The sequence below is a fragment of the Nilaparvata lugens genome, chromosome 13, assembly GCF_014356525.2.
Source record: "Nilaparvata lugens isolate BPH chromosome 13, ASM1435652v1, whole genome shotgun sequence".
In the NCBI taxonomy this organism is placed as follows: Eukaryota; Metazoa; Arthropoda; class Insecta; order Hemiptera; family Delphacidae; genus Nilaparvata; species Nilaparvata lugens.
In genome coordinates this window covers 24053375-24125463 of record NC_052516.1, presented here as the reverse complement: position 1 = coordinate 24125463, position 72089 = coordinate 24053375, and the positions used below count along the sequence as shown (strand labels likewise).

The window sequence follows — 72089 nt, the reverse complement described above, 5'->3', positions numbered from 1 at the left end:
TGAAGCAACTTTTATGCAGTTTTTGATCACTCTCTAGAGCTCCTCTGTATATCGTTTACTGGGAGCTTCCTCGATGTAACGATTTATTTATGGTCAAGTGAGCTCCTCAATCATGACGTCACGGTCGGTCATGAATTTGAACAAGATTTGATTGATTCGGTTTCAATTTGTTGATGGGGCCCTGCAAATTTCATATTTTGTTGAAAATGTGTTTCATTAAGGATCCGCAACCATGTTGTCATAGAATCACTTCACCTAAAAAGCAGTCGTTAGGTCATGTCAGAGGCCCTGAAATTGATCAGTTGCGACCTGAAAACTCTGACACCAGACCTGAGCCAGCCAGGTTACACGATATTATTATTATTATTACTTCACCTAAATAAGCTACTCTATTCAAATTGATAAAAACAATATAAAGCTTGTAGTACCCTTTTATTAAAACATCTAGAAAAAAGTAGGTCGAAAAAAGTCGTTAAAATGTTTTTAAGTTTTTAAAATGTTTTTAAGTTTTTAAAATGTTCTAATGAAAAATTACTAAAAGTTTTATATTGTTTTCATCAATGTTGTCATAATATTATAACAGTGAACAATTTGTCTCATTATTGATCTGCAACTATGTTATAACATGTGTAAAGTAGATGAGACGATGGCACTTTCTCAATGACTATGTAAGCTAATGCCTTCACCAAAAATATGTAATCAATTGGTGGGAAGAAAGAAAAAACTATAACTTTCGGTTTTTATTTAATATCAAAAAATTATTTATTTAATACGAATATTCCAATATGAAACGGTGCGAAACGGAAAACAAATGCAATTGAGATAAAGGAAAGATTACAACTATGATCAACAATTAAAATTTCTGATTATAATAATCAGATAATAATTTAAGGGCTCCTCACTTAGCTGATCTGTGGTCGTTCAGTTTTTTTATAATAAAAAAAATCACTATTGAGAATTATGGATCTGAAAAATAAAAAAATGTACGATTAACTATTATCTTACTCTACCTTAAAAAGAGTCCCTTGGCCTGCTCCTCGAGGTCCGGTTAAACCACTCCCGACTTTGAATAAAAAAAAACTCTGCCAGTTGATTGAATCAAAAACACCAGCTTCCCCTACAAGATTCAAAGCCCGAAAATACAATTACGTAGGTTTAAACTGCCCGGACTGCGACAGCCTATAATTGAATTCTCAAGACAGAATCTTCCAGGTAACCAATGCCTTAATTCAACAACCAACTTCACAAACGGTTCAAGGAATACGGGCCTCGAAAGAAAAATTCAAAATCTATTCATGTGAAAAACACATGCAGCCTTGATTCACAGACCAAAAGTCGACTCACTCTTGTTTGTATAGCATGGAGCTAAAAACCATAATATTGCCTTCACGAAACGTGATAAAACACACGTTTCATCCTTGAACATTGGAGATCTTCTCGCTTTATCAATTACATTTAATAATTAAAGTCGCGACCAAATTTTCAATTCACAGAATAATATTTCAAAAATTGAATAGGTTTTGATGTCATGTATGACACATGTATTATCTGTGATTTAATAAAGAAAGAATAAGCTTATACACATAGGGGTTAGAAAATTCACGAATGACACATCATCACGTCTGAACTACTCAACTGATTAACTTAAAATTTTGCATATAGATTCCAAATCTACCGAGGATGGTTATAGGCCTATTTTAAATTATTCAAGATTCCAGATGATCAAGTTTCAATCTGTTAAGTGTTTAGTTAGACTTTTGTGAAGCACAATTTTACCTTCTAGTATATGATAAGAGTATGAAGTGTTTTATAAGAGTTGAACGAATTATCGTAGAGTGAATAATTGGGAAGTGAATAATAGACATTGTAACATTACAAGTTATAGATCTATAGTAAGGTCCACGTAATCACGGTAGTGAAGAAAGATAGTAGAACAGTGTTCCTGATACTCTGCCTTGCCACTGCCTTCTATAGAGGAGCGTTGATACCGGCTCATTTGATGTGAAATCAACAGTTTATTCTTGTTTGAAAAATAAACAATTCTATTTCATTCGCCAAGAAATAGTTATTTGTATATCTAGAGTGAAAAGTACGACTTTCTCTCCCTGTGGGAAAAAGTTTGAAGCCCGAGGCGAAGCCGAGGGCAACAATTTTCCTGAGGGAGAAAAAGTATTTTTCGCTCGTGATGTACACAACATTTTTCCTCCATCTACATTTTTTTATAGAAACTGCAAATAAAATCATTTTAATAACTTACGTATTAGTGACAATGTTTCCTAACAACATAACCTACAATCTAAAACCTAAAAACCGGTCGGCTGATTGGCACTGCCGATTGCGCTATCTATCGTCAAAAGTTGTAACAATTATATCAGCTGAGCGGCTACCAAAAATGGCTGACTCCAGATCACGCGTTTCAGATTTGAATTGCAGTTTGCAGATCAAAAATATTTGTTGGCTGGTATTTTGAATAGAATAAAATATTTTAAAAATTGTAAGAATTTTTATCGTCTACTAATATTAAGAATATAATATCATACAAACATATAATTATTTCATGAGTTGATCAAATTTCTTGTTGTGGCATTGAATTCAGTTGACTCAATGACTGACACCTCTATTACGCTTTCTCATCTGAGCTTAGACCTTCTAACCTATTACAATGTGAGTTTTTGAAATAGAGATGCTTCTCATGTTATTTAAATGGAATCACTTTTCCTCCCTAGGGAGTTTTTCTGTTTTTTACTACCGAGAGCGAAAAAGTGACACTTTAGTATTATGTTTCAGGGAGTAAAGTAAGTACTTTAGACAGTAGGTGGAGGAAAATATATTTTTCAGTGATTGAATAATAAATTTTCAAATTTGAGATTGAATATTTTGTTGAATACTTTACAAAACAATCTGGCAACATTGTAAATCTAGAAAAGGATAGCGCTATCTACTTGTCTAATGATAGACAACGATAGCGACACCAATCTTAATCAAATACTGCCATTATAACGTGGACCTCCCTAAAGTAAAATTTTCCTTCAATTCTACCTCCCTTCACGTTTATCATCTATAGCATTCCATCTCTCTCCAACATCACTGTCACTCCTTTGTTTCTCCTCACACACTCTCTCTGTCTACCTTAGCCACTTCCTTTGTTTCTGTCTCTGTCACACTCACCTCAATAATAGAAAGAACCCTAGAACCCAAAACTGAAGCCTTCTGCAAGCAACCTGCCCTTACCAATTTGATGACACACGGTTTTCTTACCTTTCTCCTCTATTTCTTCTCTTTTTCTTCATATTCTTCATCCACCTTTTTTCTTTCTCTTCACCTTCTTCCTCTACTTTTTCTCTTTTTCTCCCTTTACTTTTTCCCTTTTTACTTTTTCTTCCTCTACTTTTTTTCTTTTTCTCCCTTTTTCGCTGTCACCCTACGCACGTACTGCTTGCCTCCAATACCCAAACAAGGTTAGCCACATACCCTCACATACACTAACACACATATACACACTAACACATGCATACTCACACCAACACATGTACACGCCTACCATCACATACTAACTCAAACACATATGTACACACACGTGAAATTTCGGTTTCCGAATTGTACAGAGGGTCAAATCGATAGTCCCCCTCTTGAACACCTTTACCCCACCCCCTCACCCAAAACATCCCCTAACTCACACCGGCTTCGAGTATTTCTTTATGACCGCCCGTAAATTTTGGTTTCCCTCAATTTGAACGTGGCTGTACCCCTTCCACGTCTCTTTTCTACTCTGCTTACTTTCTCTTTTTTCTTGTTCGTCATCCTCCTCTTTCTCTCACCTTCTTCATCCTCGTCTAAGTGTAGAAGAGAGGGCCGGCTGCGTCCTAATTTTGACCTTCTAGTCTGAATAAGTGTGGCCATTCAATTCAATTCAGTTTTTCTTCCATTCGTTCACCTCCACCTCTCGATTCATCACTAGTTTTAACATATCTTTCTCTCCCTTCTCCTCCTGTTTGTACTTATTTCTCCACCTTGTTCTCCATTTTATCCTTCCGTCCTCCTCCACTATTACCTCCATCATCCACTCCTGCTCCAATCCAATATTATCTTTTTATTCTCTTCTTTTCCGACCTGAAACTCTCATTCTCCTCATTCTTGCCTGTATCACCTCTTCTTCCTATATGCCTGATTCTAACTCCCAATGTTATTATATCAGTGTCATTATTTGTGAAATGAACGAATGAATGAATGAAATTCCTTTCTGTTCCACTTTTTTATTAATTTTTCCCATATTCTCCACTCACAACACCACTTTAAGTCATATTTTCACTACTCTTTGACTGTTCCTACAAATCATTTTCTTTCGATTGATCTCTTTAAAAATTTGTCGTTTTACTTCTCGAACATCGTCTTTCCAACTCCATTCTCCACTACTTTTTTAATCATTTCACAACAATCTGAAGGTGCATTTTAGTTTATGCGTAGATTTCCGCAGTCGACGACGGCAAAGATTGTTGACATTCATATTGTCCAAATTCCAAGTGTGCTAAAACAGCTGAACTTTCCATTATTTGTGTTTATCAAAACATTGTGTTTATCAAGAATCAAAACATTTTCAATAGAATGAAGATATTGGCCCATAAGAATAAAACCAGAGCAAATGCTCATGAGCAAGAGCATGGAGCATAAGGTTTTGCTCATGAGCAAAAGGTAGAAGCAAAAGCATTTGCTCATTTTTATATGAATAAGCTTTACCTTATACTCTTACCTTATGCTCCTGAACTTTGGAGCAAATGCTCACGTATTTTAGAGATTTTTTATCAGCTGATTCGCTTTTGTAGCCTTAGTTTGTTTTTAAAGCTCACGGAAGCGCTAAATATGCAAATAGGGTGCACCGCTTGTGTTTGCGTCGTCTGCTCTGTTTTCTATTTATGAATAGAGTTTTAGGTTAGTTGAGTTTAGAATTTTGAAATAATAGCGTGAAAAAATGTCATCTCTATAATAATCTCCAGCATATTCTTATAATATCAATAGCCTTCTTATAATCGTCCACACTCTATCTTCTTAAATGCCTATATCCTATTTTGTGATTACTATCTTTTGTAGGGATAATGGTGATATATACAGTATCATGGTTGGATCTAATAAGAGTTTTATAGTTCTCAACTATTGGTTGTGATCGTATCTGGTATAGTTTCCTCTTCCTCATACGGATTAGTTGAGCCATTTTACTATGAGCAAAAGGTGATAAGCTGCTCTAGACTAGACTCACCTTTTTTGAAGCATTGCTTCAAAAGTTGAGCAAATGCTCTAGTTTATTCATACAATTTTGAGTAAAAGCTTTTACTTTTGAGCAAATGCTCAAACTATTTTTTTGATGAGCATGAGCAAAAGGTTTTTCTCACGTTTATTCATAGAAAATGAAGCAAATGCTCAATATTTTAGAAGTATAAGCAAATGCTCAACTTTATTCATATGGCCCATTGTCATTTAAAAGTATAAAAAGTATGAACTCAGCCTCCTCATGAAAGCACAATTGATCATTATATTTTAGGTTATTTGGACAAATTGAAATCTTCCTAATCTGAGATCCTTATCTAGTACTGATAAATTACTCGTTGGTATCTGTTATCGCCCACCAAAAATAGGTCATTTCACAGATTTCGAAAGTGCCTTGCTTTCTCTTATGCCTTGTTATAACCGTATACTAGTTATGGGGGATATGGACACCGACTTGAACATGACAAATCGTAACTTTGACTACTCTCAACTGACTACAATTTTCCAATGCCTGAACATGACTATTTCACCTCTCGATCCAACTCATCATACAAATGAATCAGACACACTCATTGACCTTCTCATTGTCAGTGATCCCAATGAGGTTGTCCAAGCAGGCCAAATCTCAGTCCCAGCTATTTCTAGACATGATTTGATCTACTGTGTACTTTCCCATAAGATACCCAAGCCAGAACAGAAGATTATCACTTATAGAGATTTCAAAAACTTTGATGAAGCCGCCTTCCTGACTGATGTGGCTCAGACTCCATGGCATCAAATTGAAGCATTACCCTCAGTTGATGACATGGTCAAGACTTTCGAGAATTGGACTTTGACTTTGTATGACAAACATGCACCTTATGTGACAAGGAGGATTAATAGAAAACGACGAGTACCGTGGATGACTGAAGACATACTTAAGATGATGGGACGTAGAGACAAAGCACATAGAAAATTTAAAAAGACATTTGACTTGGACAGTTTGATAGAGTATAGGAGCCTTAGAAATAGGGTTAAACAGGAATTACGGAACTCAAAGATTAGGTACTTGAATTCGTTGTGACAAACAATAGACAAGACTCTAAATCACTTTGGCAGGGAATAAAAGAATTCGGGCTTGGCAAACAGAATCGAATCCACAAATTGACTTACCATTGAATAATATAAATGACCATTTCGTTTCACACTCTAACCAACGTGACGAAGTTGTCATTGCTAATCATATAGATGATCTTGAAGAGCAGTTACAAACTTAGATTTACCAATCACTGATCAATTTCATTTCCATCCAATCTCAGAAGAAGACACTTTCAGAGCAATTCAACGTATTCATAGTAATGCTACGGGTGTAGACAAAATTCCTATTAAATTTATCAAGAAGATGTTATTTGCTGTTTACCACCATTACATACATTTTCAACAAGTCACTTGAAGAAGGCATTTTCCCTGAAAACTGGAAGTTTGCTCTGGTTCGCCCTCTGAATAAAGTTCCATCGCCCAATAAAGTTGAGGATTTTAGACCAATCAGTATTTTACCTGCATTGTCCAAAGTGCTAGAAAGACTCATTCATGCTCAAGTTGTAAAATTTCTAGACAACAATAGTAAGCTTCATAACTTTCAATCAGGCTTTAGAAAATTCCATTCAACTGAGACAGCTCTGCTTCGTGTCACTGATGATATAAGGTTAGCTATGGACCAAAGAAAATGCACCATCCTCACCCTATTTGATTTTTCTAAAGCATTCGATACTGTTGATCATACAGTCCTTCTGAATAAGTGGCTATTCTTGTTTCAGTCACAACTCGTTAGTTTGGTTTAAATCCTATCTATTAGGTAGGAACAATGTGTATCTGTCGGTGACAAAAAGTCAACTTGAAAAACTTTATGCATGGAGTACCAAAGGTTCAATTTTAGGCCCTCTCCTCTTCACTTTGTATGCTAATGACCTTTCTTCCATTATCAAATTCTCCAGTTTCCATACTTATGCAGACGACCTTCAAATCTATTTAAGCTGTCCCATAACAAAATTAATGATACAGTTGGAATAATGATCAGGATATCAATTCGATAGTGGAATGGACAAAGAAAAATGGCCTTAAGCTTAATCCCATCAAAATACAACCCATTATAATTGGATATTCTCGTCTTATAAACAATATTGACCTTGAATCGATTCACAAAATTAGTGTAGACGGTAATGACATTCCTTACTGTAGCTCAGTTAAAAATTTAGGCATTATTATGAATAATACTCTTGACTGGTCAGAACAAGTGAACAAAACTTGTAAAAAGGTATTCTCAGCCATGCATGCATTGAAGAAAATGCACGATATCCTCCCTAGAAACATTAAATTATTATTGGTTCAATCTCTCATCTTCCCACATTTAATGTATTGTAATTCTGTTCTTAATGATATGCAAGTCACTCTGAATGATAAACTACAGCGTTGCCAAAATTATTGTCTACGTTTCGTCTACTCTCTCCAACGCCATGATCATATCACCCCAGCCCACATTGCTAGTTCAACATTGAAGAGAGGCTTTTTCGAATAGTCAAGCTTGTTAGAGATATCTTGAAATACGGTAATCCGAACTATTTTAAAGATGATTTCAAATTTGTCTCTGAAGGTAGGAGGATAGATGCTTCACATACTAGAACCGGAGAAAGTACTTTAAGGATACCCAACCATCGAACTACTATTTTCACAAAATCCTTCTTAGTCAGTGCCTGTCGTGCATGGAATACACTCCCTGTTTCTATCAGGTCTATCGAGAGCCGAGCGAGCTTCAACCTGACTTTAAAAAACATATTTTGGAACAAATGACTGAAACTGTCCGGCCCTAGAACGATCACATGACAACCATCCCTCACCCATTCCACCAATAAAACCTTTAACCATGTTATAGAACGAATTGTATATATATTATATTATAAAACTCATGTTATTTCAATTATCCACTGCATACTGCTGTATATTACTGAAATTTGATAACCCTGATCTACTTTCAGCCTACTTCATTTTATTAATAATTATTTGATCTTATCTACCTATATAATTATTTTACTTTATCAATTTTCTGTTTTTTTCTCTTCAATATTTATATTGATATGAACTTTTACAATATTTCCATTAATAAATAAATCCTTAGTTTAAATAACGAAATTAACGTTTTGGTAGAGAGTTAGTGGGGAGGATATTTTTAATATTCTTCCCAAAGAATGGACATTGATATGTCAAAGCTCCGCCATTTATGTAATGCATAACAATATGATTATTATCTATAGTTATTATATTACAAATTGCTTTTTCATATCATATACAGTTCATAGTTATTTTCTTAGTCTATATTATGTAAATTCATCTATAACTTTGCTGTATTGTAAGCTATTGTATATAAGTGTATAAGCCAGTATATATTGTAATCTACATAAATAAAGTACTCAATCAATCAATCAATCAATCCTCACCCTGTCATGGTCAACGATGGCATTTACGCACAAAGGAAACCCCAGCTTACGTTCTCCTTTCACGTCTGCCTATACCTGATATTTTTTGTCTATAATTCCTGATATTTTGGTGAAATACCATATTCACTAAACTTTAATTCTCCCTTCTCTTCTCTCATCGCGCGCATCCCAATACTTCCCACTCACTCGGTCAATGATAAAAGTTGAAGGTGAATTTCATCATATAGTATAACTTGTCCCAAACACACCAGGTCCGTGCATTTTATGTTCGAGTTTACAGTCATGTTCCTCATCCTCCTTTTCCTCCCCTCCTCCACCCATTCCTCTTCAACCACCTTCTCCTCCACCTCACCATTCAACTCATCCCACTCCTTTCATCCTTGTTCTCCTCCATCACCTCTTCATCCTTCTATATTACTTCCTTCTCCTCTCCCTCATCATCATCACTTCCTTCTTCTTTTCACTTCCTCCTTATGTTACGCGTTTCATGTTGGGGTCTCCACTCATGTTCATCCTCTTCCTCCTCCAACACTTTCTCCATTAATTTCTCTTCTCCCTCTTCCTTCTAAATATCCCACTTCTTCCATCTTTCTTCTCCTCCTCCTTCTCATCCTTCTCATCCATCTCTTCCTTCTCCTCCTTCTCATCCTTCTCATCCTTCTCATCCTTCTCATCCTTCTCATCCTTCTCATCCTTCTCATCCTTCTCATCCTTCTCATCCTTCTCATCCTTCTCATCCTTCTCATCCTTCTCATCCTTCTCATCCTTCTCATCCTTCTCATCCTTCTCATCCTTCTCATCCTTCTCATCCATCTCCTCCTTCTCCTCCTTCTCCTCCTTCTCCTCCTTCTCCACCATCTCCTCCTCCTACTCCTTCTCCTCCTTCTCCTCCTTCTACTACTTCACCACCATCTCCTCCTCCACCCCCTTCTCCTCAATCTCCTCCTTCCACTCCTCCCACTCCATCATATTCACCTTCTCCTCTTCTCTCTCACCACCATACATTCCCCCCCTCTTCTTTCCAACCCTTTCCCTTCCTTTACCTCCTCCTTTTCCTCTTTCTGTTGGAGGGTGCATAGCAGTCATGTTCCACGCTGCAAACATTCGCCCTGTAGCCCAATATCCCATTCATCTGGAGCATCTACCCTCACATAAACCAGCTACCTGCCTGTTTTCGTCGGTTATGAGAGTTTGGAGGCCAGTTTTCGATTTGCATCCCAGGTCAGATGCTTTCCAATGCAACAAACTTCAGTTTTCGGGTTCTGAATGTGGGTTTCACGTAAGTGAGTTACTCATTGGAAATGATACAATGACATAGTTTCCACGTTTCTTTTTTGTCTTGTGCAGCTTAGAGATTATAATATTGGTTCATTTCCATTTGGCTACTCAATGCTTATTCATTGGTAAAACTTGGAAATACCACAGATTCATGTTTATTCAGTCTATGCTACCACGTTTCAATCCTTTCTTTGAAAGAGATGACCGTTTCCGTCCAATTTTGCATAAAAGTTTCCAACATTTTTGACACTTTAGAATACCATACGCTAAAACGAGCTGTGTTTTCAAACAGAAATAAAATGGTACTAGAAGATTCAGGAATATAATCAATTTCTCATGAGCTTTTCTATATTTTGTTTTTCTGGCAAATAATTTGTTCTGGGTGGAAGGATTTCTTATAGTCCCTAGTTAAAGACTAATAAGCTATTATATTTTGAACTCAATTGATATGAATTGGTTTGTGAAGGTAAAACTCATTGGTTCAGTCTTCTGTATTGGTCAAGGATTAAATTGAAGGTTATTTTCCACAAAAAAGGTCACATCATACTGCTCTTGCACTTTAATTTGCGAATGTATTTGCATTTGATTACTTCAGCACCAAACTATATAAATGAAAACACACATATATTGTCAAATTCTACACATTTTTATTTGGTACACGACCATGGTTTCGTGACCACACCGGTCACATTTTCAACTTGACAAAACCATGGTTGTGTACCAAATAAAACTGTGTAAATTTGACAACATATGTGTGTTCTTATTTAATTATGGAACGGTTCAACAATATTGACAGTGACTCAGTCGAATTTTCACCAAACTAATTCGTGTGGCTTACTGCGTTGAAGTCTTCTGACTCTCCACGTTCACAATCTTGTTGATGAAGTCTTGGCAAATAAATGAATCAATTCATTCATTCATGAGTAACTACTAAAATCTCATATCGTAATAATATAAAGGCACTGGTTTCGTTGTCAAAAAAATGAAAGGGTAGGTCTACTTATGTTAATCATCATATATCATTATAATGAAACTATAAACGCTACTTGCCCACCATAGAAATGGATTAGAAATCTTAAGGTGCGTACAGATTTACGCGCCGCAAACCTGAGCTTTCAATCAGCTGATGCCAAGCTTTTTATATCTATATCTTATACCGTTTCTGCAAAAATACAGATATAGTCAGCTGATTAAAAGTGAATTGCTCATGTTCGCGACGCGTATATCTGTACGCACCTTAATAAGCAGTAAACTGTGAACTTTACAGTTCAAAGTTTGGTGCAATATTTTTTTAAATTTCGGTTTTCAATCTGATTAAATTCTAAATTTTGTTTTGTGTATTTCTGAACTCGGAATTTGATTTAAATTGAAGCAACATAGCCTACCTTTTAGACATTGGCTCACCACTATCAAAATTCGGGAAGGGAACAGTTTTGGGCTAGGCCTGTTGATCCTTTTCTAATCATGTATTTGATTTGTGCATTGGTTAATGTGAATGTTTTCAACAGGATTACAGATACAGTGTTTTGTCACTGATTCGTCGTCAAGTTCGTGTAACGTGAACCATTATTCCATCTCACTCTTGAGTATTTGCAATAGAAAAGAAAATTGAGACGAAATAAAATCCCATTATTATCCTCTTTGGTGAGACGAAAACTGAAGTCAAGTGAAGGAAACAATTGAAGTAAGATGTCCTGAAACATCACAAGCAGGTGACAAGAAGAAAGCCGGTAGAACAAAACGAATAGTGGAAGAACAAACAAATAAAACAAGAGAAGAAGGAAGCAATAGAAAATATAGGGTGGAAGTGAGACCCTCAGCAGAAAACAAGCAAGTCTGATCACGCCCGCGTTCCGCCTTTTTTGCTATTCGCGTCTCGTCCGCTTCGCACACCTTCCGTGTTCCGGGAAGAGAGAAAGAATAGGAGAGAATGAGAAAGAGTGTGCAAGAGAAAGTTGGAGAGAGTGATGAGGAAGTGAGAGAGAGTGAGGAAAAAAGAGAATTGGAACAGATAGATGTGACAAGTGCAGTGTGAAGGAATGTCTGACAAATTTCATCCCTTTCTCTTACTCACTCTTTCTTTTTCTAACTCTCACTCACTCCCTCTCTATATTTCTCTCTCATTCATTATTTGTCACAATTGGTGACCGAGCAGAACAGGTGCTTGGAAAGTAAAGTGGGCTAATTCGAGTGATATATTTATTTTACACCATAGTATTTGTGTGAGACTCGTGCCTTGCACGTTTTGGGTCACTTCTATTGTGATAGAAAGCACGATCTTTGAAACATTATTTTTGTGAGGTATTCATTCCTTTACAGTTCCAAACGTGATATAGTGGAATCTCAATAATACCTCAAGGAACCGCACAATAAATGTGCTATTACGAGGTCTTTACTAAATCGGGATGTAAAATACCAATATCAGGGCTGTATTTATGGCCAATATCATCCACTCAAATATGGTTTTTGATACATTGATAACTGACTTCACTTGATATAGTAGAATATAAGACTAGAGTTGTTCGGCTCAATATGTAATATCACGTCATATCATCCATGTTCTCGATTAAACTCCATTTTGACAATCCGAAACCCTTAAAACAGAAGTAAGAGAAAAATATCAAATGATTCTAACATTTTGAGAGGAAGAATCAAACTTGAATTATATTAATACTTCATTCGAAAATAACTTTCACTGATACTAGACTGACTAAGTACACTGTAATCCAAAGCTTTCAGGAATAGTATATTTCGCACCTAGAGCAGAAAATGAGATTTTTCCGGCTCGAAATCGGTTTTCAAGTCCGAGGCAGTAGGCCGAGGACTAGAAAAGATTGGGAGCCGGAAAACATTTTTGCCCATGGTGCGAACACTTTTTTTCGCCACACACAAAAATAAACAATATATATGAGAATAGTTGTTTACTAAGCACTTCCGAATGCACAAGTGGAAGGTGATAGCTCTAGCAAATCTGAGGTAATCTGAATATCAGGGAATTGTCCAAGTATTTCTTTTTTCTATTCTGATTTGTCTAAATAACCAAAAGATGATGTTCAATTAGGTGGGAGGTTGAGTTCATACTTTTCTATTATTTCAAATGACAATAAGATGATATTATTGTAAATGTTTTAATTATTGAATAATGAACACAAATAATGGAAAGTTTTGATCATCCTTCTTAGTTCCATGTTAGCCGCTGGAAAGGGTAGCCTACTCTTTCCGGCCTAGGCCGGAAAGAAACCTGTTCTGACGTCAGACGAGAGTCGTCTGCAAACAATGTCTTGTAGGGACTGGAGAACAGCTGCTTTCTTTGCAGTGTGGCGAATACAACTTTACACATGAAACTTTCACAAAAACCTGGTGATTTTCATAGATTTTCTTTTTTCCAAAAAATATAGGTAGGGCAGAAAAACAGTACAAAACTGTTTTAAACATTTGGGACACATTATTCCCAAACAAATCCTATGAATCACCGTCATATTACATCACTTCAAATTGAAATTTATGTCTGTATGCTAAAATTATCACAAACTACATATTACTATACTAAAAAATTTTTCATTCCACGTTATTCGAGATTCCAGCCAACGAATATTCCTCATTAACTAATCAATTTTGAAACGGGAACCTCATCATAGCTGTAGTTGTGGCGGCCATTGTTGTTACAACTTTTGCCGACAGATAGCGCTGTCGGCGGAGAACTGTGATTACAAGCCAGCTGTTTCTGTTTTCCTTCCTAGATTATGTTGTAACACATTGTTTGGTCACGAACGTTTTCAAAAATTATTTTATTTACAGTTTTTATGAAAATGTAGGTGGAGGAAAAATGTTGTGTATATCACGAGTGAAAAATGTTTTTTCTCTCTCAGGAAATTTCTTCAAACTTTTCCCTCAGGGAGAAAAAACAGTACTTTTCACTCTAGATATACAAATAACTATTGTTATGGGAGTTCACATGTTGGAAAGGACCAGGTAGAGGTTTGCAGCGTGGCTTACATAGAATCTTTTCAATGATATCGCAAAATATTTAGAATTTTTATATGTATTGATGGAGATTGTAAGTTAGTTCGTTTTTTATTCCATGAATTTCAATGTAATGTATTGTATCAATGGTGAAGAAAAAATATTCTATCTCTTATCACCTCTACCACTACCATCATGCAAACACCCCTAAGTCATATTATATTTCAATATCGGGTCACCGAGCTTCGCTCGTTATTTTTATCCATTGGTAAACAGAACACAATCCTCTAAAATGATTGTGTTTATATTTCACAGCTGGCTATACGTCATCTTATGAATTTCGGGGATGCGATATTTTGATTTTCCACAGAATCACTCGCTCACTTTTTACTATCCACAGACAACGAAAGTCTGAGCTATTTCAGCCAAGGATGAATTATCCTTCTAATGTCGTTCAGCGAGTTTTCCCAAGGATGAGACCTAGTGCAATCGAATTTTCATATCATAAACCTACTATGTTCCAAATTTCGTGGAAATTGTTAGAGCCGTTTTCGAGATCCGTTGAACATAGATAACCAGATATAAAAATATGAACAGATATACAGAAATTGCTCGCTTAATATAATAGGATTTTGTGATTTTGACGTTTGTTTCATGGTTTTAAGGAAGTTTTATTGTATCTAAATTTGAAATTGTTCGTTTTATTCTGATTTGTATATTCAGATTGATGATTTGGTGTATAAATTGAAATGGACATAGCCTTCATATAATAATATCGGGGTACCGAGCTTCGCTCGTTATTTATTAATTGACTTTTGATGAACCGAGCACAATTATTTGAAATGATTGGGTAAGTACTAACAGGGACAGCCCAAAACAGTTTTTTCCCGAATTTTGATTTATACACTATAAATAGTCCAGAAAGTACAGATATAAAAATAACCATTATAAAAATAACCAGATATAAAAATACAGAAATTGCTCGCTTAATATATATGATATATTCCATGTGTAGCCTAAAAAAGAGAGATAATCGAACATATCTTAAATAAAACAAATTATATAAATTAACTCCTAATAGAACTCTGTCTGTCAATCGTTTAACACTATTCAGCCCAAGTGTAGTGTGATCTGACAACCATTAAAATTCAAGGACGCCCATTGGCTGTTCAATTTCAGCCCGATAGCCAATCAAAACATGTTACTTGACGACTAGTGCCCTCTTAAAACATGTGCTATTAATCGCCCATTGAATGGGTCGGACAAGTGGACACACATTGAGGTCTCAAACATGTTTGAGCTGAGCAAACAAGTTTGTAAATATCTATATATATACGTCACCACATGTAACTGTAGTGCTATTTAAATAGAAAGGTAGGCTACTGGATACTCAAATAGATACGACCTGTGTACGTTTACATTATATATATATATATATATATATATACAGAGAGAGATAGTGGGATACTGATTAAGAGAGTGTGAGAGAGACGGTGAGTGAAAGAGAATAGGGAGAGAGAGAGAGTGTGTGAGAGAGAAAGAGAGAGAGGGTGTGACTAAGAGAGAGGAAGAGAGAGACTGAGTGAGAGTGAGAGAGAGAATGAGCGAGAGAGTGTGAGAGAGAGTGTGTGTGAGAATAACAGATGAGAGAGATAGATCGAGTGTGGGTGAGAGTGTGAGGGTGAGTGGGTGAGAAAGAGAGTGAGGAGAAAAAGATTAAGGTTGAAGTTCTTCATTTATGTATATTACAATATTAAGTAGAGAGAGAGAGAGAGTGGGAGAGCGAAAGAGTGAGGGTAGGTGAGAGAGAATGATATAGGGTTGGAGATAGTGAGTGTGTTTGTGAGAGAGAAAGGGTAAGGAAGAGAGTGAGGTGAAAGAGATTGGAGTTAGAATTCTTTATTTATGTATGCTACAATATTTAGTAGAGAGAGAGAGAGAGAGAGCGAGAGAGAGAGGAGAGAGAGAGAGAGAGAGGAGAGAGAGAGAGGAGAGAGAGAGAGGAGAGAGAGAGAGAGAGAGAGAGAGAGAGGAGAGAGAGAGAGAGAGAGAAGAGAGAGAGAGAAGAGAGAGAGAGAGAGAAGAGAGAGAGAGAGAGAAGAGAGAGAGAGAGAGAAGAGAGAGAGAGAGAGAGGAGAGAGAGAGAGAGGAAGTCAGAGGGAGAGAGCGAGTGAGAGTGACGGTGGGAGATAGAAGAGAAGTGAGAGATTGATTGATTGATTGAGTACTTTATTTATGTAGATTACAATATACGGGCTTATACACTTATATACAATAGCTTACAATACAGCTGAATTTACATAATATACACTAAGAAAATAATTATTGAACTTTATATGATATGAAAAAGTAATTTGTAATATAATAACTATAAATATTATATTGTTATGCATCCACATAAATTGACGGAGCTTTGGACATATCAATGTCCATTCTTCGGAAAGAATATTAAAAATATCCTCCCCACTAACTCTCTACCAAAGCAGAGAAAGAGTGAGGGTGAGAGTTAGTGAGAGGGGGAAGCGTGAGAGAGAAAGAGTGTGAGAGAGAGTGTGTGCTTCATATAATAATATCGGGGCACCGAGCTTCGCTCGTTATTTATTAATTGACTTTTGATGAACCGAGCACAATTATTTAAAATGATTGGGTAAGTACTAACAGGGACAGCCCAAAACAGTTTTTTCCCGAATTTTGATTTATACACTATAAATAGTCCAGAAAGTACAGATATAAAAATAACCAGTATAAAAATAACCAGATATAAAAATACAGAAATTGCTCGCTTAATATATATGATATATTTCATGTGTAGCCTATAAAAGAGAGATAATCGAACATATCTTAAATAAAACAAATTATATAAATTAACTCCTAATAGAACTCTGTCTGTCAATCGTTTAACACTATTCAGCCCAAGTGTAGTGTGATCTGACAACCATTAAAATTCAAGGACGCCCATTGGCTGTTCAATTTCAGCCCGATAGCCAATCAAAACATGTTACTTGACGACTAGTGCCCTCTAAAAACATGTGCTATTAATCGCCCATTGAATGGGTCGGACAAGTGGACACACATTGAGGTCTCAAACATGTTTGAGCTGAGCAAACAAGTTTGTATATATCTATATATATACGTCACCACATGTAACTGTAGTGCTATTTAAATAGAAAGGTAGGCTACTGGATACTCAATAGATACGACCTGTGTACGTTTACATTATATATATATATATTATATATATATATATATATATATATATATATATATATATATATATATATACAGAGAGAGATAGTGGGATACTGATTAAGAGAGTGTGAGAGAGACGGTGAGTGAAAGAGAATAGGAAGAGAGAGAAAGAGAGAGAGGGAGTGACTAAGAGAGAGGAAGAGAGAGACTGAGTGAGAGTGAGAGAGAGAATGAGCGAGAGAGTGTGTGTGAGAGTGTGTGTATGTGAAAGGGAGAGAGAGTGAGTGAGAGAGAAAGAGCGAGGGTGAGAGAGTTAGTGAGGGGGGAGCGAGAGAGAGAAAGAGTGTGAGAGAGAGTGTGTGTGAGAATAACAGATGAGAGAGATAGAGTGAGTGTGGGTGAGAGTGAGAGGGTTTGTGGGTGGGAAAGAGTGTGAGGGGAAAGAGATTGAGTTTGGTGTTCCTTATTTATGTATATATTAAGTAGAGAGAGTGAGAGAGAGAAAGAGAGAGAGGAGAGAGAGAGAGAGTGAGAGAGAGAGAGTGGGTGGGTGAGAGAGAATGACATAAGGTTGGAGATAGTGAGTTTGTTTGTGTGAGAGAGAGGGTAAGAAATAGAGTGAGGAGAAAGAGATTAGAGTTAGAATTCTTTATCTATGTATGTTACAATATTTAGTAGGAGGAGAGGGAAAGACAGAGAGAGAGAGAGAGAAGAGAAAGAAGAGAGAGAGGAAGTCAGAGAGAGAGAGAGAGAGTGAGTGAGAGTGACAGTGGGAGATAGAAGAGAAGTGATAGAAAGAGGGGAAGTAAGAGTGATAGAGTGTGTGTGTGATAGAGAGCGAGGTAGAGTGAGTGGGAGTTGGAGTGAGTGAGAGGGGGTAAGAGAAGAGAGAAGAAAGAGAGAGTTTGAGAGTGAGGGTGTGAGATCGAATGAGAGAGGGATTGATTGATTGATTGATTATATGCCTTTATTAGGGCGGAGTTAGGACTCCTGGTCCTCTCTGACACACAACCCTTTATAAAAGAAGAAAAAATTACCTAAGAATACAGAAATAATATATTAATTTTATATTATGTAATAAGATTACATAAGATTAATATAAGTAGAAAACTCTTAATAAAAATACAGGGAGGTAGATGGAAGAGAAGTGATGAGGAGAGAGAGAGAGAGAGAAGTAAGAGAGATAGTGTGTATGTGAATGTGAGTGGGAGTTGGAGAGAGTGAGAAAAAGAGAGTGCGTGAGAGAGCGATATTGAGAGTGAACAGTACTTGAGCAAACATCAAAGGTTAATCACAGGTAGTGTGTTGAGTGTTGGGTTTGGTTTGGTTAGCGGAATTCTCTCATTCCATTTTGGAATTCAGTGCCTCTAATGGGGGAAACAGGCCACTGTACTTGAAATTTTCATTTCTCGCCACTGAAATCGTCACTTTTTGTGCCTGATTGCCCGCGGATGCGCGTTTCAAGCCACACATGTGAACATTTCCAACCAATTTTGTGACAATTTTCCTGGTCACTCTGATATCGCTCTATTTGAACGGTTTAATTTTAGATCACTCTACGGAATTCCATATCGTGTTTGAACTGGATTCGATGTCCAGGGGAAACATGTTTGTTGAAAAATTATTTTCATGATTGGGGTTCAATTATTGGATTGGATCTGCTCAGTAATAATGATATAACATGTGATAAGCCTGTAATAATTGGTAGCCTATCCACAATGTCGAGTGTTATGAAATTGAAATTTAAATTCAAATTTATTTATAACTCTGACATTTTACAAGCAAAAATGGATGAACTTAACGAATCACTAGAATAATTTTGAAAAAATAAAAAACTAGAATACATAATAAAATATTATCATAGAGAAACAATAGCATAAGTAGATATCCCATGGCATAGGGCGTTTATGTCGCAACTTTTACTGTTATCTCAAGCTGTTAGTCCACGTAATTCTTTCCTGTGAAGTTCTATGACGCTGGTAGTCTCTTATATTATTCCGTTCATACACTCTCGCCTGGTTAAAACAGTAAAATCGACAATATTCGACTGTAATCGGTTGTAAAAGTTGCGACATAAACGCCCCATACCATGCATCTACTTACGCAATTGTTTCTCTATGATATTATCTTCTTATTCTATTTATATAAATGAAAAAAATTACAAACTAACAAAAACATTATGTAACGTCAGAGTTAGTATGATCAAGGTAGGCCTACTTCATGTGCTATTTGCTGAGTTGAAGTTACCTACTCTAAAAATTAAACTATTTGACCTTTGCAAGAGACAGAAGCCTCGAAAAATGTTTTTCACAGAAAACCAAACACTGATGTCGAGGGAACATACAATAGAAAAAGGTTGCCCCCTACTAACACATTTTCATCCATTTATTATTCATTTTCGTGAGTTGGATAAAAATGAAAATGATTGATTCATAATAATTTTTATTGAACGAAAATCCCAAATTATGATTATTATTTATTAATTAGCATTTGAACAAATGCATCTTCCAATTTATTTCCATCTGATTAATAATATTTTTCTAGATGAGAAATCGAAATCACCTTCCTACAAATTCATTGCATTTCTCTCAACATATTTCGACTTATGACGTGCATTGATACTCACTTGACATTATCATTATCATTATCATTATTTGTTCTGAATAGTGAGTTGTCTTTTTTGTGGCTCTAGATTTGTCATATCACGCAAAAACGTTCCAATTAATGGTGATTTGAGTGTGATATTTTAGTTTTTTATTCTGTTTTTAACCATCAAAATTTGAAATTCTCAGTTTTCGTTGTTTTTTTAGTGAAAATGGACTAAATTTTAGAAAAGTGAAACCATAACCCTAACTCGGACATTTAAAATGTTATCTAAATTTGGGAGAGAAATAGTACAAGGAGTATCCTTAGTTATTCTCTCCCAATCAGTGCTACTTTGTAAAAATTATAGATTAGATTATAAATAGAATAAAATTCACATTATCATAGCCACCTCTAATACTACAGTAACTACAATATACTACAATATTATCCATACTACAATATACTACATATTACAACATTATATATCAACATATAATATACAGTATTATCAATATGAGTATTATAGTCTGTTAATGTATGTAATACAAGGCCCTGGCCTACGATATTGCAACGTCGCAGTGTAGGCCTAGAATCTATAACATGATTGGTGATAAATATTTTTAAAAAAAATACCAGCTGATCTTTCTCACCAATCATGTATTAGATTCTAGGCCTACACTTTGAAGTTGCAATATCGTTATCCAGGAACTTTTATCAGAGGACATTAGAGGGCTATGACATTATTCACCATAAGTCGGAATGATGTAGAAAGAAATAAATAAGTTGAGAAAGGATACACTGATTTCATAATTTTTACAATTTAGTAATTTCTGTTCTTGTAAATTCAAATCCTAGAAACATGTATTGTAAAACTGTAAATACTCGTTTATACACTGTTTGTGAACTGTTTGAACTCACAAAAATACCAACAGGTCCATGATAGTTTAGTTCTAATTACTTTGTGAAATAGCTCAAGCTTTGATATCACGTCTTAATTAGTGGACTGATTAACTTGAAATTTTGCATGTAGATTCTTAATTTACCGAGGTTGGTTTCAGGCCAGTTTCAAATTCTTCAAGATTTCATACAAATACAAGCACAAATCATACACAATGATTGGGAGAAATCAACAGGCTAAGCCCAAAACTGTCACTCTCCTAATTCTGATTGAAAATTTCAAAAAAATAGGAGAATACATTCTCCAGTACCCTATGAAAGAAATAACTGAAATATTTCAGTTGATAAAGTTTTAAATCGGATCCTTGCGGGGCACGGGTTACCTGCTAGTTAAATTGAATAGTCCAAAAATCTATTTTCATGACGAATAAAATATAATTCATTCAGAATGAACAGTCGAAATATAGAATGAAGAAGTAGAAATATAATTAACAAAATAGTCAATCTTATCATGGAGATTTTTAATTCAATCATTGAAATATATTTTTTTTGATGAATAAAATATATATGGTTATTCAAAAAGAATGAACAGTTAATATAACATATAAATATCGGGGCTTCGCTTGTTATTTTTATTTTTATTTGTTCATTTATTTATATTTTTTACAAAGAAGCACCGAGCTTTGCTTGTTATTTTTATATTTTTTATTTGTTTATATTTTTTACAAAGAAGCACTGATTGGGAGAGAAAAACTAAGGATACTCCTTGTACTAATTCTCTCCCAAATTTAGGTAACAAAAAAAAATTATTGATGAACAGAGCACAATATTCTCTGAAATGATCCTGTTTATATTTCACAGCTGGCTATATGTCATCTTATGAATTTCGGGGATGCGATATTTTGATTTATCACATACTCACTCGCTCACTCACTTTTTTACTATCCACAGCTGTTTCAGCCAAGGATGAATTATCCTTCTAATGACGATCAACGAGTTTTCCCAAGGATGAGACCTAGTGCAATCGAATTTTCATATCATAAACCTACTATGTTCCAAATTTCGTGAAAATCGTTAGAGCCGTTCTCGAGATCCGTTGAACATGAATAACCAGATATAAATATATAGAAATACAGAAATTGCTTGATTAATAATAATAATAATGATAAGCGTCTTTATTTGAAAAACAAAACCAAACGAATCATCAAGCATACAACATATTGAACAAAAAATTTTCAAAACAAAAAAATACTTCTTGAAATTGCTTGATTAATATAATAGGATAATCCTGTATCAGCTATCCTCTATAGTAGGCAGTGACAAGGCAGAGAACTGGCAACGGTGTTCCCCTATCTTCCACCACTTCTATTATAACGCAGACCTCAATCTAGCAGACTCGCGTCGCGTCGTATCGCGTCGTGCATCTTCGCGTCGCGTCTCAATATTCGGCTACCGGTTGCCCACAAGGGATGAATGAGCCAGTAGTTCGGCCTGATGTCAACTGAGTTCACTGACCTGTTGCCTTGTTCCTAATTATGACGAATATCCTATTAAAATCGTGTTTCGCGACATACAAATACTTAATTATCGTTCAATAATTAACAATAAACCGTAATCAGTGATAGGAGTCCAAGTGAAATGTGATTTTACTACATAAACTTTATTGTCAAATTTGTGCAAATCACGTACTTCGTTTTAAAATGTGGTGAGTAGTTTTATGAGAAACCTCTATTATTTTGAATCTGTGACTGTTATCTATGTTCGTTAATTGTTGAAATACGTATTTTGATTAGATAATGATTGGAATTTGGAGGTTGAGTGGGTTTTTTTAGATAGAAATTGGATAAAATTGAAAATTGGGTCAACATAACCTCAAACCTTAAGGTGAAATTTCTCAGCTGCGCTGCTGAGCAGCGCAGCTATAAACAGGAAGCTCTCAGCTATGAGACTGCGTCAAGAGCTACCTGCTTACAGCTGCGCTGCTAGAACACCTCTATAGTGAGGTCCACGTTATAATGGCAGTGTTTGATTAGCAATGGTATTGCTATCCTTGTCTATCATTCAACAAAGCGGATAGCACTATCTCTTTCTCGCTGTGCTCTGTTGCCTTTTAACAATGTGGGATTAATAATTAATGAACAAGATATTCCATCTTTATTATGAAAATTCATTATGAAATTATTGAAAAATATTATTTCATGCTTGAATAGAGTAATATAATTGATCATTTTAAATTAGAATAAACAGTCAACACTAAGGAGACACACTGGGGTGTTTCACACCCCAGGGATTTTTTTTTCTGTTCTGCAGTTGACAATATCAAACAGATAGGAATTTATGCCCAGTCTAAATTAGGTTTGTAGTATTGTCTACTACTCTCCACCACTTTCAGTCAGTAATAGCATTCTACAAGGTCACCGCTCATCTTGTTCTTCGTTTGGGGTGTCTAACACCCCAGAGTATCTTCCACATAGGACTTTTATCAAACACTTTTATTATAATCATTAACTTGTATTCTCACTACGAATGTGGCATGGGATGATGGATCATATTGGAATGAATGCTATGATTCTCTACAACTTGAGATTCGAAACAATAAAATGAAGAGACTTGAGTTTTTGATGAAGTTGTCATTGGCAATGATCAAGCCATTCGTTCAAACCGGATCAGGAGTTCCAACACTCAGGCGGAACATACGTACTTTTAAATTGGTATTAATATTGATAAGCAGTGCTTTACTTTTGGTTTCTGTATGCACTTGGAACAAAAATGATTAAGAAATGATGAAGTTAGGTCTAACTACTTGTTTTTCTCATATTTCTCAAAGAAAAGTGCAAGATTAAATTGGGGTGTTCAACACCCCAGTGTGTCTACTGTGTTAGCATAAAGTAAGTGTGTCTGTGTAGGGTTAATATTACATCAAAAAACCTGTTTCAGCTACCGTCCATAGAAGTCACCAACAAGATTGAGGATCGGCAACGTTGTTCTTCTATCTTTCTCCACTGCCATTATAACGTGGACTTTACTATAGAGACGATTTGGAGAACGAAACTTATATGCATACTATGTAACTTTCGAAGGCAAAATATGTATTGCACTATTATTATTTACTAGCAGGTAACCCGTGCTCCGCAAGGGTCTTATCTAAAACTTGACAAACTGAAAACTTGACATACTGAAATCTTCATAGACTGAAAATAGGTCTATAACCATTCTTGGTAAATTGAGAATCAATATGAAAACTTTAAAGTTAATCAGTCCAGAAGTTCAGACGTGATGATGCGTCATCCATGAATTTTCAATCCCATACGTGTATAGGCCTAAGCCAGTTCATTCCTTTATTATATCAAAGAAGACTTGCAAGTAACCCGTGCTTCGCAATGTTGAAAAAATTGACAAACTGGGAACATGACCTGCTGTAATTTTGAAGAATTTGAAATAGGCATATAAGTATTCTTGGTAAATTAAGAATCTATATGCAAAATTTAAAGTTAATCAGTCCAGAAGTTCAGACGTGATGATGCGTCATTCATAAATTTCCCATCCCACATACGTGTAAAAGCCAGTTCTTTCCTTTTTCTCATTATAGATTTATAGAAACGCATATAAATATTACATATAACGTACAATATCGAGAGATGATAATTATTCCAGTCCACACCAAGTGAATATTGTAAAACCGCCTTACCAGGTCAAATTACAAATGCAGAGAGCTTGAAGTACATCAGTGAAGTCTTGGAATTCCATGAAGTATTCTCACAATTTGAGATCTCTTATTCAAGAGAATACTTCAAGAATCTTGGGAGGTGTGAATTCTAAGAAAAATTATAATATTTTGAGTTTCCACTCTTGATTTTCCAAGAGGTGTACTTCAACTAAGTTCAATATAAACTTGCGAACTCTTACGTCTCCTCAGAAAATCGGGATGAAAGAATACTTATTTATTAGTTCCACTGTATATACTTTGAAAATGCGTAAATAAACTTGAATTATTCACTCGCCTTAGATTTTTCACCCTAAGAAATCTGGTTGACGAACTGGATTGAAAACCTAAGTAGATTGAGCATTCTCTGGAAAATAGTTTATCTGTGATAACCTTCGGTTTTATCCTATCGGAAGAATCTCAACGCTCTTAGCCAAATTAGCGTTCGACCAATCACGTTGGAGCAGATCAGAATGAATTACTGTTTCTATAATATGAAGTAACTCTAATCAAGATAATGTTTCAAAGAGCTGGCTGCCGGACAATCAAACCTTTCCTTGAATCAGTTTGTTTTCAAGAACCGTTAAGTACTACGTTTAACCGACTTCACTCGAAAAAACTCAAGTATAGCTGGGGAAATCGAGCGGAATAATATCCGTCTTCAAGCTTGTTGGTTTTATTAGTTTCTAATGATGCAAAACCTGAGGATAAATTTCCACGTCCAGGAATTTGTTGAAAATTTTGTGAGTGAGAAGACGGGTCATTACAGAATCCATCCAGGTCTTCAAATATTTTTATTTTAGGTGAGATGTTTTGAAATATCCCTAAACTACATCAAATGAATTTCATGAAGTGATTATAGAAAATCACTATTAGGTTAGCACAAACAATACAATGATCGGAAAAGAAAAAACAGGCTATTGCCCAAAACTTCTTCAATTTACTAATTTAGTTTCAAGTTAATAATACGAAGTTAATAGTTAAATAAATACGAAGCTTGTATACCTAAGCCAAATAAAAGTCACTTCATGAAATTTTTTTCTTATTTGGCTCCAAAGTTCTATAACCTGCTGCCCTTGGAGATAAGGCAGTGCAAGATACGATCAAGGTTTTTGAGAGATGTCAAGAGATTTGTAATGGAATGTTAGAATATAGATACTTTTCTTAGAATTCTCATGTAGAGTTGTATATAAAAATATTGTACAATATACTTCGAAGCTAAAATTGATAGATCATCGATACTGTTATGTAATATGTGTCACCACTTCATATGCGACTGTCGGCCTCAGTAACTACATTTTAGCGCTATAGTTTTGTAATCAATTTTATATCACCATCTGAAACAGGTTTAGTACCTCGAGATGCAAATACTCAATTGGCATTGCATTTTATTTTGTAATGGTATTTACTCATTACTCAGTTGTCCAAATATTATACTGTACCTACTATTATTGTGAGGTCTACGATATTATAACGGCTGTATTTGATTATCATTGGTGTTGCTATCCTTGTCTATCATAATCATTATTATTATCATTTTACTTATTATTCGAAGAGAGCAGATGACGTCATCCTTTTCTAGGTCCGCAACGTTGTCAGAACGTTTTTAACAATGAAGAAATAATTATAATTTACCAACAAAAAGAAATCTCAATTATGGAAATTTATTATTCAATCATTGGAACATATTACATTTCCTTGACAAATAGAATATAATTGATCATTTAGACAATAAGTAATAGTTAATATTGGATGTGATATACCGGTAACAGCTATCCTTTCTAGAAGACAGGGCAAGGCAGAGAATCGACAAGGCTGTTCTTCTATCTCTCTCCACTGCCATTATAACGTGAACCGCACTATTTTTGTTGTCTTATAATAAAATGATAAGAGTTCTCTAAAACTTCTATTCTTCTTATTCCAGCTTTATCGTTTGATTGGTTGGCAGCCTCCCTTCTAAATTAGCCCATTGCTACTCGTTCCCATTGTATATAGGTCATAGCACCCAGATCTTCCGTCATTTATTTATTTATTTGATAAAATAAACAATACAGTAGTCAGAAAAGAAAAACAAGGCTATTGCCCAAAACTTCTTCAATATTTCCTTATATTGTCTTAAATTATCATTTTTCTTGAGTACTGTAGCCGGGGCCGCTTACCCCGGAGAAGAATGGCTGGCCTCAAATATGTTGGTACTAAATTACAATAAGACTATGCAGATTTCATTCAGAACGGCTCGGGAAGCAGTATTGGATACGAGAGATCGAAACATAGGTTCAGCAAACGAGGCAAAGGTACTTGGAGTAGTGCTGGACTCTGAACTCTCCTGGCGACCTCATTTAGACCAACTAAAAAGCAAACTAAACTCGGCATTATTTGTTCTTAGAACCGTGAAGAAATTGCTGGATGCAGGAACGCTTAGAAGTGTTTATTTTGCTATGTTCCATTCTCTTCTTTCATACGGTGTTATATTTTGGGGCAATTCAACTCATGCAATACATATATTTCGGACTCAAAAGTGGGCAGTTAGAGTGATGGTGGGTGAATCTATCAGAGCAAGTTGTAGAGGTTATTTCAAAGAAATAAAAATTCTCCCACTACCAGTTGTATATATTTTGGAGTCTCTTTGTTTTATTGATAAGAATAAAGATAGGTTCAATACAGGAGAGTTGTTCCACTCATACAATACCAGATATAGACAAAACCTCAGAGATGACATTCATCGAACTGGTATGTATGATAGGGGGGTAAACAGTGCAGGAATTCTGCTTTATAAATCATTGCCAACAAGCGTGAAGGCTCTTACAGGTGGAAAGTTCAGAATTAAGGTGAAGGAGGAGTTGTTGCAGGTTTGTCCTTATTCCAGTGAGGAATTTTTCTTGCATTATGAAATGCAAAGATTGACGATTTAGATTATAATTGACAAATCCTCATACCCCTTTCATAGGTGGACAGTGGGATGAAACAAAAAATGAAATGAAAAAAAATACGATCTTTCTGTCTATCAACTGTACCTTCCAGAGTACTTGTCGTGTCTTATTGCGTGAATACTCCAAGAATGTCGTGTCTGTCCCTGAGAAAATTCAGAAGAGATATCTTTTTCACTGCCCTCTAGAATATCTCCTCATTCGTAACTCTGTCAGTCATTTTATAAACCTCCATTGTTTTTCAATAATTTCAGTATTCCTAGAGGAAAACTGAGTGGATAGAATTATATATTTGATAGATTTATAGAAATACCAGCATTGTTTGTATTTGCAAGGCAGGACTAGATTATATTAGATTAGATTAGGTTAGATTTCTTTATTTATGTATGTTACAATATTTCTATGTACAATATAGTATTTATGTATATTACTTTTTGTGTAGTTCAGTTTATCAAAGATTGACAATGGTGTAATAACCGAAACCGGTCTTTCTAAGTATCAATAAATCTGTGGTTTTTGACAATTTCTTAGTCTTTTCCATTCATTATGTATATAACAACATTGAGGACTATGGTGAGAACTGAGTAGTCTACGATAAGGCCCTGAACGATGTCTTGAGAAAGGTATGTCAAGGTAAAGGATCTATGAAGGTAAGTATTTCCAGGTAACGATCTCTAAAAGGAGGTATGCTCAGGTAACGATCTTCCAAGGAAGGCTCGGGAAATGTTCGGGAAGTCTGTGGTTATCGGAATAGTATTATCAGAATAGGGAAGAGTAGCCTATTGGGCTGTTTGATGAACGGGAGAGTGATGCAGTGATGCACGTTGAATTGGGATGGTTGCAAGGACAATGGTTGGAATTTGAAGGGGTTTGGAGGATGGATGGTGATGATTAGCAAGAGGAGGAAGAGGAGGAGGAGAAGGAGGAAGAAGAGGAGGACTGGGATGAGGAGGAGCAGGAGGACTGTGATGAGTGGCGGCGGAGGAAAAGGATGATGAAGAGATGGTGGAGAAGAAGGGTGAGAAGGAGGAGGATAAAAGAAAGTGGAGAAAGTGGAAAGAAGGAGGATTGGGAGGAGGACACCTTCTTCTGAAATAGAATGAGGATGTGGAGGGGGTGGAGGAGGAGGAGGAGGAGGAGGATGATGAGGAGGAGGAGAAGGGAAAGGAGAAGGAGAATTCATTCTCAATTTCATAAAGAGCAAGGTAACTTTTTCAACAACGGTTTCGCTATAGGGCTTAATAATGAGGTCCACGTTATAATGACAGTATTTGATCAAATTTGGTTTTGCTATCCTTGTCTATCATTCGACAAAGCCGGTTGTACTATCCTTTTCTAGGTCCACAACGATGACAATTATGTTTTTGACAGTGTAGAAATATAAGTAATTAATGCAGAGAATCGGCATCGCTATTCTTCTATCTTTATCCACTGCCATTATAACGTGGACCACACTATAGCTTATACAGTATATTATACAAAATTATAGATTCACATTCAATCTTTATTATTGGTTATTATATGATATCGGGGCACCGAGCTTCGCTCGTTATTAATTAATTGACTTTTGATAAAACGAACACAATTTTTTTAAATGATTGGAGAAGTACTAACAGGCACAGCCCAAAACTGTTTCTTTCCCGAATTTTGATTTATACACTATAAATAGTCCAGAAAGTAGGTTATGTTCCATACACTTGAATTCAGGTTCGATTTTCTGTTCAAACATTTGAAAACAAAAAAATATTATTTAGATTATATACAAACCAAATTGAATAACAAAATAACACTCACTAAAATCATTCGAAATATTGTCAAATAAAGATCAACTTTGAAAATTATGATATACTCTAGTTTAGGAGGATTATCATGTCATGTCAACAAATCAGATTATGTTGATCAAATCGATTAAAAATTGTCTAGCTAGATAAAAATCTTGAAGTACCCTTTATTTGTAAATAACTTTAAAATAGTTCAACAACTAGTTTCGACCATTAGGCAATATAATGAAAAATATAATTCGATTCAATTATATAATAATTATATAATATTAATATATATAAATAATTCGATTCAATTCACTTTGGATAAATTCAATGCACCTGGAGTGAGATGTATTCTAGGTTCATTGGATACACTGGCCTGGTTGCACAAAAGCCGGTTAAATTTTAACCGTGATTAATTCCACGAGAACAAATCAGAAAATGCCTTTCTGATAAACCAGCTTCTCTGATTAGTTCTCGTGGAATTAATCAAGATAAAATTTAATCAGCTTTTGTGCAACCGGCACACTGTATGGTAAGTTGCATCTTATAGTAATAACACACTAGGTTGGGCTTCTCTGATTGGTGCTCGTGGAATTAATCACGATTAAAATTTAATCAGCTTTTGTGCAACCGGGCACACTGTATGGTAAGTTGCATCTTATGGTTATATCACACTAGGTTGGGCTTCTCTGATTGGTGCTCGTGGAATTAATCACGATTAGAATTCAATCAGCTTTTGTGCAACGGGCCAGAGTATTGTAAGTTGCATCTTATGGTAGTATCACACTATAGTGAGGTCCACCTTATAATGATAGTATTTGATCAACTTTGGTTTTGCTTTCCTTTTCTATCATTCGACAAAGCCGGTGGTACTATCCTTTTCTAGGTCCACAACGATGCCAATTATGTTTTTGACAGTGTACAAATATAATTAATTAATGCAGAGAATTGGCATCGCTATTCTCCCATCTTCATCCACTGCCATTATAACGTGGACCTTACTATAGGTTGGGTTTCTCTGATTGGTGCTCGTGGAATTGAACACGATTAAAATTTAATCAGCTTTTGAGCAACCGGGCCAGTGTATGGTAAGTTGCATCGAGTGGTTTTATCACATTAGGTTGAGATGTCGAATGAGAAGTAGCAGAGGAACAGAGTAAGCTGATCATAGTGATAAGGATCGATAAGATGATGGCTGGGCTGAGTTCAATACAAAAGAATGAAGGAAAATGATGCTGGAAGGGATGGTTGGAGAGAGGGAAGGAGAGAATTAGTGGGAAGTGCAGTTGGAGGGAGAAGAAAAGGTTTTAGATTTGCATCGGAATTGTCGGCTTAGGGAGACTGAATGGGGAGACGAGTGAAACATGTTCTTCTTCTTCTTCTTCTTCTTCTTCTTCTTCTTCTTCATCACCATCTCCTTCATCTCTCTTTGTCTTGTTTCCTCATTGACTCTTTGCAGTTGCAATATGAGTTACCTCTCTACTCTCCATCATTAATTTTATCATCTTTCACCCATTTACAATGATTATTATGAATACAACATACAGAAAAATTCACAATTTATTCTATCTATCTTCTTAAACATTCAACTTTTTACTTCTTCTCCTTCTTCTTCATACTCTACTCTTTCTTCTTCTGCATCTTCTTCTTCTTCTACTTTATCTTCTTCTTCTTCTACTTCTTCTTCATACTCTACTCTTTCTTCTTCTGCATCTTCTTCTTCTTCTCCTTCTTCTTCATACTCTACTCTTTCTTCTTCTGCATCTTCTTCTTCTTCTCCTGTCTTCTTCTTCTTCTCCTTCTTCTTCATACTCTACTCTTTCTTCTTCTGCATCTTCTTCTTCTTCTTCTCCTTCTTCTTCTTCTTCTCCTTCTTCTTCATACTCTACTCTTTCTTCTTCTGCATCTTCTTCTTCTTCTTCTTCTTCTTCTTCTCCTTCTTCTTCATACTCTACTCTTTCTTCTTCTGCATCTTCTTCTTCTTCTTCTTCTTCTCTTCTTCTTCTTCTTCTTCTCCTTCTTCTTCATACTCTACTCTTTCTTCTTCTGCATCTTCTTCTTCTTCTTCTCCTTCTTCTTCATACTCTACTCTTTCTTCTTCTGCATCTTCTTCTTCTTCTTCTTCTTCTTCTTCTTCTTCTTCTTCTTCTTCTTCTTCTTCTCCTGTCTTCTTCTTCTTCTCTTCTTCTTCTCCTGTCTTCTTCTTCTTCTCCTTTTTTCTCTCTACTTCATATTCTTCACTCCCAATTTCTCTCACTTCTTCTCCTTTTCCTTCTTCTTCTTCTTCTTCTTCTTCTTCTTCTTTTTCTTCTTCTTCTTCTCCTTCTTCTTTTTCATCTTCTTCTTCTTTTTCATCTTCTTCTTTTTCATCTTCTTCTTCTTCTTTCTCTTCTTCTTCTTCTTCTCCTTCTTCTTCTTCTTCTTCTTCTTCTTCTTCTTCTTCTTCTCTTCTTCTTCTTCTTCTCCTTCTCCTTCTTCTTCTCCTTTTTTTCCCTTATTCTTCTCCATCTGAAAAAGTTCAGAAAATGTAGAGCAGATCGACAAATATGGTCATCGACCCTTCCATGCTTGAGGGGTGTGGAGGCAGCTAAGATGTGGAGAGGAGTTCTTGCATCTCTCATCACTATTCTTTATCTCTTTTCTATTCCCTCTCCTCCTTCACCTCTTCTACCACCCTCTCTTCAACATCACATCCTTATCTTTAACACTCCTCTCTCAAATCAGCCTGTAGCTCTGTCAATCTTCCTCTGCTCGGTCCAGTTTATCGCCTGTCTCCTCACATTTCTCCCTCAAACACATACACACTCACTCTCTCTCCCTTTTCCTTCCTATCTCTATCAACCTCTCCCACTCTAATTCAATCTCTTTCACTCTCTCTTACCCTATCACTCACTCTCTTACACCCTCTCTCTCTCTCTCTCTCTTGTTGATAATCCTGTTGATAACAGTTGATAACCCTGATCTACTTTCAGCCTACTTAATTTTATTAATCAATAGTTTGATCTTATCCACCTATATAATTATTTTACTTTATCAATTTTCTGTTTTTTCCTCTTAAATATTCATATCAATATTAAAACTTTTACAATATTTCCATTAATAAATAAATCCTTAGTTTAATTAATGAAATTAACGTCTTGGTAGAGAGTTAGTGGGGAGGATATTTTTAATATTCTTTCCGAAGAATGGACATTGATATGTCCAAAGCTCCGTCAATTTATGTAGATGAATAACAATATAATAATCTATAGTTATTATATTACAAATTGCTTTTTCATATCATATACAGTTCAATAATATTATTTTCTTAGTATGTGAATTCATCTATAATTTTGCTGTATTGTAAGCTATAGTATATAAGTGTATAAGCCAGTATATATTATAATCTACATGAATAAAGTATTCAATCAATCAATCAATCAATCTCTCTCTCTCCTTCTTGTTGATAACCCTGATCTACTTTCAGCCTACTTCATTTTATTAATCAATAATCTGATCTTATCTACCTATATAATTATTTTACTTTATCAATTTTCTGTTTTTTTTTCTTAAATATTTATTTTTTTATTCGTTGATATAATTACAAATCATATGGATATGATCGGGATAGAACAACAGGCATAGCCCAAAACTATTCTGTTCCCAAATTTTGATTAATAATGAAATTGTCCGAAAAAATAGGTTATGTTCTCACTGAGGAAATTTAATGTTCAAAGTTCTGTCCAAGAATATATATTAGCTAGAAATTTTGAATTTAGAATGATTAAAATACCAAATTATAGTCAAATTTTGCACTTAATATCACCGCACTTTGAATAAATTAAGTTATTTCAGAAAATTTTGAAGAAAAAAATATACACACAACTTTCGTATTACACACAAATATTCATATCAATTAAGACTTTTACAATATTTCCTCCAATAAATAAATCCTTAGTTTCATTAATGAAATTAACGTTTTTGTAGAGAGTTAGTGGGGAGGATATTTTTAATATTCTTTCCGAAGAATGGGCATTGATATGTCCAAAGCTCCGCCAATTTCTGTAGATGCACTACAATATAATAATCTATAGTTATTATATTACATATTGCTTTTTCATATCATGAACAGTTCAATAATTCTTATTAATTTTCTTAGTCTATATTATGTAAATTCATCTATAATTTTGCTGTATTGTAAGCTATTGTATATAAGTGTATAAGCCAGTATATATTGCAATCCACATGAATAAAGTACTCAATCAATCAATCAATCTCTCTCTCTCTCTCTCTCTCTGTCTTCATCCTCTAATTTCATAATCATCAACAATCAATCTCTCTCTCTGTCTTCATCCTCTAATTTCATCATAATCAACAATCAATCTCTCTCTCTGTCTTCATCCTCTAATTCCATCATCAACACTCTTCATCTCTCTTGTTTACTTATCTTTCCTCGTTCCATTCCTTCTTCTATTTATCTTATCTTTCCTCGTTCCATTCCTTCTTCTATTTATCTTATCTTTCCTCGTTCCATTCCTTCTTCTATTTATCTTATCTTTCCTCGTTCCATTCCTTCTTCTATTTATCTTATCTTTCCTCGTTCCATTCCTTCTTCTATTTATCTTATCTTTCCTCGTTCCATTCCTTCTTCTATTTATCTTATCTTTCCTCGTTCCATTCCTTCTTCTATTTATCTTATCTTTCCTCGTTCCATTCCTTCTTCTATTTATCTTATCTTTCCTCGTTCCATTCCTTCTTCTATTTATCTTATCTTTCCTCGTTCCATTCCTTCTTCTATTTATCTTATCTTTCCTCGTTCCATTCCTTCTTCTATTTATCTTATCTTTCCTCGTTCCATTCCTTCTTCTATTTATCTTATCTTTCCTCGTTCCATTCCTTCTTCTATTTATCTTATCTTTCCTCGTTCCATTCCTTCTTCTATTTATCTTATCTTTCCTCGTTCCATTCCTTCTTCTATTTATCTTATCTTTCCTCGTTCCATTCCTTCTTCTATTTATCTTATCTTTCCTCGTTCCATTCCTTCTTCTATTTATCTTATCTTTCCTCGTTCCATTCCTTCTTCTATTTATCTTATCTTTCCTCGTTCCATTCCTTCTTCTATTTATCTTATCTTTCCTCGTTCCATTCCTTCTTCTATTTATCTTATCTTTCCTCGTTCCATTCCTTCTTCTATTTATCTTATCTTTCCTCGTTCCATTCCTTCTTCTATTTATCTTATCTTTCCTCGTTCCATTCCTTCTTCTATTTATCTTATCTTTCCTCGTTCCATTCCTTCTTCTATTTATCTTATCTTTCCTCGTTCCATTCCTTCTTCTATTTATCTTATCTTTCCTCGTTCCATTCCTTCTTCTATTTATCTTATCTTTCCTCGTTCCATTCCTTCTTCTATTTATCTTATCTTTCCTCGTTCCATTCCTTCTTCTATTTATCTTATCTTTCCTCGTTCCATTCCTTCTTCTATTTATCTTATCTTTCCTCGTTCCATTCCTTCTTCTATTTATCTTATCTTTCCTCGTTCCATTCCTTCTTCTATTTATCTTATCTTTCCTCGTTCCATTCCTTCTTCTATTTATCTTATCTTTCCTCGTTCCATTCCTTCTTCTATTTATCTTATCTTTCCTCGTTCCATTCCTTCTTCTATTTATCTTATCTTTCCTCGTTCCATTCCTTCTTCTATTTATCTTATCTTTCCTCGTTCCATTCCTTCTTCTATTTATCTTATCTTTCCTCGTTCCATTCCTTCTTCTATTTATCTTATCTTTCCTCGTTCCATTCCTTCTTCTATTTATCTTATCTTTCCTCGTTCCATTCCTTCTTCTATTTATCTTATCTTTCCTCGTTCTATTCCTTGTTCTATTTATCATATCTTTCCTCGTGCTATTCCTTGTCCTATTTATTTTATTTATCCTCGTCCTATTCCTTGTCCTATTTATTCATCTCATCCTTGTCTTAATCCTTGTCCTATCTCTTGACTCCTTGACCTATTTATTTTCATCATCCTCGTCCTATGCCTTGTCCCATTTATTTTTCTCATCCTCGTTCTATCCCTTGTTCTATTTATTGTCTTATCCTCCTCCTATTCCTTGTCCAATTCATTTTTCTCATTCTCATTTTATTTCTTGACTTATTCCTGACCTTCTATCCTATTTTCTTGTCCTATCTCACATCAAACTCTGTCAATGGTGTACTCAATATAATACCGGGTCGAGCTCATTCTATCGAATTCAATAGTCAGTCAAATTAATGAACACTAAAATGAAGAATCTGGAGGAATACTCAAGCTCTTGGAGTAGAATACCGAAGTTCTTGAACCGAGAATATAATGTTATAAAATTTCTCACAAATACCACGAGTTTTGCAAGTTTTATATCCTCCATAAACCTACAACAATAGTTCAAGAAATTCCAAACTGTATTCCCCAGTCAATCAAAATCAAATCAATCTATTTTGTGATTTATTCTCTTCAACACTTCACAAAATTCATGTATATTGCACAGCACAACATTAAATACAGTACTACTACAACATAACATGAAATTCATAAGCATAGCATAATAAAGACTATAGTAACAATAGTAACAATTTGTTGTTCTGTACAAATAATACAGAATATGAGAAATACCCTTACATAGGCTATTGCCTGTGAGTAAGGGTGAATCTCGATTAAATTATTAAGATGAAACTGTATGAGAACTTAACAGGTAAGGATAGTGAAGAAATAAAGAGTTTTGAAAATTAGTTTATCTTATTGAAAAATAGAATTCACCGGAGCTTGAGAACGTCCACTAGTTAGTAGCCTACTTGCTTCATCGATAGGTTAGTATCTCTACATAATATACGAATAGTTGTAATTAACAATACAGTATAATAGCTATTATGTTTATTGTATAACTCCAAGAACACCTACATACCTGGTATCTCCACGGCTCTCCACTTCATTTTTATCATAGCAATTAAGTTCTATGAAATCGTGACTTTCCAAGAAGCAGTAGCATGGTAATCAATGAGAGATTATTTATAAAATCGAGACAACGAGCTTCGCTCATTTTTTTACTTTTCTTGCCCTACTATACCATAGGTAAGGAGAGTATTGCTTTCCAAAAAAAAAATAAAGTACCCCAATTTCAAGTTTTCCATACGTTTCAAGCTCCCCGGAGTCCAAAAACATGATTTTTGGGTGTTGGTCTGTGTGTGTGTATGTTGTATGTGTGTATGTGGTGTGTATGTATGTATGTGTGTATGTGTGTATGTGTATGTGTGTATGTGTGTGTATGTCTGTGAACACGATAACTCCATTCCTAATTGACCGATTGACTTGAAATTTTGAACTATACCGACGATAAGAAATTCAATTCAAGATGGCGGAAAAAATGGCGGATAAATACTAAAAAAACCATGTTTTTCACGTTTTTCTCGAAAACGGCTTCAATAATTTTCTTCAAATTGATACCATTGTTAGCTATTCATATGCCCTATCAACTGACATGAGTCTCATTTTTGGGAAAATTACAGGAGCTCCGTAATATTCTTGAGAAAAATGGCAGATAATTACTGAAAAACCATGTTTCTCACGATTTTCTCAAAAATGACTTGACTGATTTATTTCAAATTCATACCCTGTGTAGATATTTATCAGCTCTATCAACTGGCACGAGTCTCTCTCCTGGGAAACTAATGGAACTAATGGGGGGTCCACCCCATCCTTGAGAAATGGACTTTGTGAACTCCTTCTCGTGTATGAAATAGGTAGGTATAGCAGTTTATAAAAAGAACACATAGTCGAGTATTTCATCTTTAGAACAGCTGTTTCGACGACTTTGGAAAAAATCATCCAATTTCACAATTTACACAAAGGAAAAAGTACTCTAAAACAATTATATATACACATATACAGTAGTCTGATCGTAGTTTCAAATATGTTGCCGCCAATCGTCATTATGTTATTCCCCTAATTATTCTCGTTTAGAATGAGGCTCACAGTTCAATGGGCAAGGAAAGTTGTGTGGTGTACCACACCATATTTCTTATTATTGATAAACAGAACACAATTCTCTAAAATTATCGTGTTCATATTTCACAGCCGGCTATATGTCATCTTATGAATCACATACTCACTCGCCCACTCACTTTTTAACTATCCACAGCTGTTCCAGCCATGGATGAATATTACCCTTTTAATGTCGTTCAGCGAGTTTCTTCAAGGATGAAGCCTGGTGCAATCGAATTTTCATATCACAAAACTACTATGTTCCAAATTTCGTGAAAATCGTTAGAGCCGTTTTCGAGATCCGTTGAACATAAATAACCAAATATAAAAATAGCCAGATATAAAAATAACCAGATATATAAATAGAGAAAGTGCTCGCTTAATATAATAGGATTATTAAACGTATCTTTAGAGAAGATTTATAACTCGTTATTAAACGAGTTCATCAGAGATTGACAATGGTGTAATAACCGAAACCTGTCTTTCTAAGTATCAATAAATCTGTGGTTTTTGACAATTTCTTAGTCTTTTTCATTCAATATGAATATACCACAATATCAACTTCTCAACTATACAAAAAGTTATTAAACGAAAATCCAAATCAAATAGTGTAATTTAATCCGAATCTCCATCTAGCTGTTCACCCAGTTGTCAATATTTTCAGTAGCAGAAGTCTTTGGGGTCAATTACAGAATTTAATTTGGATATTCGTTCAATTATGATAACTTTCATTTTGTTATGACTCATATTTATAGTAGTATTAACTTTCATAATAGATAATCATAAAGGTTATGATTTTTTTATTCAATTATTCAGAAACTTCTTCATATTAAACAACTTCTGTTTATCTCGACTCACTTGAAAATAATATTGCGTAACAAGTCAATCAAACTCCGATTTATTATTAATTCTAGGAGCTTCGCAGTACAGTGCAAGTTTGCAGAATGGGCAACTTGTATAATAGTGAAGCCTTTCTAATAGGATTGGAGGGAGATGTGGGTCGCTGGCTGTGGTTGATTCAACTGACTTTCTTCGGTTTCAGTTTGGTGGTGATAATATCGAGTTGCAATTGGTTGATGTTGGGATTGTTGGGAGAGGGGTGGGGGTTTGTGATATGAAGAGAGGGGTGTTTATGAGGATGGGTGGGGGGTTTGTGAGGAGGAGAGGAGGAACTGGTCAATATAGAAATCACCAACCAGAATCTGATAAGAGGTTTACTCGGAGAAGCCTCATAATGCTTCGCCGGTAATATAGTGCTATAAATGGTGGTGGAGGTCACTTAATACTGTCATCTTTAGATGAATGAGAAAGATTGTAATTATTGTTAACGAGTGCTGACAGTTCAATAAATGAACTTAATGGAGTCTATCAGGTCTTTTCCAGTTGCTTTATAGAATAATAGTCAACTATTTTTATAATAAATAATAGAAAAATGATTGCCTCTTTTCTGTATAGGGCTACTTGTAATATAAATAAAAATGAAAATCTCAGTACCCTTTTTTGAATTATTTCACCTTTGGTGATAAAATAATTCAAAAAAAAGGTACTGAGATTTTTATTTTCATTCCTATTTAAAGAATAAGTATACTTAATTAGATTGTTGCAACATAATCAATCTCTATAGTGAGGTCCACGTATAATGACAGTATTTGATCAACTTTGGTTTGCTATCCTTGTCTATCATTCGACAAAGCCGGTGGTACTATCCTTTTCTAGGTCCGCAACTAAGCCAATCATAGTGCATAGAAATAGCACCAAAAGGTGATCGTTTGAAAACAACATATGTTAATCTGTTATCAGACAACAAACCTGCCTTATCACAAATGCTAGCACCTGTACAATGTATAAGAGGAACTATGTCTAGAAAATAAGTAGTTTAAGAATTATACAAATTGGATTATTATTGTGATTATAGGAATTATATTTTACTGCTTGCCACTGACGTCATGTCTACGTCACAATCGTTCTACCAATGGCAAATTTTCATGCAAATTAATTACACGGATTCTCAGAAAGAAGTTCTAGCCAAGAAGCTTAGAAAAAGACTTCACTTCCCTTTTGAAATCCTCACCGTTAAGATCTCGTTAAAGTTACCAAGACCTATTTGTAAAATTTTCGTTCGATCTTATATGTTTTATTGGTGAGCCAATATTTAGGCTATTCTATTTGTTATTTGTAAATTTTTTTCATCAATCGATAATTCAAGAGTTTAAAGTTAAATCATCCCTTAGTTAATTTGTGAGGAGATATTTAATTAAAATTCCCCACGTGCTGGACCGAAGCTGGACCCGCTGCCGATCAAACGATTTTGATCTAAAGAAGAAAACCACGACCGCCAAGGAGTTTCACGTGAGTTTAAAATTTAAAGGGGCCCCAATCTACGCTTCGAAAAAGTATTACAGTACAGAACATATAAATTTTCTTCGTTAAATTATTGGCCACGCCGACAAGCGCTTATTAGTCATTAAGAGCCTAGAATTTATTCAATATAGATTTATAAGACTTGTAGTTGATTAACTATCCCCGCTGCAGACCACGACCCCGAGCATTTTTTTAAAACTTTGTAATTTATTTTCACCATTTTTTCACAAACTGTTAAACTTTATCAATTGTAAAAATTCTGTTGAATCATGCATGGTGTCATGCAAGTACAAGAAAATTGTTAATCATTTTTGTTAATGTTAAATTATTATCAATCTGTTAATCAAATTTTGAACCTGCACTGTGAGATCATATATTTTATTATAATATATTTCAATTTTGTCAATTCGTCTTCTGAGTTCGATTATTTCTTGAGCATGTCAATTATTGTGTCTGACACGTTCTATATTATCAAGAACCGATCGAATACGACCATTGAAATAATTGAAGTAAGCTGGATATTGGAACAGGTCTCAGTGGATGTAGTGAGTGGGGTCAGATCAGGATTATATATTCTCTGTCCTTACCTGCTCATATATCAGCTTTTATCTGTTACCAACCTCGACTTAGGAGCGAATACATCAACTGTACAGCAGATGCAGCCAGAGATCATATAATTTCCTACAATAGAGCTTGCCCGACAAGACTCTGTTCTTGAAAATATATTCCGAACGATATCTGGTCCTTGTACCCTATCTTATCTTCGGAACTTATTAGAGACGCAGTCCCGTAAATATCTACATCGGGATTTTTGCTCGACCTGTATGATTTTGTATGCTCTTTCATCACAGGTAATTTTAAGGTATCCGTATTCAGTGTTTAGCGATCGCTACACTACTTATAAAAATTATCACCATACAATCTGTCATAAGAAGAATCAAGGGTGAGCGAGTGTTTAGGCCTCCTGCGATTCCGACCAATTGTATTGAATCTTGTAGTGAACCAATCAGTCTGGTGTACACTTAGCGTCCACGCACGCAGTTACAAAATTTATAACCTCGACACTGGTGATTCAGTGCCTAGTTCTCTAGGCACTGTTATGCCTGCCTTTAGTTCTCTACGTATGTGAGGCGAGTAAAAAACCGCTTTACACAATTTGCCGACCCAACGTGAAGCATTTAAATACAGCACTACATGATTTGGCCAGAAACGTGGGACTATTTACATTCCACATCTGATTCTTTATATGTGTATCGACTTATCATTGGAGGTGAGAGTGACTCCCCCAGGAAAAGCCTTACAGTATGTTCAGTTAGCCCTTTTGAGGCGCATTAAGGAATCTTTTGGCAATATTCTAACTCTAAGGGTGGTTTTTAAGGGTTTAGAGTTCGTCTTCTAGCATGTATATTCTTCTTATTATCTTAATTATAATTGAAAAAATGTCCATACCATATGTTAACATAGAACTATAATCTAGAGAGAGTACCTCTTCGAAACAGTTGTTAACTGGTAACTAAATTAATAATTTTGTCAGGTTGGCATTAAGTTGAGTTGACTTTGTTAGGTTGGCACCAAGTTGAAGATTGAAATGCATTATCGCGGAAAAATTGATTGGGCACTGCTACTTCAATCAGTGCTATTCCTGGGAATATTATATTACTAGCCGTCAGGCTCGCTTCGCTCGCCATATCCGTTTAGTCTGGACCCCGATTGGATCGACCTAACATATGATCTCATGCTTGGACGATCCAGTCGGAGGTCCAGGGAGCGGAGCCCCCTGGCTAGACGGATATGACGAGCGAAGCGAGCCTGACGGTTAGTAGTAGATAATCGTGAAGTTTATTATGATTTCTCAATTAAAATCTTCATATTTAAACAACTCTCGTTCATTTCGACTCACTTGAAAATAATATTGCGTAACAAGTCAATCAAACTCCGATTTATCATTAATTCTAGGAGCTTCGCAGTACAGTGCAAGTTTGCAGAATGGGCAACTTGTATAATAGTGAAGCCTTTCTAATAGGATTGGAGGGAGATGTGGGTCGCTGGCTGTGGTTGATTCATCTGACTTTCTTCGGTTTCAGTTTGGTGGTGATAATATCGAGTTGCAATTGGTTGATGGTGGGATTGTTAGGAGAGAGGTGGGGGTTTGTGATATGAAGAGAGGGGTGTTTATGAGGAGGGGTGGGGGGTTTGTGAGGAGGAGAGGAGGAACTGGTCAATATAGAAATTGCCAACCAGAATCTGATAAGAGGTTTACTGGGAGAAGCCTCATAATGCTTCCCCGGTAATATAGTGCTATAAATGGTGGTGGAGGTCACTCCAAACTGTCAGCTCTGGATGAATGAGAAAGATTGTAATTATTGTCAACGAGTGCAGACAGTTCATTGAATGAACATGATGAGTCTATCAGGTCTTTTCCAGTTGTCTTATAGAATAATATTCAACTTTTTTATAATAAATAATAAAATAATGATTGTCTCTTTTCTGTTTAGGGCCACTTGTAATATTAATAGATATAAAAATGAAAATCTCAGGACACTTTCTTTGAATTATTTTACCATTTGTGATAAAATAATTCAAAAAAAGGTACTGAGATTTTCATTTTCATTTCTATTCATATAATAGAATAATGATACTTGATTAGGTTGTAACATCATAATCAATCGCTATAGTGAGGTCCACGTTATAATGACAGTATTTGATCAACTTGGTTTTGCTATCCTTGTCTATCATTCGACAAAGCCGGTGGTACTATCCTTTTCTAGGTCCGCAACGATGCCAATTATGTTTTTAACAGTGTAATTATATAATTAATTAATGCACAGAATCGGCATCGCTATTCTTCTATCTTTATCCACTGCCATTATAACGTGGACCTCACTATAGTGAACTTATAGTGAGGTCCACGTTATAATGGTAGTAGAGAAAGATACCAGAGCAACGTTGCCGATCCTCTGTCTTGTCAATGACTCTATAGACGGTAGCTGATACAGGTTTATTGATGTAATATTAACTGTTTATTCATGTTTAAAATAATCTATGATATTTTATTCAACAAGAAATTATATTTTCCAATAGTTTCATTATGAATTTTTATAATTAAGATGTGAAATTATTGTCAATTTATTATCAATTCTACATTGTTGAAGACGATCTGGCAACAGAACAATGCGAGAAAGAGATAGCCTCATCTGCTTTGTTGAATGATGTACAAGAATAGCAATACCATTGCTGATAATTAAACACTGCAGTTATAACGTGGACCTGACTATAGTATTCTAATATTTTATTATTATAGTAAATAATAATTACATTATTATAGTAATTACAATCAGCTGATAGTTGCAGTGATAGTAGTTTTAATTTTTCTGCTCAAAATTTTCAAGTTTATTCTAATATTATAGAAACTTTCGGATTGTTTAGTGTTATTTCCGGCTCTTATCAACCCTTCGAAATTCAAAATTCATCAGTCATATACGTATTCTCTGAGTGTTAATCTTTGGTGAAAACAGAAATTTTAAACTTAACCTCACTTTGGACTATTTATGTACCAAAATCAAGGAATTGAAGGAGTTTTGGGCAATTGCCTGTTTCTCTTTCCAAATATCGTGTTTGTGACTGTTCTAATAAATAAATAAATAAATAAATAATGGAATAATGTGGCCTGTGCCCATAAGAGGAGCCTCCATGAAATGTATTTTTTTACATGCAAATATAATTGTATTGTATCTTTTTTGGAGAATAAAGAATTTCAATTTCAATTTCATGATATCAATTCCAGTTCTTACATTATAATCAAACTCTAGTAAACTGGAAGCTCAAACACTGAGCAGCATATAGTGTGGGTGAGATCTAATGTCACTGGCTAAGACTTGACAAGTATTCTAGCCTCGACCAACGGCAGTAGAGCTCTACTTTTATTGGTCAACAGCTAATCGCTCCGCCCACAATATTTTTATTCTGCAGCCTAATGTTTGAGCTTTTAGTTTACTGAAGACTGATAATGGTGTAACTAACTGAACTAGTATTTCAAATCGTTCCATAAATTAGTGGTTCTGACAATATCAAGTCGTTTTCATTTAATATGGATATCAACTACAACAACACATGTATGTATATGTAGCTTCAACACAGCATCATTTATATTATTACTCAATTTGAATCATCATATTTCGCTATTATAATAATATGCTATTATAGTACATTTTTGGTAAAAATTATTAGTCAAAAATATGATATAAGTTATTACAAATTAGAAACAAGGACTCATCCAGCATATTAGCATAGAGAAACAATAGCGTGGGTAGATATTGGATAGGGCGTTTATGTCGCAACTTTTACTGTTATCTCAAGCCGATTACTGTCGATTATTGTCGATTTTTAGTGTTTTGACCGGGTAAAAGAGTATGAACGGCACAGTATGAGAGACTACCAGCGTCATAAAGCTTCACAGTAAAGAACTAGGTGGACTATCAGCTTGAGATAACAGTAAAAGTTGTGACATAAACACCCTATACCATGGGATATCCACTTATGCTATTGTTTCTCCATGATATTAGATTGTAGTCAACATGAATAGGGAATATGAGTTTATCTGATATAATATGAGAGAGACAACTTTTGGATGTGCATTCACTTCTGTCTCAGTTTCAATCAAAAATTCACTTTTGAAAATCGCTCTTGCGGATAGATACTAGTTGTTTTGTGATGATATAAAAAGGTACTTGATATATTGTGATTCAATATTGAATGTGCGTATCTGAATGGACAGTAGTCACCCTTCTCATATAATTCCAGCAACATCAATAATGCTGATATCAAAATAAGAATTATTATTTTTCTAATGACAATATAGATATTATCAGCTCAATGATACTATTCGAGGTTCATAGTACATTGTAATCAACGTAAATAAATCTAATCCAATCTTTATGCTATTGGATTGTTTAATCTAACTTCTTAGCCATCTCTGTAGCACTATTATCTTGCTTTCTCCACACTAATCTACCTCTTCCTACCCTATTCCATCCTGTTCCTTCTCTCTCTAGCCTTCAACCTAACCTCATCCACTCACTCCTTTCCACCACTAAACCTTTCCTCCCTCTCCATCATCCTCCATCCTCTTCCTCTCCTCTCTAATCTCCTTCCTTACCTCATTCTCCTCTTCTACCCCCTAAACCTATCCACCCTCTTCATCATCCATCCTCTTCCTTTTCTCTCTAATCTCCTTCCTCACCTTATCCACCCTCACCGTCCAACCATCGCTAAAGCAACCGGATCTTCCAAGCCACCCGGGGTCCACCCAGAATTGTCCCGCAAATATTTGTTCCTGGTCTTTGTACCTGGCCGTGACATGGAGGAAATCAAATTTTCAGTGGGTTCACCTCTGTTTGTAAACCCGGGCCAGTGCGTTCCGACATTGTCTATTCCGTACCTGTTTGAATGACCCCTCTCACTTTATTCCTGTCACTCCCACTTTCACTTCCACTCACTAACACTCTCTCTCTTCCACTCTCACCCATTCTCACTATCACTAACAGAAAAATTTTTGTTTAAATATAATTTGTTAGGAAATTTGATTAAGTTATTATTATAATCATAATACTCACACTTACTCCCTCACACTCTTTCTTTCTCGTACTCTGTGTCTTTTTCTCTTAATGGCTCTCTATTTCTCTTCCTCTTTCTCGTTCTTTCTTTCTCATACTCTCTTCCTCTCTTAATCATTTCCTCTCTCGGTCCACTTCTGTTCAATTAATACCTACTGTTCACTTGGCCGAGTCTTAGTTTGGTTTCAATTGATCGAGTCCTCCTCTTAAGCCAGTGAACGTTTCTAGTGTTTGTTAAAGATCGCCAAAGATAATGTGACAAGAATAAGATTATCTGGTTGATATTGGGTTGACTGCAGCAGTTTGCTAAGTTTCTGTGACAACCCCATTCATACGGGATATCATGGTGATAATATTCGGACTTTCAAGATTCTCAGACTAATTTGTAGGATTTTGTACTGAGGGACTTTGTTCTTGACATTGAACTCAGGGTTTCTGCTTGTCATCACCCTCAATGTGGATTATATATTTTTTGGTTCATCCTTTTATTTATTAATACAATAATAATAATAATAATAATATATTATAGATATGTACTATAAGTACTATTTGGATTTTTTGTAAAGCTTCTTTAACATCAGAAACAGGCAAACATGAGAGTAATCCTTGAGAGAAATTAAGATTGATGAAGAAGAATAAGTGGAAGAAGAAGAAGAAGGAAGAGGAAGAAGAAGAAGAAGGAGGAGGAGGAGGAGGAGGAGGAGAAGAAGAAAGAAAGAAGAAGATTCTATGACATTCTCGTTGAATCCAGGATTCTCTTCTTGATGTAACCTTCGAATTTATTCATTTATTTTCATTTATTCAGTTGCTGATACAATTACGAATTGTCGATCGATTAACATTTTTAATGTATTAAAGGTAGGAAAAAAAGTTGGTAAGATTCTTGTTCAAATATTATTTGATTGAAGATTCTATTTGAATTATAATTATAATATTATTAAAAATGTTGTGCTTCTGAATTTATTGAGTTTGAATATTAATATCTCTCTCTTCATTTGTTTCAGATTCATTATGGCATCTCCACATTCTACATCCTAGGGCAGTGTTTCCCATTTCCCCAGTGTTGCCCCAGAAATATGAAATCCCTTCAAAATGTCCCCAAAGAGCCCCCATTTATTAAACCTCAGCAATTGGTTGATCCTAGCAGTGGGCGGGGCGATCCCAGTGTTTCATGTTAGGTGTTCAACAACCAATCAGATGCTAGCATTCCGGTAGAAAATGGGGGGAGCAGTGTGTAGTTACGGGCTGGCCTATCTACTATTAAACAATAGGTTGGATTATTTCTGGGTGTTGTTGATTTTCGCCACGTTTAGCGAGTTATGTGTGGCGTTGAGTGCTACTAGGACAATACACACGAAATATGGTGACGTCAGCGGGGTCATTGTGACCCCCGACAATCGCCATTTAGATGCGGTGGAGGTTTTTAAGGGTATACCCTACGCGTCCCCCCCTGTAGGTTCCCTAAGGTTTATGCCCCCCGTTACGGGGGCCCTGTGGTCGGGAGTGAAGGTTGCCGATAGGTTTAGCCCCGTGTGTCCCCAGAGGTTGCCCGATATCTCTAATGAGACCTTAGCCCTGAAAAAGATGCCCCGTGGACGTCTGGAGTACCTGAAGCGGTTGCTGCCCTACCTGCAGAATCAGAGTGAGGACTGTCTCTACCTCAACATCTACGCTCCAGCACAAGGTAGGACCTCAACCATACACTACTCTAAAAATATGTTTATTGATTCCCTATTTCTATTCATATTATAATCATGATTATTTAATGATTAATCATGATTAATACAATTTTGTACAAAAACTATGTCTATAGTATTTGTGATTTGCAGGTTTCCCTGTAGCCTCCAGTGTGTTCTTTAACTAATTTCCAGGCGGATTTTAAAGAACAATTCCATTGATTTCCTATTTCAATTCATATTATATAATGCTCATCTATATAATATATAAAAGCGAAATAGCACTCACTCACTGACTGACTGACTCACTCACTCACTCACAGAGCTAAAAATCTACCGGACCAAAAACGTTCAAATTTGGTAGATAGAGTTGGCCCTTTACAAGCGCACTAAGAAATCTTTTGGCAATATTTCAACTCTAAGGGTGGTTTTTAAGGGTTGAAAGTTCGTCTTTTAGCAGGTATATTCTTCTTATTCTCTCAATTATAATTGAAAAATGTCGATACCATATTATGTTCATATAGAACTATAATCTAGAGAGAGTACCTCTTCGAAACAGTTGTTAACTGGTAACTGAATAATTTTGTCAGGTTGGCATTAAGTTGAGTTGACTTTGTTAGGTTGGCACCAAGTTGAAGATTCAAATGCATTTATCGCGGAAAAATTGATTGGGCACTGCTACTTCGATCAGAGCTATTCCTGGGAATATTATATTACTAGTCGTTAGGCTCGCTTCGCTCGCCATATCCGTTTAGCCAGACGTTTAGTCTGGACCCCCGACTGGATCGTCCTAACATATGATAAAAATGCTCAAATGAAAAATGAAGGCGAGCGAAGTGAGCCTGCTGGTCTCATTCTTGGACGATCCAGTCGGGGGACCAGGGGGCGGAGCCCCCTGGCTACACAGATATGGCAAGCGAAGCGAGCCTGACGGCTAGTTCTAATATAATTTTGTACAATACCTATGTCTATAGTCTCCGTGATTTGGAGGTTTTCCTGTAGTCTCCAGTGTGTTCTCTAATTAATTTCGAGTCGGGTTTTTCAAGGTAACAAGCCTTATTGGTTGTTAATCTGTTGTCATTTGGAGCTTCAACCCTTTGCACTCGGGAGTCCAGTAGTACTGGCCGTGTCAAGATTGCAGACAGCTTGTGTTTCTCTTGCCGTGATTTGGCTTTGGCGCTCGAAAGGCCAGTACAGCTGGACACGCTACTTTCATTGTTAGCTTGGCCGCCATACTTGTTTATGCTATGATAGAAATTCTTAATAATATTATATACAGTATTTTGAGGAGGAGGCAGATCCTCTACCCAAAAAAATTTCATTTGAGAGATTCAATCACAGAAAAACATTTCCACTGGTTTCTTTCATCTATCTAGAGGATTTCACCCAAAAGCAAAATTTCATTCGAAATAATCAAGTTTGTTACACATAATTTGAGTTTATGTTATTTTTATCCTAAACAATGAATGGAAAAATTGAGGTACAATATGTTCTTTCTGAGTTTGCCAGTACAACAAGATAGAACGATCGTTATTCCTATTAAACCGATTGTGAATTCCCATCTGATATCTTAAAGTTTTGGTAAAAGTACTGTACAATCTAGTTATTGGATGCTTTTTCTGATTTTCGACAACCAAGAAGATGGCGGAACTGCCGAAAGATCTCGTTGTCCAGTGAGTGATTTATTCATTTATTGTAAAATATCTGACTGCTAGTCGTTTTTTTCCAAAAGCAAAAGGTTATTTATTAATAAGCAGTTCGTGATGGAAAACAACATATAAGAATACTGTGAATTGTTCAATGGAAGAAGAAACATTCAATTAATCAAAAAAACATATATGATTTGTTCTTTTTATTCCTGGCTCTCAGGATACCAGTAGACGTACTATTTATTCATTACTAGCCGTCAGGCTCGCTTCGCTCGCTATATCCGTCTAGCCAGGGGACTCCGCCCCCTGGACCCCCGACTGGATCGTCCAAGAATGAGATCAGCAGGCTCGCTTCTCCAGCCTGCATTTTTCATTTGAGCATGTTTCATTCCATCAGAAAGTCAAAGTACTGAAAAAACGCAAAAAGCTGATTTTGAGGGTATCTTTGATGACATCACAAAATTTTTAGACCCTAGATTTGTACCAAATTTGAACATTTTCTGTCTATTACTTGATGAAAGAACTGAGAAACGTTAATTTTGGGTGTATCTTTGGCGGTATTGCAAATTCCTTCTAACACAACATAATTACACCCTAGCTTAGCTTCTGTACTAAATTCAAACAATCTCTGTTCATTTGTTCTCGATAAATCTGAGAAGAAGCAAAAAAACGCTGGAAAAACGCTAATCTTGGGCGTATCTTTGACGTTATTGCAAATTACTTCTGAAACAACATTATTACCCCCTAGCTCAACTTCTGTACTAAATTTGAACAATTTCTGTTCATTTGCTCCCGATAAATCTGAGAAGAAGCAAAAAACGCTGGAAAAACGCTAATTTTGGGCGTATCTTTGACGTTATCGCAAATTCCTTCTAACACAACATTATTACACCCTAGCTCATCTTCTATGCCAAATTTAAACAATTTCTATCCATTTGTTCTCGATGAATCTGAGAATAAGCAAAAGAACGCTGGAAAAACGCAGATGTTGGGCGTATCTTTGGAAATTTTTCCAAGTCCGTTTTTAGTGCGCCTCTAAAGGGCCAACTGAGCATGCCTACCAAATTTGAACGTTTTTGGTCCGGTAGATTTTCAGTTCTGCGAGTGAGTGAGTCAGTCAGTTAGTGAGTGAGTGCCATTTCGCTTCTATATATCATAGATTTTCAGGAAGAGGCGAATAATAACATTCATCTAAATAACATTTCCACTGGTTTCTTTCATCTATCTAAAGAATTTTACCCGACAGCGAAGTTCCCCTCAAAAAAACAACTTTCTCACATAAAATGTTTTTGATTTGGTTGTTTTTATCATGAACAGAAAAATTAGGGAATAGGGAAAATAGGAAAAATAGTGAATAGGAAAATTGAGGTACGAAATTGATTCTGCTAGTTCAACGTGACAGAAAGATCGTCATTGCTATTTCTGGTAGTAACCATTTTTTACTTGTTTTATAATATTCTTGTTCAATATAGTTTCTATTTGTATAATGTTGGACCTTGGGAGGAATAAGTGAATCAAGTACCATTTAAGACATAATATACTCTATGTTGCTTTTCGTATGCCTGGTTTTCAGGATTAGGCTACAGTGAACGTTCTAAGTGAGTATCGGGCTTGACTAACTCTTATATGTTTGTTAAAATCAAGTTTGGTAACCCCAACAAAATTTAAATTACAGGTGTACCTTATTATTGTTTCTTGTACCATAGAGTATAGAAGGCTAACTATTTAGCAGTATAATTGTGTAACAAAGAAATGTTAGGTATACTATACTGTATTGTTTCGTTTTTTTCAAGAAATTTTAATTTTTCATTTTTGATATTAGTTTTTTTTATGATCATAAGTAGATGGAAATGTGGCTAATGACTTTTGGTTATATTATTATGACTGAATATATGACGATGTTTAAATGAGAAATATTTCTTTGTATTCTCCCATTGTTATATTTTTGAGCCATAGCATTTCATAATAATATGGATAATAACTTTGTTTTGATTTTTCTTGTAATATTGTACTGTTGTTTATGAGAAGCAATAGATTCTATTCTATTCTATTCATTCATAATGAGTGGAGAGTAACTTTTTTGTGTTAGGAATGATATAATATTAACAGAAAATTATCAGTTAGATCAACTGTACTCATATTTTTCAATTCCAACTGAATTTTAGAGAGGAATAGTGCAAGGTACTCTCAGCTCTTCTTCCACGATCTATGTTTTGTTTTGTGGAAATCGAGTAAATTAAAAAAATAAACGGGAATTCAACAAGACTGCACGGAAGCACGAATCTTCCTAATCAATTGATGAATCTATATAAAACACGAACGATTGGATGAACAAAATCAATGTGTTTCCCAAAAGAAATCATCAGATTTTCTTCTTCTACAGAAAAATCAACAAATATTCTGGAACAACACCACTCAATTTCCTAGAACCTGCCTATCAAAGTTAAAAATCCTCTAGATAAATCAATAAACGAATAGTCAACACGCAGATTGAATGATGACAATTACATCAAGTGATGAAATCTGTACTATTTACAGAGTCAGAATTATTCAAAAACCAATTAAACATTCCCGAGCGGAAATGCCTCTTTCGTTGTGGAGTACGCTGTGTAAATATGGCATGAATAATGCGCACCTCCAATATACGAGTTCGAATGAATGAATATGCATTTGATTCTCTCATGACATTTGCAGTCGATTCGATTTTATTTAGAGACGCCTCTCTGAGGGGGAAACATTTTTGTATTTTTACTTGCAAAATTCAATTACGAGATCGAACAGGCTTCCTGAGTTTCATTCTTGTATAGGATGTATATTTCGTACACATTTAGGGGCTCTTTTCATGTGTAGGTAGATTCAACAAATGAGTTCAGTACATGTTTTGGGTTTCCATCTATGTAGGTGGATTCAACAGATGGAAAAGATAGATTTTGCGGTTGAAGATATTTATTTATTAATTCATTTATTTATTTATTTATAATGCAAATAACACTAATGTAATAGCATTGAAAGATAAAATAATAAGGTAGTCCTTGTGCTATCTTTCTTCCAAATTTATAGGTAACAAAGTCCAAGATAAGGTTAGAATTTCACGTGTACAGTTTTTATAAAATTTTGGTCTAAAATAAACATTAAAACTATAAATTTTGAATTTGGATTGCTTAAATTGATAAATTAATTAGAAATATTCCACTCAATTACCACTTCTAACGAATAATATCGAGTTATTTAAGAAATTTGGAACTATTCAAGAAACACAAACTCGTAAACACTAAAGCTCAGCTGAGTTGAATGATATATATGCTATATCATTTATCATTCTATCAATCATTTTATTTATTTATTGCCTCATACAATAAGTTCATCATAAAAATGATAGGTTGAGAAAAAATGAGGTAACCTTGTGCCTCTTATTCCTCTCCCAAATTTAGATAAGGTTACACATAGTCCGAAATAGATTTGTAGGCCAGTTGTTCACTTCACAGGACTTTCAGTTCTTAATTATTTTTACAAAGTAGATTTCTAACTCTTTTCTGTATAGGGCTACTTTTATAGAAATAGAAAGAAAAATGTTAGTACCCTTTTTGAAATATTTAATCACCCTTTTAATATTTTTAATATGTCATTAAATATTCCAAAAAGGGTACTAAGATTTTTATTTCTCTCTCTAGATTTTCAAATTTAGATGCTTGAAACTTTTCGAGCTGTGCTCCTAGTAGAGAAGATTGATCTAATTTTCGGAACGAAATATTTAAAATTAATATTTATTCCACAGTTCTAAATTCAAAATTAATTGTTTCAAGTGTTTGTGTTTTGTTTCAATGTGGAAATTAGTGAAGAATTGGAAAGTCGTACATAGGTAACCTTTATTTGGACAATTTATTTTATGAAATTGGGATGAAAAGAATTTTGGACTGTGTAGTCTGTTTCTTTGTACTTAAGTTGATTGTAAATTGTAAATAAATAGATAAAACCAAACATAGGAGAAATATTTCACATTATCATCTTCACTAAAATAGGAAATATTCACATACTAAAGAATTTTCACATATTCGATTCATATTTTTGAGATTCTATCTTTGTAGGTGTATTCAACAGATGAAAATACATATATAACACTGTTGAATGTAGGCTATTTTTGTATATTTCATACATATTCCGGGATTCTATCAATGTAGGTGTAAACAACAGATGGAAATATATAGATTGAACTATTGAAGATAGGCTATTACATGAGATATATAAATTATTATAAGCCTGGTCTAGTAACTAAACAAGGGCTTAGCTTGTTTTTTCATTCCCAATCATTCTATGATTATGGCCTGGTTGCACAAAAGCCAGTTAAATTCCAATCGTGATTAATTCCACGAGAACCAATCAGAGAAGAATTCTTCAAGAGAAGGCTTCTGTAATATATTGGTTGTTGCACAAAAACCGGTTGAATTTCAACCGTGATTCATTCCACGAGAACCAATCAGAGAAGAATTCTTCAAGAGAAGGCTTCTGTAATATATTGGTTGTTGCACAAAAACCGGTTGAATTTCAACCGTGATTCATTCCACGAGAACCAATCAGAGAAGAATTCTTCAAGAGAAGGCTTCTGTAATATATTGGTTGTTGCACAAAAACCGGTTGAATTTCAACCGTGATTCATTCCACGAGAACCAATCAGAGAAGAATTCTTCAAGAGAAGGCTGAGAAGGCTTCTGTAATATATTGGTTGTTGCACAAAAACCGGTTGAATTTCAACCGTGATTCATTCCACGAGAACCAATCAGAGAAGAATTCTTCAAGAGAAGGCTTCTGTAATATATTGGTTGTTGCACAAAAACCGGTTGAATTTCAACCGTGATTCATTCCACGAGAACCAATCAGAAAAGGTTTTTTAGAGACGGCTTCTCTGACTGGTTCTTGTCGAATTAATCACGATTAAAATTCAACCGACTTTTGTGCAACTGGCACTATGTGGGTTTATCCTTGACAAATGGATGAATAATAACACAATGTCTTATCATCTTGACCAAATTGCATTTCATTCGAGTCAACTCCAATCTACATAAATAGAGAAGTCTAATCTGATCTGTCACTCATTTCCTCTCACTTCCTCTTATGGGAAATGGGTTATTTCTATCCTGTTTCCACGCCTACACTACTTTTTACACTTTTTTCTCTTTGCCCACACCCTTTCGTGGGTAATAAACATCCCTGTGCGACACCCTTATATAGGACAATGAGTTTCTACTTCACTCTGACTACTGGAATGTTCCTTCTCTCTCTACTTCATCACCACTCCATCTACTGTTATTTTTTCTCTCATTCACACTAATTCACACTAACCACTGTTATGTTTCCTCCTCCCTTGTTCTACTTCACTACGTCTCCTCTTATGTTCACGATCTGTCTCTCGTTCACTCTTTCTCTCTTTCCTGTTCTCTCTTGTTTTTCTTCACTCTGCCTACTCTTATGATCTCGATCTGTCTCTCTCACTCTCTCTTTCCTGTTCTCTCTTGTTTTTCTTCACTCCGTCTACTCTTATGTTCTAGATCTCTTTCCCTCTCTCTCTCTCTCTCCCCTGCTCCTCTTCACATCAATCACTGTTAGTATTCCCCTCTATCTTGTTCTTCTCCACTCCATCGACTTTCATGTTCGCGATTTGTCTCACTCTCACTCTTTCTCTCTCTATCTACCTTCCCGCCAATGATAAGTCTCTCACTCTCTTTTGCTTTTCTTCACACCAACCACTGTCATGTTCTCCCTCTCTCTTGTTCTTCTTCACTCCGACCACTGTTATTTTGTCCCTCTCTCCTATTCTGCAAAATTATAGCCGGTGATGAGAGACCCCAGCAAATAAAAGAGCACAATTGGCTGCACGTTGATGTTTTCAGGACATTTTATGCCCAAAGAAACTTGGCACCGAATTTTGAAACATTTGGATGTGATACGAGGGAGTCATCAACTCTGAACTTGACCTTGACTCGTGACCATGAAGTCATTTAAAAACGTTTTGGATTAGTTTCTAAACAGGGATAGATTCATTTCATCTAGATTCCAGCCCATCTATAATCAGATGTTTAGTCAACGTTTGCGTTCCTTGTGTCTATTAACTCTGAACCTTACATTGACTCGTGACCTTGAAGTCATTCATGAAGCTGATGATCAGTTTCCAAACAGGGAGATATTCATTTTGAATGAAAAAGACTAAGAAATTGTCAAAAAACCACTGACCGAAACCGGTCTTTCTTATTATCAATAAATCAGTGGTTTTTTGACAATTTCTCAGTCTTTTTCATTCAATATGAATAATTACCGCAATATCAACTTCTCAACTACACAAAAAGATATTCATTTCATTCAGATTTCAGTTCATCTGTAATCAGCTGTTTGGTCAACGTTTGCGTTCTTTATGTTTTACTATCTGATACGCAAACAGACTTATGCGTCACAACCACGCGCATTTTGCTCCTCATCATGCTCCTAATATGTTATTGCTGTAGAGAAACAATAGCGTAAGTAGATATTCCATGGTATAGGGCGTTTATGTCGCAACCTTTACTGTTATCTCAAGCCGATTACTGTTGATTATTGTCGATTTTTACTGTTTTGACAGGGTAAGAGTGTATGAACGGGACAATATGAGAGACTACCAGCGACATAAAGCTTCACAGGAAGGAACTATCAGCTTGAGATAACAGTAACGGTGCGTACAGATTTACGCGCCGCGAACATGAGCAATTCACTTTCAATCAGCTGATGCCAAGCTCTTCATATCTGTATCTTACCGTTTCTTGAAAAATACAAATATAGAGCTGTTTTAGTTAGCTGATTAAAAGTGAATTGCTCTTGTTCGCGGCGCGTATATCTGTACGCACCTTTTAAGTTGCGACATAAACGCCCTATACCATGAGATATCTACTTATGCTATTGTCTTTCTATGGTTATTGCTCAATAAAATATTATTGATTATTTTTAACGAGAATGAACATTTAATATCACATCAATAAACCTGTATCAGCTACCGTCAATAGAAGGCATTGACAAGACAGAGGTTCGGCAACATGTCCACTGTCATTATAACGTGTACCTCACTATAGTTCAGCTCTCACATATTATCAACCCACCCGTCCCTCGCCATCAATCAACACACTATTGCACTCCCCCACCCTTATTATCAACTCTCCCCAACTATTATTCGATATCCCAGTCCAACACTTAGCCTGGAATCCTTAGCTGCTCATCAATGGACATAATCAAAGCATCAATCAATCAATCAACTCAGTTTATATCAATTATCGCTAATTGCTCGAATCTGAGCTAACTGCTAATCAAACGTTTGGCATACAGACTTGATTTTGGTGGTAGCCTACGCTTCGTTTTGGTACCTTCAAATAATTATCTCTATTAGAAATACAGTATGTGAATATTCCCTATTTCAGGGAAATAGGATTATAGATGATATTATTTATCATAATGTGGAATGTGTCTTCTATGATTGGTTTTGAAGCATATAAATTTAAAAATCCACTTTGTGAAAATAATTAAGAACTGAAAATTTTGTAAAGTGAACAACTACAAGACCTCACCTATTTTGAACTAGTGTAATCTTATCCAGATTTTGAGGAATAGCAAAAGGTTACCTTTTTTTCTTCCTATCATTTTTGATGATGTAGGCTACTCATTGTATAAATCAATGGAATAAATAAATGTATACTCTTTGTGTCTCCATTATATTTAATAGGACTTCATGTCTCTCTACAAGGATATTATGATACCTGTTGTATCCCAAAATTTATCCTCGAAATTATAACCAATGATAGCTAGAGAATCGTCAATATCAGTTGAACTTCCTGTGTTATTGGATAAGCAACACAAAAACATGGAGCTAGAATCAGAGTATAGCCTGAAGTATCACAATGCTTTGTTTCATAATGAGGGATGGCCTCTTTAAAACCAATGAAAGCCAGATAATCTATACTATAATAAAAGAAAGGAATGACTTAATACACGTTCGGGAAAGGAAAATTATGTTTGACGCATCATCACCTTTGAACTACTGGACTGATTAACTAGAAATTTCGCATATAGATTCTTAATCAACCGGAGATGGTAATAGGCCTATTTAAAATTCTAGTTTCCAGTTGGTCAAGTTTTTAAGCAGACCCTTGAGGAGCATGGGTCACCTGATAGTCTTTAATATTAGAAAAAATATCTATGCTGTTGTGAAGGCTATGTTATCGTGTGAGCAACACCTAGAGGTAAAAACTGCTGTATCTTAAAGCTTATATATTATTATTTTGATGATGAAAGATGACATTTTCTTTACAAAGAACAGCCAAAGTATTTTCGTTAATAACATCATCTCAAAATGCTAATATTATAAGCATAAAGAGAAGAATATTCTATATTTGTTTGTCTCTGATATTGGTAAAACTCAATGTGCTGTTCTGGAAGTTTTTCATGGTGGATTTGATCATATACTTTTTAATTCTCACTCATTCCTTTAATTTTGTTGATAATTACAAAAATTCCTCTTCATTTGTTGTTGTTCAACAGCACTCATGTCAATAATATCTGGAAGTCTAGTCTCGGCCCACGATTGGTCAATAACTTGTTCACTGTCATCGGCCGAGACACGTCCAACTATTCTCAAGTATCGTCGACCAATGACAGAATGGCTTGGGATAACAGTAAAAGTTGCGACATAAACGCCCTATACCATGGGATATCTACTTACGCTATTGTTTCTCTATTGTTTGAGTTTCTTACGAAGCGAATTCAATATTGCTACAATATTTTCACACTCAGTTTCAGTACTAAGATAAGATTTTTATTTCTGTTTATTTTTATTATTAATATGTTAGTAGCCTCACAAGAGATCATTTGGCTTTCGTGTTATCGGATGGGCACGTTAAACTGTCGGTTCCGGCTGAAGTATGACAGTCGTAAGGCCCATTGACGGCTTAAATTATATATTCAGGCGGTGGGACCTTCCCGCAAGGGACTCCCCACCAACAAAAGCCATACGAATTTACTTTTTAATATTGCAACTTTGATTCGTTCCAATTCAAGTCGAATAATTAATTGCTCAAAAAAAATCACCAGTTCAGCTTAGTTTCCATACCTTACTTAATCATCATGGATCATGGACTAGGCTTGTAAAGCCTGTTCCGGTGTCCACCGCTTCCTCGGTCTTCCGACGTCTCTTTTCCCATCCAACTGCAACTTCCAAGATTGTAGTGCAAGACGTTGAACTTCATCTTTCATGAATATCAAAATCAGTTACCCACAATATTTTCTCATAAACGATGCTCAATTTTCGTTTCAGGAACGTGATGTAATATCCACATCCACATCCGTAATATTCCCATTTAATAACATGAAATCTCCCATACATGATCATGTAGAACTAAGTAGGCCTACTCTTGTCAGGTACACAATCACAAATTATTCATTGTTAGTGGAGGGCAGTTCTCCACCAATTTCCTGTCCCTTTTGACATGCTTTTGTTTGTCCCTTTTGTTTGCACCACTATTGATCATATCCCTTGTCAACCTCTGTGGAAGAGCAATGTGCTAAAGAGTGACCCTAATTAACCACTATTGCGGATATCAGGTCCGATCTTGTTAGTTCTATGGTTAGCTGCAGGGATTTTGGCAGAAGTTCCCGTGGATTAATTTTCTTGGAAGTCCGGCTGTGAATCGAAATAGAATGCTGGTTATTCGGATTATGACAGATGTTCGGTTGTTTTCGACAGGTTACCGTGCAGTAATCTGATTTCAATTATTGTTGTGAATTTCCAAGAAATGGATGGAACGTGATCATTTTGGTTGGCTTCTGAGAATTCTATAATTATTGTTCAGTCAATGTGGTTTCCAAGAAATGGTGGTCGATCATCTTGATGAACGTTTCATTGCTAATGTGAATAGTCGTTTTCACTGTGTAGATTTATTTAAAAAATTCAAGATTTTGACAGTACCAGCTATTTACATTCTTTAATGTCCTATGTATTTAAAAATAATTTAGCAAGTATTCCTGTAAATAGCAACGTTCACAACCATTACACTAGAAATTCTGAATCGCTTAGAGTGAACCAGTGCAATTATGCAAATACATTGAACTGTTTTAAGGAGTTTGGTATAAGAGCTTATAATAAGCTTCCTGCGCATTTAAAAGAGCTAGAAGTAGGTAATTTAGAAGAGACATAAAAAGATGTTAATAGAAATATGTCCATATAGAAAAGAGAGTTTCTAATTTGAGGTATTTTGTATGATGTTCGTATGCTTGTGTTTGTATTATTATTTCTTTGAATGTATATACTTGTATTTACCATGTTTAATCTATGACGATGCTATGCATTTGTGTAAATGTTTTCTGCTATAGAGAAATCTTAAATCTTGAATCTTTGAGAATTCCCAAATCATTGCTTCCAAATGATTATTTGTCAATGTGATTTCAAAGAAATGGTGCTTGATCATGTTGGTGAACTTTTAAGAATTCCCAAATAATTTTGAAATCAATGCGTAATTTCCAAAAAACCGTTTCAATATGTTGATCAACTCTCAACAATTAAAAATAATCATTTTATTCATTTATTTACAATGCAAATAAACCTAATGTAATAACATTGGTGGATAAAATAATAAGGTAGTCCTTGTGCTATTTTTCTTCCAAATTTATAGATGACTAAGTCTAAAATAAGGTTAGAATTTCACGTGTACAAACTATATAAAATTTTGGTCCAAAATAAACATTAAAACTATAAATTTTGAATTTAGATGGCTTAAATTGATAAATTAATTAGAAATATTCCACTCAATTACCACTTTTAATGAATAATATTTAGTTATTTAAGAAATTTGGAACTATTCAAGAAACACAAACTCGTAAATACATCATGTATTGAGAGTCCACAATATGTTCAAATATAAATCTGAGTACCCTTTCAAATTATTTCGTCACGACATGCTTCGGCTACTTATGCCATTTTCAAGTGACGAAATATTTGAAAATGGTACTCAGATTTCTATATCTATTATATTAAAAGTAGCCCTAAAGAAAAAAGACAATGAAAATGGTTCGAACACTATTATATTCATTGTATACTATTATACTATCACACTATTATATTCATTGAAATCCTCTATTGATATGGCTGCAAGCTGATTAAAGGAAATCTTTCCCATCCAGATACCAACTGAGGATTGCATGCTATCTCTACGTGCTTATCAGGGAACCGTCCCCTATAGATTGATAATCAAAAATTAGTAAATCATATTTACCCTTTCTATGTACAAGTAACATGATTTGTCACATTTTTCAAGACAATATTGTTTTATTCTTCTTGGAACATTGTAAAATATATTTCAGTATATTCACTGATTGAGTTAGGCCTACGTTTATTGCTCTCTGTCTTTGAAAATTCTATCTCTATGGAATCTTTCGACATAATAAATTTGATTTGATATGACTTCGATTATGATTGTATGATAAATTAATCAATTTGGGAAAAAATAAGCTATATCAATTAATCGAGCCTTTCTTCCATATAATCGTGTATGCAATCTAAGTCTCATATATTCGTATTTTCATAGACAAAGGTTAGGGTAAGTTTATTTCGTACCTAAGTTCAAGTTATTGATTGTAGTTTTCACGCTATAATACTATTGCATTCCATCTTAAAAATTCTATCTTATTTTTTACAGTTTATTTATATTGGAATAATGAAAAATTGAATTGAATGCGGAGGACATGACAAACTCATGCTGTCTTTTCTCTCTAATATCATGAATTGTGTCCAATAGGTGGGAGAAGATTAGAAGATAGTGGGAGAATAAAGTGAGGAGGATAGGAAGGTAGAGAGGAACAATGAAACTAACATAGTACTCTATATTATTCGCTTGCAAGTGGGTAGTGAAAGTTTTGAATGAAAAATGAAAACGAGATCAAAATACAACATTCGCCTTTGTAAAAAGAAGATGGGTTTTCCTTTTGGTTAAGGAGAAGAGACTGTATGTAAAGCAAGAACACGATTGGTGTGAGAACGGAGAAGAAAATACGTGAAGAAAATGCACGAGAGGAGAATGGATGAAGAAAGAAGGAGATAATGTAAGAGAAAAGTCCCTATGCCAGCAATACTGGAGAAAACGAATGGTGTGATAACAAAGAAGCAAATACGTGAAGGAAAAGAAAGAGAGAGAAATAATGGAGAAAGAGTGAGACAAGAGAAGAGAAATGTCCCTAATGCCAGGGACACTAAAGAACACGGATGGTGTGATAACGAAGAAGCATATAAGAAGAGAGACAGAGAGATTAGAGAGAGAGAGAGTGTGTGGGAGAGAGAATAAGGAAAGGAAGAAGGAGATGAGGGAAGAGAAAAGTCCCTAATGCTAGGGACACTAACGATTGCATCTTGAGGGATTTATTCCTCTGTGTTTTGCATTTGGATCGGAGCCAATTCTGTTAACAATATCTAGATAGTTGAATACATATTGTACAATGAGCACTACAGTGGTGCTATAAGCCAGCTTTTCATTCATCAGAGCAACACTGAATTTACAATTTCTTTTAAGAATTACAACAATTCTCCTGGTTAAAATGACGTATTATTCAAGGTCAATCACTCATTCATTCATACAACACTCAATTCATATTTTATTTTCAAATCTACACAACATTTTCTGGAAAAATACGTATTTAGTTACAAATGGAATTAAATAGGAACCCGGAACCCGGTACCACCCAATTACTAGTCAGGAATGCTTACCCTTACACCAAACTGACAATCCCTGGATTGGGAGGTACCGGGTTCGATTCCCAGGCTGGCAACTAATTTTTGGATAGAAGTTCTCATCGAGTTTCCATCCAGCTGATAACCCTGTTGTCAATGTCTGCAGTAGCAGAAGTCTTCAGGGTGATTTACAGCATTTATTTCGGATTTTCGTTAAATAATAATTATACGTATTCAGCTTTTCATTCATCAAAGCAACACTGAATTTACAATATTCATTTTTAGAATTACAACATTTTTTTGGTTAAAATGACGTATTATCCAAGGTTAATACTAATTCATCAGCAAAACACTCAATTTATAATTCATTTTAAAATCTACACAACATTTTCTGGGTAAAATGCGTATCATTCGAGGTAAATATTACTCATTCATCAGCCTAACACTCAATCACTCAAACACTTTATCTATTTTAAATTATTTTTATTTCTATAATTACTCAACATTTTCTGGACTGGGACTATTATTCAATGCCAATCACTCTGGCTACTAATTTTAAATACTTTTGTGTGATTGATTAGAATAATTGAGAAATTATCAACAAACATTCCCTCCAGGGAGAAATTAGAGCACTTTTGTCCCTCAATGCACAAATCTATGAATTTATTTGATTATTATAGAAATTACTGATACTTTTTCTATCCTTTGTTACGATGTTCTAATGGATTAGAATAGTTGGGACATGAGCTGACAAATATTCCCTCCAGGGAGAAATAACTTCACTTTATATAAATTCAATCATTCTAGATTATTTATTTATTTGTTGATACGATTACAAATCATTATAAATATTATCGTGGAAGAACAACTGGCATTTAGTACCAGAATGCAGAAATTTCATTATTCTTTTAAAATTATTATAGGAATGATCAGTACTCATTTAATACACTGTTACATAAAAACTGTGGATATGAATTTCTTATTTGTTTTTTCACAATGTATAAATTTCATTGCATGTATAATTTTCATTTTTTTCAATAAAAGGTTCCACCCAATTTTGAATGAAGAATGATAATTTTATATTGAATCACTGTGGTAATATCACTGGGGGACTAGTGTAGTATCAGTGTACTAAAGTTAGGTTCACGTTATAAAAGCAGTAGAGAGAGATAGGAAGTAAGTCTGCACGCAACTTTAAATATCATGGTGTTATTATCAGAATCAAATTCTACCAATTTAATTTTTGAATATGGAAAAATATCTTCCATTCTCTCTCATATAGGGATGTCAATGCCGGGACTGATTTCCAATCCCGATATTTCGGGATTATCCAATATCAATCCCGGGATCCCGGGACTGATCCCGGGATTGGCGAAAATCAGATTCATGCATTTTTGCAATTGTTCCTCCTCAATTACATGTTCAGTAACAGTGTGTGGAGATGAAAAAGGGATTCATTATAGAGGGAGAGGATATTATTGAAATGAAAAAATACTTTGGAATAATATTAAAATTTAACATTCTATTTCTATAAATGTTTTCAAGATTAGGAGTAACTTTTTTATCTGATGTCCTACCTTCAATTAGCAAGATGACTCAGCAGAGTCTTTTTTATGTAGAACAAAAGCATTTCTATCCTACATCAAGACGAGATAGAGTTCAAACTTTCATCACCGTAAATTAATTCTATATTTTATTGTTTTTGGAAAAATACGATTCACAATTTCAGTTTTTCTAATCCCGAAAATCCCGGGATTGACGCTTAAGAATCACGGGATTGTTAGGTATCAAAAATGGACCGGGATCCCGGGATTGACATCCCTACCTCATACTATGCATTTAGTCTTGTTATAGTAAGGTCCACGTTATAATGGCAGTGGAGAAAGATAGGAGAACAACGTTGCCGTTCCTTCCGTCTTGTCAATGCCTTCTATAGACAGACGGTAGCTGATACAGGTTTATTGATGTAATATTAACTGTTCATTCTTGTTTAAAATAATCAATTATATTTTATTAAGCAAGAAATTATATTTTTCAATCATAATGAATTTACTTAATCAAGATATAATAGTAATTTACATAATCAAAATATTTAGTTAATTAATGATTCATTCTACATTGTTGAGAGACGATCTTGTAACAAAGCAAAGCGAGAAAGAGATAGCGCTATCCTCTTTGTTGAATGATAGACAAGGATAGCAATACAATTGCTAATCAAACACTGCCATTATAACGTGGACCTGACTATAGTATTCTAGCATTTTTTTTATCATTATAATAAATGATATCATTTTTGTTTGTTACATCATAATGTACTCTAGTAAACTGGAAGCTTATGCTGAGCAGCATAATATAATGTAGTATGGGTGAAGCCCCATGATTGGCCTCAAGCTGTTGACCAATGGAGGTTGAGATCTACTGTCATTGGTCAAGACTTGACAAGTAGTCTGGCCTCGACCAATGGCAGTAGAGTTCAACCGTTATAACGTGGACCTCACTAAAGTACACTGATACTACATTCGATATTAAACTCTCATTCTCCATTCAAAATTGGGTGACACCAATTATTGAAAAACTAAAAATTATACATGCAATAAAATTCACTATATTGCACTTTAGGGTACTAGTGATCTGAATAATATGTTAGTGCATTAATTATTAATTATTCAATAATCAATTAATAATAATATTTTATTAAATTATTCAAGTAGCCTTATTACAATTATTAATTATTAATGCATAATATTCATACGACCTCCAATATACAGTGAAAACTCTCATTTCATCGAAAAACTTATTCTCCAATCAGACTAATGAATCCCTATAGCAGTATAACTCTAATCAAAATCAAATTAAATGCTATCGATATCCAATCAGACGTTTTAATGGAAGAGGTGTTGATTAAAACTGATCAAAACTGAACATAATAATATTGTGTGGGATTTAATCACTCCCGAATAAACCTGTATTCATTACGTTATTCCCACCTACATAAGAATGCCAGTTTGTAATCAAAATAATAGAAAATCCAATAATCCAATCAGAGCCAACCTTTCAAATTTACACATATGTCACAATATATCCACTACTATGTTACTGATAAGTATGATTATGCATATGAGTACATTTATATAAGATTTTAAGTACCGTAGATTTTTATTTCTATTTCTATCCAAGAGTATCCCTAATGGAAAAAGATAATCTACATAATTATTATGATAGTGTACATATTGGCAGAGTAGAATGGAAGCGAACGCGTTCAATATGGAGAATCTGAGATAATTTTCCAACAAAGCAAACTGTAGAGGGGAGAGGTATTTAGTGGGGAGGATATTTTTAATATTCTTTCCGAAGAATGGACATTGATATGTCCAAAGCTCCGCCAATTTATGTAGATGCATAACAATATAATTATTATCTATAGTTATTATATTACAAATTGCTTTTTCATATCAAATACAGTTCAATAATTATTTTCCTTGTCTATATTATGTAAATTCATCTATAATTTTGCTGTATTGTAAGCTATTGTATATAAGTGTATAAGCCAGTATATATTGTAATCTACGTAAATAAAGTACTCAATTAATCAATCAATCAATCAATTGTTCACTAGTCACCCTATTCTTTCTATTTGTCATTCTCTTTCTTCCTGTTTCTCTTCCTCACACACTCACTCTCACTCTCCATCTATCAATTCAATGAATCAATTAGCCTGTTGCATCCATAAACATACCATCCAAGACCCACATATCATTTACTAGAACACTCTCTTCTTTTAATTTATCGTCCCTTCTCGTTCTATATTTCTCTTCCTCTCTTCAAAGAGATTCAGATTCCTTTATTCATGTGTTTAACAAAACATAATTCAACTTACGTTCTAGCGTTGAAAATAAATACCAGTAGCGGTAGAATAACATGGTGAATCATATTAAACTAATGAGTTCTGCAATATATTGAGCAAGAAAAATGATGAAATATGCAAAAGTTAAGGTACTACTGTAATGTTTCCACATGAAACGGTGAAATTTGGACCTTAAGAAGTCCATTCTCAGAGAGGGTATCAAGGATACCCTCCCCTTCAGCACTTAACCGTAGAAAATTGATTGCTTGATTGATTGAGTACTTTATTTATGTAGATTACAATATATACTGGCTTATACACTTATATACAATAGCTTACTATACAGCAAAATTATAGATGAATTTACATAGTATAGACTAAGAAAATAATTATTGAACTGTATATGATATGAAAAAGCAATTTGTAATATAATAACTATAGATAATAATTATATTGTTATGCATCTACATAAATTGGCGGAGCTTTGGACATATCAATGTCCATTCTTCGGAAAGAATATTGAAAATATCCTCCCCACTAACTCTCTACCAAATCCAGAGAAGACCGAGAGAGGATAGAGACAAAGAGACAAAGAAAGAGTGAGAGGAAGGGCGAGCATAAGAGTTGACAGAGTGGAGATGAACAAGTGAGAGGGAGAAACATAAACATCAACAGTTGTCTAAAATTATTTTTTGATAGAGAGATTTTGAGAGATTTCACACAATCAGTGCTAAAATATTTCTACACAAGATTCATTCTATCTCAACATAGAAACTGGAGACTATCGATACTCAGTAGGCCTACACCACAAAAGACCACAACACAAACAGCACAATGACGTTAAAAGCGCGGATGTATTAGGCTTGTTTGCTGAAGCTGATGATACATCAAAACAGCGACTGAAGCACCAGTAACTTTGCAGCAAGCTGTAAGCTGCATTGATGGAGGGTGGTTAGTGGTGTACTTTCAGGGGGGAATGTGCTCTCACTCTCTCTCTCTCACTCTTCCTCCAACTCTATCTACCTCTCTCACACACTGTCTCTATGTTAAGTGAAGGATACTTTTAATGGCAACGACGGCTTAGATTTTCATGACTACATCTTACATTGGAGCTCAGTAGAATCAATAAAATCAAGTCAAATTCTATTGTATTTGATTTGAATTTAAATCAAATTCAAAAACCAGGAGCCCTCTTATACCATTGAAATGGTATTGTTAACATATCATGTAAAGTTTTCAATTCTAGGTGTACCATGAGTTATAAAGTAGTGGGAAAATGGCCTATGTAGCCGAGTTTTAGTCAAAAGAAACAACTAATCATTTGATGAACAACATCATCAAAGCATTAGTAAAATATTTTTACTTGTTCTACAATTAGAACAAGTAAAATTCTACTTGATTCATGAAAAAAATGGTGTTTCATGGCTTTGAATTTTCTGAATTAGTGAATTCTTTTCCAGTTTTCAACCTTTCCTCTATGGCGTATAAATCAATCAATTAAAATTCATTCATCAACCTTCCAAATTCAAAACATTAGAATTACTTTTCATGAATCGAAAATTATGTTTTTAACCGTGATGTGATTCATAACCTCATTTGGACAATATGAGCTTTTGATCAGAATTTAGGAGAGAAATAGTACAGGCTCAGCCTAGTTTTTTCTCTCTGATAATAATATCATTATGATGACAGTATATTGTACAATAAATAAATGAGAAGATAGGGCCGGCAACACCCTAGTTTCGCCCTCCTAGAAAGAAATAAAAGCAGAAATTCAATACAATGCTCTAGTAGAATTGAAATCTATTAGAATTTTTGGAAGAATGGGTGGTAGTGTACTATTAGGTATGAGGTGATGTACTTTCAGGTAGGAGTGAATGTACTTTCCAAAGAAGAGGATGTACTCTGAGGAGGACATACCATAGATAAATGATAGCATAAGTAGATATCCCATGGTATAGTATCCCTAATCCCTATTAGGGAGTTTGTGTCGCAACTTTTACTGTTATCTCAAGCCGATAGTCCACGTAGTTCTTTCCTGTGAAGCTTTATGACGCTGGTAGTCTCTCATATATGTAGGCTGACTAAATCTCAGGATAGCTATGAAGTTGTAGGAATGATAATGTTTAATAGATTACCACATGAGTGGATAGAAGCTCCATTTCAATTATTCGGAAATAGGCTACATAGCTGGTTGATTGGAAATCCTTTTTATAGTTTGAAAGAGTTTTTCGAATTTCAACAAATTATTTTTTAAGATGAACTATTGTTTACTATTATTTCTAGTATTCATGTTATTTCTTGTATGTAATATTTTACGTGTATTTTATTTTGACTGGTATTTCTTACATTAACCCTCCAGGTTATAATATAGGTTGACTATGTTTGCTAAACAATAATTTCTGACGTTGTCCATAACTATTGTAATGTTGAGCGGCAATAAAATTATATTTATTTATTTATGTATTGTGCCGTCCATACACTCTCACCCCAACAAAACAGTAAAAATTGACAATAATCGGCTTGAGATAACAGTAAAAGTTGTGACATAAACGTCCTATACCATGGGATATCTACTCACGCTATTGTTTCTCTATGGATATACTTTCTGGGAAACAGGATGTACTTTTCTAGGGGGATGTACTTCCAGTAAAGAGGAGTGTACTTTCAACAGTGGGAAGAGCAGTGGTATATTTCAACCGCGGCACTGTTTAGCCGCTTTTCCCGCCAAATAAGCAATTTTGCGCGCCAACAAAGGCTGTACTGAGATTCACATAAATCTGTCATCATTAGTTGAATGAAAGGCATAGATGTAACTGTATGAGGACTCCTGACAGTTGATAGCTATAGTGAGGCCTGTCAGCATTGAATGAATGAGGAGCAGATTGATGTAACTGTATGAGTGATGCTGACAGTTTAGAGTGAATTTGGGTGTGGAAGGAAGGCGCTTGGCGTTGTTAATGAGCTGTTTACGCTTTGCTATGCTCTGCTTCTGTGCTTGCTACTGATGCAACCAGAGTATTCCTTTCATGATTGTCTGTCAGTGTGGTTTCGTATAATGCTTACTCTTTCATCATCCGATCATCATTTATGCTTCTTTTACTACAACATCTTCTTATTCTTCTTCTTCTTCTTCTTCTTCTTCGTTTTCTCCGTTTTTCTACCCTATCTGTCTAATCATAGTTATTCTCTCGTTTTATTTATGTAGATTACAATATAATACTGGCTTAGAGAGAGTGTGTAAGAGAGAGAGAGAGTGAGAGAGAGAAAGAGTGTGAGAGAGAGAGAGAGTGAGAAATAATGGTATAGTGTCAAGAAGCACTGCAAGGAGAAGAAAAAGCTAAGAAAATAGTTAATAATTATTATTAGGATCTGTGTATCAATATTTATGTTAATTTATGTATTTATTTATTTATGTACAACAATATGTGAGCATACGGGAAAACCCCAAAAATTGCTCTCTAATCAAAAAAAAAATTACAACAATCACTCTACAAAAAACGAGAGAAAGAGATAATGGAAAAACTATTTCATATTTGTGAAGAGGAAAAAATGTGATGAGAATCTAAATATACTGAAAACTGAATATTAGATACTATACTATTTACTAGAAACCATTTACAATATGAGAGAATTATGAGAGGGGAATCAAGAAAATACAAATAACATTCCAAGATTGAGATGAATGATAACAGAGCTAAGAATGAAAGGAAGTCATCTACTAAATATGGTACTCTATGTAAGTTGATGAGGTCTAGCGTGGGAAAAATAGGTGTCACTTCGGGTGGAGCCGCTTACAGGCCTTCTTGAACTGACTGGGATTCATATGAAAAAGGTCTAGGTGAAATCTATGGTAATTATAAAGATTCATCATGCGGTTGATTGGAGAATTGAAGTGACTATTGAAGTTACATTGGGGAGGTAGAAATCTGAAGCCGGAACGCCGTGAAACTGAAGACACATATATTATATTCAGCAATGAAAGCAGGTAGGTTGATTGGACACGGTTGTTCAATATATTATATAGGAACAAAAGCAATTTACAGCTCCTAGATGCTTCCAGGGATTGAATATCAAATATGGCTCTTAGTTTAGCTGTGGGAAAATTGAAAGGACAGAACATTTTAAAACGCTTGAAATATACAAACCTTAGAAATTCACTTTGAATTCTTTCTAATTCCAGCTTATGAGAGGCGAGATATGGATGCCATACTTCATAGCAGTAGTTTAATAAACTTCTGATAAGTGTCTTATATAATAGAATAAGAATATTATGATTGTCAAACAGGTTCTCCGAATGAATCCAATCTGTTGACATGCTCTGGAACCTAGACTTCTCACATGATGATTAAAATTGAGCTCAGGATCAAAAATTACACCAAGGTCTTTAAAATGGTCCACTCTCTTAATTTTTTGGTTATTGATTCTATAGATGGGAATTTGCGGATCTCTTTGTCTTGTGAAAGACAGCGTAGCACATTTACCAATATTAACTCTGAGCTGATTTCTCAAGCACCAATCAAAAAAACTATCCACATCACTTTGAAGCAGCTGACAATCAGTTTCAGACCTAATCACCCTGAAGATCTTCACATCATCTGCATACAGCAGACAAGAGGAATGCTTTATGACAGCCGGCAAATCGTTTATGAATATTATGAAGAGCAAAGGTCCCAAATTTGAACCCTGTGGAACGCCTGATGGGCTACTGAAAGATCTGGAATGAAGACCACCAACAGAAACAGATTGATTCCGTTCAGACAGATAGAAAAGAATAAATCTAGCACTTGACAGTGAAAACCCAAAGGATGACAATTTCCGGAACAAAATTGTATGGTTTAAAGTATCAAAAGCTTTTGATAAATCTGTAAACACAGTGTCAACACGAGTACCTGCATCAAGACAAGCTGATACCTCTGTGATAATATACGAAGGATGAAAACCGAATAAAAAGTTCATATATTCACAAGTAACAAACTGGCCGTTTACCTGAAACTGTAAAATAATAATATATCCGTGACTCCAATACAAATGGGTTGAAAATTAAAGCTTATTTGAGGAGAGATAATTTGAAGCTTGGGGAAGTTTAAATCATTGTCATTTCTTATCACTGTCGGTGACCTATCATTTTCACTTTTACGGATACGAACACATCCAGTCCGATCAACCCATTAATCTTTGATTACTCCTCTCTTCTTAAGATCACGAGCCATCCCTAGAAGTTTCCTTCTCTTAGCAGTGAGACTGCGATTGATGTAGATTGGACCTTGACCTTCAAGACCGTGGACCTGTTGCCTTCTGAGGACGCCTATCTTTCTTCTCAGCTCCATGAACTGATCAGCATCGAGATCGACAATCGATGGCAGGCGTCCACCATACTCGGCGTCATGTTCAAGCCCACCGCTCGTCCCACCTCAGCAATCGTCTCCATCACATCTTCGTCCACCTTCCCGGGAACACCGTGGATCTCAAGCGTATTCCTTCTGGTATACTGCTCTTGGTCATCGAGACGATCCTCAGTAGACTGCAGTCGCTCAAGAACTTCTTTGATTTCAATCCGGAGTGAATCTATGAGCTGCTGCTGCCGATCAATTATCTCGCTCTGCTTACTAATCACACTACTAAATTCACTCTGCCTATCCTGACCGGTTTTAATTATACTTTTTAACTCCTCTATACTGGCGGAGAACTGCGAGTGACTATTTCTAATTAATTGCTCCAAAGACTCAATTGAAACAGTAGGATCGGTCATATTCGAAGAGTTTGACTCGGGGGTCACGTTAGTTTTAACTGGTGTGCTATCTAACGAGTGTTGTCTCGATGTACGCTGTTGTTTAAGACAACCAGGACAGCACCACGAGTTTTTCAAAAATGATAAATCACTTGATTCTATATCAAGACAAGCTATATGAAAATAAAAATTACACTCCTTACAGAAGAGTTTATCAGCTACGTCAGATCGATTAACCGGTTGGTTGCACTTTCCACAGGCACTCATACTATTACGAATTTGGAACAGTTTTATAAGCACAACTCAAAGTAATAATTTCAAACTGTCATAAAAGCTCACGAATTAACTCAATTAATAGGTTAGAATGCTCAATTCAATAGAATAGTCCATAGACGGATCAGGTTGCTACAGTCTAATCATCGGCGATAAGGATTAATTCCTTCCGATGGTTGATTAATGGGAGTATAGAGTGGAGAGACAAGAAATTGGAAAGGGAAGAAATAGGAATAAGAATAGAATGTGGAAGGAATGAGATTCAAGGGAAAATAAAATTTATCAATAATTTATTATCTCCAAAGAAGATTATCAGGGTGAATTCACTCAAAGCGTTTTTTCAGGCGTTTTCAGACGAGCAGGGCAGGAAGTTCTCCGAATGACTGATTGGGTTAACGATCGGTAATCAGCAGATAATCAGCCATTCAGAGAGATTTCTGCCCTACAAACTCGCCTGAAAACGCCTGAAAAAACGCATCATGTGGCTTGTCTCTTATTTTAGATGTTGGATAGATGTCGTATGACTAACGGTAAGTGATACCGGGTGTTTCAAAAAGGATGACTCATTTTTAATCATTTATATTTATTTTCAGAAATGGTGTACACGAACCAATTTCACATCAAATTACACACAGAAGTATGGAGTCTATGATGATATATTATAAGTGTGCCAAACGGTAGCCAATTTCATCCCAGACTGTTCGCAAGATGTTCTCGGACTGTAGCTACTGCATCAGTTATCCTGGTTTTCAGCTCCTCAATATCAATCGCAAAGGGAGGAACATAAACACGAACTTCAACGTTGTTCATCCCTTGGCACTTGATATTCTGAGGATCTGAAAACCAGGATAACTGATGCAGTAGCTATAGTCCGAAATAGTATATTTCGCACCTAGAGCAGAAAATTAGATTTTTCCGCCTCGAAATCGGTTTTCAAGATTGAGAGCCGGAAAAACATTTTTGCCCGTGGTGCGAACGCTATTTTTCGCCATACACAAGAATAAACGATAAATGAGAATAGTTGTTTACTGAGCACTTCCGAAAGCAGAAGTGGAAGGTGATAGCTCTAGCAAATCTGAGGTAATCTGGATATCAGGAAATTGACCAAGTATTTCTATTTTTTATTCTGATTTGTCTGAATAACCTAAAAGATGATATTCAATAATGTGGGAGATTGAGTTCATACTTTTTTAT

The 72089-nt window shown here is 35.1% G+C and overlaps 1 protein-coding gene across 1 annotated transcript; it reads left to right on the top strand.

Moving 5' to 3' along the window:
* The first annotated feature begins 22219 nt into the window (after nt 1-22219).
* On the top strand, nt 22220-46862 carry LOC111055628 (neuroligin-4, Y-linked). The gene is made up of 3 exons (XM_039440399.1): nt 22220-22347; nt 46003-46682; nt 46828-46862. The coding sequence occupies exons 2-3, from the start codon at nt 46217-46219 to the stop codon at nt 46860-46862; spliced, it is 501 nt and encodes a 166-aa protein (XP_039296333.1). The 5' UTR covers nt 22220-22347; nt 46003-46216.
* The last annotated feature ends 25227 nt before the right edge of the window (nt 46863-72089 follow it).

Bases quoted from the DNA above. Each gene is read 5' to 3' on its own strand.
- LOC111055628 (XM_039440399.1), top strand. From the start codon at position 46,217: ATGGGGGGAGCAGTGTGTAGTTACGGGCTGGCCTATCTACTATTAAAC. The intron at 46,683-46,827 runs GTAGGACCTCAA...TGTGATTTGCAG, and splicing joins CATCTACGCTCCAGCACAAG to GTTTCCCTGTAGCCTCCAGT.